This window comes from Canis aureus, chromosome 24 (genome assembly GCF_053574225.1).
Source record: "Canis aureus isolate CA01 chromosome 24, VMU_Caureus_v.1.0, whole genome shotgun sequence".
Lineage (NCBI taxonomy): Eukaryota > Metazoa > Chordata > Mammalia > Carnivora > Canidae > Canis > Canis aureus.
The window spans coordinates 22,713,731-22,785,819 of NC_135634.1; the positions used below are offsets into that span (position 1 = coordinate 22,713,731).

A 72,089-nucleotide genomic window follows, 5' to 3' on the forward strand; every position below is an offset into this window, starting at 1 on the left:
TAGACTATTAAAAAAAAAAAACCCACCGGTGTATTAAAGAAGAAAAACAATTTGGTACACCTTGACACAAATAGTGGAAAATTTTTTGAGAAAACATTTTATTTTTTTTTAATATAAGCAGAAAGACAAGTAGAATTCGATTTTTAAAACTAGAAACTTATAAATGGATTAGCAGTTGGAGCCAAAAGGCAGAGAAGGGGATAGAGAATGATAAGCAGGAGAATGAAAAGGTATTATACACCTATTCTAAGACAAGAACTCTGAAAAATGATAGGCGTGAATTGTTGTATAAGGATTTCAACCATAACAATAAATAATTCATCTCTGAAACTTTGAAACATGAGATGAGAAATCAATAAACAAGAATTCCTTAAGATCTGAATATGGAAAATAAAACTTTTATTTTATTTGAAATGACTACATTCTTACTCATAATCTAATGCATTTAACTTTGTCTTATGTATATATGTATCACATTCATTAAGTTCACATACAAATGTGAAATACAACAGCACATAGATGCTATGTAGTGATTGAATTTAACTTCACATTCCACACAGAGGTTGACTGACAATTTTTTAAGTCTTTAGGTGTTTGTATCCCTTCCTCTTTTAAAATAATTGCACACAGCCAGTGCACTGTCATATACAGTAATCTAGAATGTGACAAGTATTCTGGAGTAACAGCTATCAGACAAAGAAAAATTATAAACAAGTTTAAAAGTGCTTCAATAGACATACAAACTTAAAGTTTTTATTTTGATGTGTTTTATCTATACACCCGTAATAAAATATAAAGAATGAAAAGTTATTTATACTAATGTAAAATGTGACTTATAGTAACTACATTAATGAATCTCCCTGCCTATTTTAAAACATGCTTATACGGAACAGAATAGCAAGCCCAGAAATAAAACCACATGTATGTGGTCAATTAACTTACCACAAAGGAGGGCAGCCAGGGTGGCTCAGTGGTTTAGTGATGCCTTCAGCTCAGGCTGTGATCCTGGAGACCCGGGATTGAGTCCCATGTTGGGCTCCCTGCATGGAGCCTACTTCTCCCTCTGCCTGGGTCTCTGGCTCCCTCTCTTTGTGTCTCTGATGAATAAATAAATAAAATCTTAAAAAAAATAATTTACCACAAAGAAGCCAAGAATAAACAATGGGGATAGGATAAAGTCTTCAATAAGTGGTGCTGGGAAAACTGGACCACCAAATGCAAAAGAATGATTCTGGATTCCTAGCTTATACAATACACATAGATCAAAGCAAAGATATGGATCTAAGACCAGAAACCATAAAAATACCTTAAAAGAAAACATGGGCAGTAATGTTGACAATTAGTCTTATTTGTGATATTTTTTATTTGGCACCTAAAGCAAAAGCAACAAAAGCAAATATAAATAAGTGGGGCTACAGAAACTAAAAAGCTTCTGCACAGAGAAGGAAATCATCAACAAAATTTAAAGGCAACCAAAAAAAAAAATTTAAAGGCAATCTATTGAATGGGAGAAAATATGTGTAAATCATATATCTGTGTATAATATATCTGAGAAGTGTTAATATCCAAAATATATGAAGAATTCATAAATTCATTAGCAAAAAACCCAAACAATTCACTTAAAAAATGGGCAGAAGATCTGAACAACCATTTTTCCAAAGAAGTCATATAGTAGGCCAACAGGACTCTGAAAAAAATACTCAACATCACAAATCATCAGAGAATGCAAACAAAACTATAATGCAATATTCCCTCACACCTATAAGAATAGCTATTATCAAAAAGTCAAGAGATACCAAGCATTGGACAGGGTGTGGAGGAAAGGGAACCCTTGTGCACTGTTGGTGAGAATGTAATTTGGTGCAGGCACTATGGAAAATGGTATAGAGTTCCTCAAAAAAACAAGAATAAAACTATCATATATGATCCAGCAATTTTACTTATGTGTATTTATCCAAAAGAAATAAAAATCACTATCTCATAAAGATATCTGCACTACCATGTTTATTGCAGTATTAGTTATAAGAGCCATGACATGGAAACATCAGCAAAGGAACAGATAAAGAAAATGTGATCATTTATATCTATAAATATAATCCGGACCCATTAAAAGGAAATTCTGCCATTTGCAAACCATGGATGAATCTTGAGGGTATTATCCTTAGTAAAATAGCTTGAGAAGAGGAAAACAAACTACTGTATGATCTCATATACATGGAACGTAAAAAATAAAAATATTAAAAAATTGAACTCACAGAGTAGAGAAAAGATTAGTTGTTGCCATAGTGCCAGAGTTGAGGAATAGGGAGTGGGTGAAGTGAAATGGGTGATGGCAATCAAAGGCACAGAACTCCAGGCATAAGATGAATAAGTCTTGAGGATTTAATGCATAGCATGGTGAAAAAATAAAATAAAATAAAATATGATAAAATGATAAAATAAAATAAAAGCATGTCTTTATATTTCAGGATATTTGATAGTAAATAAAATGTGATAATTATATTACTTCAGTCTTGGTAACCCCATCCATAAGTGGTCAATCAAAATCTGTTTTGTCTTGATGATCAAAGGTTAATATTTCATAAACTGTTTTTTTAATTGAGGTGTATTGTACATACAGTAAAGTTCAATAATTTTAAGTGTATGGTGTGATGAATTTTTTCATTTATTTATTTTTTTAAGTTTTTATTTTTCCTTCAAGTTTTTATTTAAATTGTAGTTAATAGATAGTATAATATTAGCTTCAGGTATACAGTATAGTGATTCAACATTTCCATACAACACCCAATGCTCAATACAAGTGCACTCTTTAATTCCCATTGCTTATTTAAGCCATCCCCCACCCACCTTCCCTCTAGTAACTGTCAGTTTCTATACTTAACTATATTAACTCTATAGTTATGAGTCTATTTCTTGGCTTGCCTCTCTTTCTTTTTTCTCTGCCTGTTTGCTTTATTTCTTAAATTCCACATATGAGTGAAATCATATGGTATTTGTCTTTCTCTGACTGACTTACTTTACTTAACATAATACTCTCTAGCTCCATCCATGCAATTTGTCCTTACTTGCAAATAGCAAGATTTCATTCTTCTTTATGGCTGTGTAATATTCCATTATATATCATATCTATCTATTTATCTATCTACCTCCTCTTTATTCATAAATGGATGAGCACTTAGGCTATTTCCATATTTGGCTATTGTAGATAATGCTGCTATAAATATTAGGGTGCATGCATCCATTTGAATTAGTATTTTCATATGCTTTGGGTAAATACCTAGTAGTGCCTGCTGTATCATAGGGTAATTCTATTTTTCACTTTTGGAGGAACCTCCATACTGTTTTCCAGAGTGGCTGCACCAGATTGCATTCCCACCAGCAGTGCAAGAGAGTTCCCCTTTTTCCATATCTTTGTCAACATCTGTTTTTGTGTAGTGATTTTAGCCATTCTTATAAGTGTGAGGCAATATCTAATTGTAGTTTTGATTTGTATTTTCCTGATGATAGGCATATTTTCATGTGTCTTGGCCATCTATATTTCTTCTTTCAAAAAAATATCCATTCATGTTTTTTGCCTATTTTTAAAAGATTTTATTTATTTGAGAGAGAGAGAGAACACACACATAAGCTGGGGTTGGATGTGGGGAAGAGGGAGAGGGAGAAGCAGATTCCCTGTTAAGCAGGGACCCGGACTCAGAGCTTGATCCCAAGACCTGGAGCCCAAGACAGACACCTAACTGACTGAGTCTTCTGCTCATTTAAAAAAATTGATTATTTAGTTTTGGGGTGTTCAGTTGTATAAGTTCTCTATGTATTTTGGACATTAACCCTTTATCAGACATGCCATTTGCAAATATCTTCTCCCATTCTGTGTGTTACCTTAGATTTACTTATACATATAAGCTACTCATATTAAGGCATACAATGTTTTATAACCCCAGGAGATTCCTTTGTGTCTTCTAATTTCTTAAATATATGTCCAGAGATATTATTCTGACTTGTATTATTGTAGCTTAATTTACTTATTACTGAATGAACATAAAAAATGGGATTATTATGATTTCCTTTGTGTTTGGATTTTTCTCTGTTGTTGTTCAGTATAGTGTCTGTAAGACATAGCTGTATCTTTGTATGTATCAGTAGTTTATTATTGTATCATTTTCTATTGAATGAATGTGGTATTTTTTTCATTCTGTCATTGATGGATTTTTGGGCCATTTCAACTTTTGAATTGATAATTCACCAAAGAAGATATATGAGTAATAAATATCACATAAAATTTTTTCAGTATCATTATTCACTGAGGAAATGTAAATTAAATTCCCAATGATATCACTACACACCTATTAAAATGGCTAAAATTAAAAGGGAACACCAAATATTTGCAAGGATATTGAGCAACTCGAACTCAAGCACACTGCTGGTGGATTTTAAAAATTGTGTAACAAATTGGAAAATAGTTTGGAAGTTTCTTTAAAAGTTAAATTTACTTATACAATATGATCCAGCCATTCTATTTTTAGGTCAAGGAGAACAAAAGTCTTATACAAAGACTGTTACACAAATGTTAATAACAGCTTTATTTGTAGTAATCAAAACCTGGGAATAACCCAAATCCCAATTAGCATGTAAATGGTTAAAATGACTGTGGTATATCCATACAATAGAATACTATTCAGTAATGAAAAGTCATGAACTATTAATACATCCAACAATATTGATAAATTTCAAAATAATGCTGATATAATAAATTGGAACTAAAACATACATATTATTCAATTTTTATAAACTTTTCACTAAATGCAAACTAAAGTATAGTATTGTAAAGCATAAGAGTGATTTTTAAGGTCCAAGGAACAGGAAAGAGAGGAAGAGAAGAAGACAAAAGAGTATGAGGAATCTTTGGGATGATGGATATGTTCATTATTTTGATTTTGGAATGATTTCACAGATGTCCGTGCATGTGTAAAAAATTATCAAATTGTCTATTTTATATATGTGCAGTTTATTGTATGTTAATTACCTCAAAAATATGTTAAAGGTAAAAATATATATAATGTTTCACTTATACCAATGATATGATAGATTAACAATGATTCTACATCCTCTCCAACATTTGATTTTAGGTTTTTAAAGTTTAGGTATTCTCATTCTAAAGTTTTATTTTAATTTCTGTGCAAAATAATATTTAGCATGTGCTCCCATGCTTATTGTCATATGATTATTCTTTTTGAGTGACCTGTTTATCATTGATGGTAACTAGGTAAATATCACCAGGAACACATTTGTCATCAAACATACTTGGATTTTTTACTTGCTGCAAAAAGGTGGGCCACATACCATGGGAAATAATGAGGCTTCTCAATTAAAGGATGTTAGAAAAGGTTCATTTTAGGATTCAGATTTGAGTTTGTTTTCTGGTTGAGAAAATGGGGTTTAATGTGGTTTAGATTTTATCATAAAGCTGGAACAATTTAGTAATCTTGTCTGCTAAAATTTTATCCAGGAGTTGGAAAGAATGTGATATAACTAAGCTTCTAATTGATAAAATATCAACAAGAACTCAAGGTAGCAGAGAGAAGACAGTACATTATTGTGGTTTGTGTTGTGTTATTGCTTCTATCTCTCTGTGGACAAGATTGTGAAGGAGCTTGTTTTTGTCTTGTTCCAGTGCTGTCACATAATGGCCTTTTCTGATATTGGTGTTAGGTGAAATTGTTTATGTTTAGCAGGAGAACCCTAGAGTCTGATAGTGCTGAGACTACCATAGAGTGACAGCTGTCAAACCATCATGGCTTATTTTTTTCCTATTATGTATTCTGTCCATTTTAAATTGGACAGTTTGCCTCTCATAGTCTTATATTCTGTATATTACATGAGTACTTGACATCTCTATCTCTATAATCTATTCCTGTCTCTCTAGGGAGATTACTGCCTTTTCTCAGCATGTTTCACCTCTTCATTTTCTTTTTTTTTTTAACCATTTATTTATTTATTTTTGAGAGACACAGAGACAGAGAGAGGCAGAGACACAACACAGGCAGAGAGAAAGCAGGCTCCATGCAGGGATCCCGATGTGGGACTCGATCCGGGACTCCAGGATCACGCCCTGAGCTCAAGGCAGGCACTCAACCGCTGAGCCACCCAGGCGTCCCTCACCTCTTCATTTTCATATGTCTTTTACTGAACAGAAATTCTTCATTTTAATGAAATCCATTTCATCAATTATTTTTCTTTTCCTTATCGTGCTTTTGACATCCTTTGAGAAAAATTTTCCTACTCCAGTTTCATTGAGATAATATATTTTATTTTCTAAGTTTTATACTTTATTTTCTCATTTAGAGCTATAATATGCATGTTTAATTACATGCTATATATGAGATAGGAGTAGAAGATTTTTTTAAATTAAAACACTTAATAGGTATCTACCTCATTTCAGTACCAATGATATTGGTGATAATAAAGAAGATATCATTTGTAGTCAATTTAGTTATAATATGATTGTTCCAAAGTGCCTGTAAGTAAATTGCTTACACTTTTGAACAAGGCCTTTTGGGGTGAACAATCATATAACACTGTATTTTATTTACCAAAACCATTTTTTATGAGGCTAAATAAACATAAACCAGTTTTACATGAGAAATTATTTTGTTTTTGTCTTTGTTTCTTTCAGTATCTTTAGAAATAAGTTAGAATATCATTTGAAGTTTGGAAAGTACATTTGTGTTATTAGGAACGAATTTTGGTAGTATAATTCTCCAACTTCTCAAATGTGAAAAAAAAAAAGTAACTTTCAAAGAAGTATCAACAGTGCATGAATTTTCAGTGAATGTTTTGGATCAGAAGTCTAGAATTCATTTTTTTCCTACAATATATATGGTAGATACTATTTTAAAAAATGGGATAGATAATAAAAATGATGAAAACTCAATTCTTAGAGAAACATCTCTCTGAGAAAATTAGCACAGTCATATCAGATAATAAATCAATTGTGAAAACTTTAGTCATACTGCAATCAGATATACACTAGATGGCTTTCAGAGTCATTTGTCTATGGAATGAGTGTAATTGGGCTATTATCAATTCAAAATGTTACATTATACACATGAAAGCTGAATTAATTATTGCTATATTGGAATCACTTTCAATAATTTATGTCAATCTGTACAAGCAAAAAACCCCTTCATGTTATTATTTGCAAACATATTTTTAATAGGGGTGGAATTTGAGACAGTACGTTTGTATGCAAAAGTTTTACTTGTTAATTAAAACTTGTTACATTTTATAAAAAATCTCTGATGTTACCTTGACAACATGGAACAGTATTCTAGCAGAAAAATAATAAAGGGCAATCAAGAAACAGCTGCATATTGAATGCCTAAAAATAAAATCAAATAAAATAGCAAGTCCAAGCCTAGACTCCATGATTTTCTTGTGTAGTAGAAAAGATTTGTATTTTATTATTTGGCTTTACAACACACGGAAATGTTTAAATAACCTATGACTTTCATTTCAAAGCAAATTCCTCCTGTCTGAAAACAAATTATTTAGCAAGAATTTATTATGAATCAATGAAGCAACATTCCCTCTGGTTCATTCCACTTGTTGTTATACTTTCTTTAAAGTGCCAAAGAAGGGATTTAAATTTATTACTGCTCATTAAACCTGTAAAAGCCTGTGTTAATTGAATGTCAACCTTTTTTACTCACTTACATGTCAACTGATATTAAGGAGCATATGATTTAAAGGTAACCTAAAGAATATGAAGAATATTTGCTATATTTACTAGCTTATAGAGAAATAAAATATGGATCCAGCTCCCATTAAGCCACAGACTTTCTGCAAGTAATAAAAAAAGGCAATCACCTTTTAAAAATACAGAATGAAGACATTTTTTTTATTTGATTGAAAGATATAAGTTTAAACCATCAAGATCTTTAAAAAGAAAATGGGCCTTCTTTAGAAATGTATTAGTAAAGAATGTTATGTAAAGCATAAGTCAGCACTCAATCTTTGTTTATGTTGGATTAAGAAGAATGGCAATCACAAATCATAATATACATACATACTTCATCTAAACATATAAATTAAAGATGTTTGTTTTTGATATCTCAAAAACCTATTGTCCTCCATAACAACTCATTAATACTTTGCTTTATAATTCTATAGAGAGTTTTGTAAATGTAATTGTTTGTGGGAAACAAAACAAGTATCAGGCAATTTTTTGGATAACCACAGAGAGAATAGATCAAAAAACTACTTCATCCCGTCAACTCCTACTCTTGAAAATATTGAAGTATTTAATTCATTAGGAATTATTTTGAGTGAAATAAGCAGCTTATACACATTCTAGATTCTAGTACACGATAAAAATTCTATGATATCAAGGATCTGGCTACAATTACAAACTTGTGAAGCAGACAGAAAACAAATTAGTGAAAAATAAAAAGGGCTACCTTTAACTGGAGAGTGAATTTCCACTAAAAGTCATTAAAATTTACATTTTTCTTTAAAACTTTTATTGATGTATCAGAATGGCCCTTTATTATTTTTTCTTTCTCCAAATTTTATTTAAATTCCAGTTAGTTAACATACAGTGTAATATTAGTTCCAGGTGTAGTATTTAGTGATGCAGAAAAAAATGCAAAAAAAGTTAGAAAAAAGTCCAAAAAAAAAAAAAAAAGCCAATCATAAGTGGATAGCTTGATGAATTTTCACAAATTGAGCAAACTCTTATAAATCAACATCGGGATTAAGAAACAGAACATCAGCAAAAGCTAACTCTCCGGCTCTTCCTTCCAGTCACTAGCTGCTCCTCTCCCCCACACCCAAATGTAATCCTTAGCCTGACTTCCAACATAACATTTTAGTTCTGTAAGTTGTAAGAATGTAAGTTGAATTAATAGAAACAAAAATTGCTGGATAATATTGTTGATATTAAATCATATAGTGATGGTCTGTTCATTCTCATTTCTATATGATAATATTTCTATATAGTGTGTCTCTCATGAATAAACAAAATCTTTTAAAAAATAATTGAATCTGATGAATAGAATGTACATAATATTCTTTTCAATTTCCTTTTTTTTTTGGCTTGCTTAACTAATCTTATACATTTGAAAATTATATTTTTAAAACTCAAGTTACCATCCGAACAAAATTTCCACTTCCTCGATTCTGATAACTGTATACAATAAATGAATTTATTTATTTTTAAATTATTATAGCCCTCTGACTATTTTCTGCTTAAGTAGTTTAAGATAATCCTTTCCATTTAGCTGAAAGACATAAAGTATATGATATTTGATAGCAAAGCTATTGTTCCCACATTCAGCATAGACGGCCATGTTCTTAAGAGTAATGGTACATAAAAGCATCATTGAACAAATTCAAATTATCCAGATATCTTGAACTACATTCAGAAATATATCACTTAGGGATGCCTGGGTGGCTCAGCAGTTGGGCATCTGCCTTTGGCCCAGGGCGTGATCCTGGAGTCCTGGGATCAAGTCCCTCATCAGGCTCCCTGAATGGAGCCTGCATCTCTTTGCCTGTGTCTCTGCATCTCTCTGTGTCTCTCATGAATAAATAAATCAAATCTTTTTTAAAAAAGAATGATATCAGTTAAATGAATAGACATTTGTAGAAAAATAAATATTCTCTCTGTGTTGGATATGATAGTTAATATTTTACATCAGTTTCCAACCTCTTCTATGTCCTCTCCTATAAAACTTAGAATGGGAAACTCAACATTAAATATTTTAGATTCCTTTTCAACTAGAATTCTAGAATGCAAGTTAGGCTCAAATGATGAACTTTTAGGAGTTTTTTTTTTTTTTAAGGTTTTATTAATTTATTTGAGAGAGCATGAACAGGGGGAACAGCAGATAGGGAGGAAGAAGCAGGCTCCCTGCTAAGCAGGGAGCCCAACAAGAAGCTCAGTCCTAGGATTCAAGGATCATGGCCTGAGCCAAAAAGCAGATGCTTAACTGACAGAGCTACCCAGGAGCCCCGAGTTCTTAGGAGTTTGGGAACTAGATTTTTCCTGCTGTACTTTTGGCTAGCAAGTGATGTTATGAAACCGTTTAGAAGCAGTTGCAGGTGGTAGAGTTGGGAATTTCTTTGTGTGCTTTTTACCCTCATTCAGACATCCACAGGAGCACGAGATGGCTATAGACTCCCTCCAGATAACAGATATTTCATGTATCCATTAAATCTGCCATGCTGGCAATCTTCCCTTGATTTTCACTTCTCCAGCATTCCAACTATTTCCTAAGCACTTATTCCCCTGCATTAAATACCTTGGTGTTTAATATGCCTAGACTGTTTCCTGTTTTTTGCCCTGAAGGCTTGACTGATGGAGTGAGTGAAATCATAAAAGAATTTTAAAATTGCTGAGTCCCAGCAACATCTGGAAAGTGTGAATGTCAGAAATGGCACATTTTAAATGGAGAAATCTCAAAATGTATAGTTGACTGAATTTTGACTCCACAAAAGAACACACCTAAACATTTTCCTAAAAGAAATCATGAATAAGAATTGATTTATAAGACATGTGATATATGACGATAGCGATAAGACTAGCATCTGATATCTTTTTCTAAAACTGAACATTTTTGTAGATGGATTTAAAATTGTATATCTTTTGTGAAGTTTTGTATGGTCTTCTAGGTGAAAATAAGAGGGATTACAATTATTTTCCCTTTTTCCCACCCAGGACTTGTCCTTTTTTTTTCTGTTTTTTAAAATGTAAATTCAACTAATTAACATATCGTGTATAATTGGTTTCAAAAGTAGAGGTCAGTGATTCACCAATCTTATATAATACCCAGGACTTATTACATAACATGCCCTCCTTAATGCCCATCACCCAGTTACTCCATTCTCCACCCCCACCCCCCTTCAGTGACCCTCAGTTTGTTTCCTATGATTAGGAGTCTCTTATGGTTTGTCTCTCTTTCTCTTTCTCTGATTTCATCTTGTTTTATGTTTTCCTCTCTTCCCCTATGATTCTCTGCTTTTTTCTTAAATTCCACATATGAGTGAGATCATATGATAATTATCTTTCTCTCATTGACTTATTTTGCTTAGCTTAATATCTTCTAGTTACATCCATATCCTTGTAAATAGGAAGATTTCATTTTTTGATGGCTGAGTAGTATTCCATTGCATATATATATCACCTCTTCCTTATCCACTCATCTGTCAATAAACATCTGTGCTCTTTCCATAGTTTGGCTATTGTGGACATTGATGCTATAAACATCGGGGTGCAAGGGCCCCTTCAGATCACTACATTTGTATCTGTGGGGTAAATACTGAGTAGTGCAATTGCTGGGTCATAATGTATATCTATTTTCAACTTTTTGAGGAACCTCCATACTATTTTCCAGAGTGGCTGCACCAATTTGCATTCCCACCAACAGTGTAAGAGTGTTCACCATTCTCCTTATCCTCATAAATATCTATCATTCCTTGACCTGTTAATTTTAGCCATTCTGACTGGTGTGAGGTGGTATCTTATTGTGATTTTGATTTGTAATTTCCTGATGCTGAGTGATATTGAGCATTTTTACATGTGTCTGTCAGTCATTTGTATGTCTTCTTTGGAGAAATGTCTGTTCATGTCCTCTATCCATCTCTTGGCTAGATTCTTTGTTTGTTGGGTGTTGAGTTTGGTAAGTTCTTTATAGATTTTTGGGCCTTTATCTGATATGTCATTTTCAAATATATTCTCCCATTCTGTCTGTTGTCTTTTGGTTTTGTTGACTGTTTCCTTTGCTGTGCAAAAGCTTTTTACTTTGATGAAGTCCTAATAGTTCATTTTGCCTTGTTTCCTTTGCCTTTGGAGATGTGTCTAGTAAGAAGTTGCTGCAACAAAGGTCACAAATATTGCTACCTGTGTTCTCCCTTAGGATTTTGAAGGATTCTCCTGTCTCACAGTTAGGTCTTTCATCCATTTTGAGTCTATTTTTATGTATGGTGTGAGTAAATGGTGCAGTTTCATTCTTCTGCCCGTGGGTGTCCAATTTTCTCAACACTATTTGGTAGGGATCCCTGGGTGGCGCAGCGGTTTGGCGCCTGCCTTTGGCCCAGGGCGCGATCCTGGAGACCCGGGATCGAATCCCACGTCGGGCTGCCAGTGCATGGAGCCTGCTTCTCCCTCTGCCTGTGTCTCTGCCTCTCTCTCTCTCTCTCTGTGACTATCATAAAAAAAAAAAAGGGGGGGGGGATCCCTGGGTGGCGCAGCGGTTTGGCGCCTGCCTTTGGCCCAGGGCGCGATCCTGGAAACCCGGGATCGAATCCCACGTCAGGCTCCCGGTGCATGGAGCCTGCTTCTCCCTCTGCCTGTGTCTCTGCCTCTCTCTCTCTCTGTGACTATCATAAATAAAAAAAAAAAAAAAAAAATTCAAAAAAAAAAAAACCAAAACACTATTTGGTGAAGAGACTGTCCTTCTTCCAGTGGATATTCTTTCCTGCTTTGTCAAAGATTAGTTGACCATGGAGTTGAGGGTCCATTTCTGGGTTCTATATTTGTTCCATTGATGTATGTGTCTGTTTTTGTACCAATACCACATTGTCTTGATGATTACAGCTTTGTAATAGAGACTGAAGTCAGGAATTGTGATGCCATTAGTTTTGGTTTTCTTTTCTAACATTCCTCTGGCTAGTTGGGGTCTTTTCTGGTTCCAGACAAATTTTAGGATTGTTTGTTCCAACTCTGTGAAATACTTTGATGGTATTTTGATAGGGATAGCATTGAATATATAGATTGCTCTAGGTAGCATAGACATTTTAGCAATATTTCCTCTTTCAATCCATGAACATGGAACATTTTTCCATTTCTTTGTATCTTCCTCAATTTCTTTCATGAGTGTTCTACAGTTTTCTGAGTACAAAGCCTTTGCTCTTTGATTAGGCATTCCTAGGTATCTTATGGTTTGGGGTTTTTCTTCTGTTATCTCTTCACTATAGCTTTATTAAACTTATTTAATAACCCCTAATAAGAATGAGAAAAACAAGGTGATAGTTCCATTATTTATCATATTTATAGACATCTGTTTAATAATATACCAATGCCACTAATTTAAAAAATCTATCTAAGCTCTACTTTTATTTTAAGGTAGCCTAGAATACTCTAGACATTATCTTTTGATTTGCCTCTGATTTGTGGTGATAAAATGTCCCAAAATCAATTGAATGAAAGAATCATTATATGATGGCATCTTTCATATACACATACATATATACACACACCCATATGCACACTCAAATATTGTCAAGTGAAAGAATACAAAGAAAGAATGAATATATTTCTCTATATCCCATCAATCGTTAAAGAGTCTCTTTGTTCCTATGTGAAATGCTTACTTAGGTAGAAACATAAACTATATCAAAATTCAAGAAGTATATTTTTAATAACAAAATCTTATAGTTATTAGTTTTATTAACAAATAATATGCTAATGTAAGCAGCCTAATGCACAATACTTGTATTAGCAAAAATGTGTTTGTAATATTACACATAAATCTAAATATTTCAAATATCACAAGTTTTCAGTAATCAGAATTATGCCCTAGTTGAATTTTTAAAACATTCTAACTCAACTCAATAATCAGTTGTCAGTTGGGGAGTGTACAGTTCTCTTCTAAGAGCGTGATCACAAAGTATAGCCAAGCAAATATAAATGAATGACTGCAAAGCCAGTTTCTTCATTAATATTTTACTAACCTGGAATCAGTTATGTTATCTGAATCACTGTCTAATATATCTCTAATTCTGGGTCCTGACGGTCAGACCAGAAAATTTCAACATCTGTATTTGTTAACTAGAATGCACAAAATGTAATTTGCTTCTCAACATTATTCTCTAATTAGAATAATTTTATTTTTCCAGGGTAAGCCTCTATAGCCATTGTTAAGTTCTGCTTTTGTTTACCATTTAATGATGGATCAATAATATAGGTGTTCTTGTGGCATGTATATTATATTTTATTTTGGTAGAAAGAAAGAAAAAGAGATGGTAATGGGACACAGAAGCTAGCATAAAGAAAAGTGACAAAAATCCAATTCTTCTAATAAGAGTCAATTACAGAAGTTAATTGTACTTGATAAAATAGTAAAAAACAAGAATCCTACTCATTCAATAAAATGTGTAGCTTCATACTAATGATACCTGCCCTTGATAGCAAAGAAGACACACATACATAGAGAGAAAGACAGAGAGAGAAAAAGAGAGGGAAATTAATACAGAAATGTGATAAGGGCCATGAATATCTGAATAAGTGCAATAGAGGGAAGCTGCTGCTCATCTGGAGGAGGTAACAGGTAAACGTAGAGGATGAATTGAAACCCCAGGTAGGCATACTGGTGCTCACTTTGGAGGAAGAGAAGGTGAAGCAAGTAATCTAAGTCACAGAGATTTTTGCTTTATCCAACATAATCTGAGACATTATTTATGCATTAGTATAGTATTATGCATATATGCACATAGTTGTTTATTACGTAGGAAGAAGAAATATGGCTGCATTATCCCAAATTTTAGGAGGTTCCTGAATCAGATAACTTTACCATCTTTAGAACAAAAGGATTTAGATATCCATTTTAAACATTCTATGCTGCAAATCCTCATTTTATCTGTATTATTATTTAAATGTATGTGGATGTTAGATAGGTCATGAAAAAAATACTAAAGGAACAACAGTCTCTCTTTTCAAAGAAGATATGTAAGTCACATTGTTTTATTTTTCTTTTCCATTTTCATCTGTTCACAGTATACAGTGTAATATTCCAGAAACTATATGATGTGTGATATCACAACAAACTGAATGCAGAAATGGGTATGGGAATCCAGTTGGCTTTTATTAATCTAATCATCTAATATATTTGTAAAGCTTAATAAAACATATACTTAGGTTAATATAAAATTGGCTTGTTGTTGTTTTTAAATAAATCATTAAATCAATAAATAATTGGTAAAATTCTGTTTTAATCTTTAATATGCTAAATATGTAGCTAAGTAGAAGCCACAGTAAGGACCTTGAGGTCCTTGTTGTTCTTTAAGAGTATAAAAAAATTTCTAAGTGTGAAAAGTTTGAAAACCACTGGTTTAAGGCATTAATATAATTCTATAAATTACTATCAGTTCTCAAAGTAAATATTCAACTGTATATTAAAAACAAACAGAAACCCCAGAACCTTCCTGTAATAAAATCTGCTTACAAGTGAGTAGCGGTTTTTTAAAATTATTTTTTAAAAACAATAGTGTAAATTATGCCTGTTATCCTATAAAGAAATGGTTTTGGTTTAATATTCTGGGCAAAAAATGAAAATGGTCATCTTGTAATCATTAATACAGCTTGTCAATCCTATTCTCTTAGCACTGAATGTGAGGAGGTTTATCAACCAATATCTTGTTCCCTGATAGCAATTAATTCACTACTTTTCAAAGTAAGCGATAAATATCTGTATTTTCTAATATTAGTATATCTCTTGTAGTTGAAGGCTAAGAAAATGTGAAGTTTAAATAGTAAAGTTCAAATAACAAACATGTTTATTAAAATGGTCTTATAATTCAAATGCTTTTATGATTTCCCTGGAGACCTAAATAAGCTTTGTTATGTTTATATGTTAACAGTCAGCATAAAACAACTAAAATTATTGAGAAAGCTTTGGGTTTTTGGTTGAAGTTATGTATTGCTGATGTTACTTTAAATGAAAGTCTAAAAGAATTCAGGTGTTCCTGGAGATAAATGGGAGGAGTTGTTGGAATCAAAGTATTCTAAACCTCCTTGGTAGAAGACATATTCTCTAAGATAGAAGCAGAACTATTATGGCAAAGTTTGAGAAACTACGCAGTGTGAAAAGAGATGCCTCTACTTTACAAAGATTCTTTATTTCTTTTTCTATTTTTACTGCATATTGAGCCTTTTGTTTGCTTTCAAAATCTGAAAGCTATTACTAGAATTACCTCCTGCCCTCCTGCCTCTAATTTAAGCATATTAAATATTTATAAAGTTTGTAAGTTCAGGATTGGAAAGAGAAGGAAATGCTATTAGCAGATGCAATCTAATTGCACAATGAACGCTACAATGTGTGGTCATAGAAAGTTTATTTTTCACAGCTGGAGACAGATTAGCAATACACAGCAGGTGATATTTTTCAGGATTCTTCCAAACATAGCCATATAGAAAAGTTTTGTTCAAAATAACTGGGTGGAAAGGAAACTTGTGACTATTTAGGTAGTTTAAGAGTCTTCTGTGATCAAGAATGTGGAGAAAAGGGAACACTCATGCACTGTTGCCTGAAATGCAAACCAGTGCAGCCACTATGGAAGACAGTATGGAGGTTCCTCAAAGCAATATCTTTATTTGATTAGGGAGCAATTACTTTTTAAAGAGTGTCCATATTGTAGTTTTGATTTTACAAAATCTATTGGCAAAATTTTAAATAACAATTGATAATTTTAATCAACAGCAAATGTATCATATTATAATATCTAGGCAAAGGAAGATACATGTCCTTTTTAAATGTAATTGAATTAAATGAAATGTATTTTTTAATATAGTCCTCTGGTCTGGCTGCTCTTCCTGCAAAAAAAGTGATAATCAGTCATGCCTCAAAAAGATAGCTAGGTCCAGCAGGTGCAACTAAGAACAGATAAGAGAATGCAGTATTGGTTTCCAATTCCAAAAACACAGTTCTAAACCAATATTTTAATTTTCAAGAACCTAGCTGTCCTAAATAGAGGATAAATTTGTAGATTTCAATATTCAACATTAGAATCCTAGAGTGTAGAGATTACTAAAATTTACCATAGCAAGTATCAGAGGGTAGGAGGCAACATATTACAGTATACCATGAAACAAAAAAGATGAAATTCATCCCTAGGCTACCCAGGGGTCTTAGAGCAATTTAGAGGTTACACAGTGAGAGTTACAAAGTTCTTCTGAACCTGTGAGGAACCTCAGGGATGGGAACACTGTAATAGAAATTTAGATATGTTAGAAGAAAATCTGAGACTATAAAGGTCCCACTTCATTTCTGGAACTCCAGCAGGAGGTTTCCATATAAGGTTTTCAGTCTGAATGTTGAATCATAGTCCTAGAGTAGACTTGGTGGTACAGCATCTTCAGTCACTGAGAGAACCAAAAAGGGCCCACCCACCCAATGTTAAATTGGCCAAGACCAAGGGTTTCCCACATGTTTTTGAGTTCAAGATATTACTCAACAGATATAATAGGTTTGAAGACTTCTGGTATAAAGTAAAATAACTTTACAACCTGAGGCCATGGCAAGGGAAAATAGAAGCAGTGGATGCCAACATGCATCTGAAAGTTCTGTGCCATCAACTCTATTCTAAGTGAATGGTCATGGGAATAGGGAGGAATGCATATGTGTTAAAGACTCTTTACTAGCTGATATAATGTAGTTTGCCCCTATGTCTAGATACTATTCAGAAGAGAGAGGAAAAATAAGGAGAGAAAAAGCAAGTCTAAATTAACCCTAAAGATATCAAGTTTTAAACTGGAAGATTCAGTTTGAAGCAAGATCAGGTTGCTTTTCCTTTCCCTAGTATTGGTCAAATGAGAGCCAGAGAATGTTAATAATTTTGTTACAAGAAGAAATGAAAGAAAGAAGAAAGAAAGAAAGAAAGAAAGAAAGAAAGAAAGAAAGAAAGAAAGAAAGAAAGAAAGAAAGAAAGAAAAGAAATGAAAGAAAGAAGAAAGAAAGAGAAAGAAAGAAAGAGAAAGAAAGAAAAAGAAAGAAAGAAAGAAAGAAAGAAAGAAAGAAAGAAAGAAAGAAAGAAAAAAAGAAAGAAAAGAAAGAAAGAAAGAAAGAAAGAAAGAAAGAAAGAAAGAAAGAGAGGAGGGAAGAAAGAAAGGGAGGAAGGGAGGAAAGAAGAGAGAAAGAAAAGAAAGAAAGAAAGAAAGAAAGAAAGAAAGAAAGAAAGAGAAAGAAAGAAAGAAAGAAAGAAAGAAAGAAAGAAAGAAAGAAAGAAAGGGAGGGAGGGAAGGAGAAAGGAGAGGGAGAGAAAATGCCTGTAGAGCTGATGTAGGGATTTAAGTGTCAAACATTTTTTTCATAATGTTTTGTTTTCAAATTTTTCTTTCCACTAAAAGATTTAGTACACTAAAAGATTTTCACAAAACTAATTGTCATTCAGCTACTAAATGTAAATCTTCTGTGAAAAAATGCAGAGAAATATAGAGAAATATCAATGACATATATATTTATCCACAAGATATATATACAAGATATCTATATATATATAAACACACACACAAGGCTATAATCCTGATATAATCATTATGTTGGATTATTAATAATTCTATAAATTCTGACATATTTTAATAATCTTTAGGCTTTTATGGATTTTTAATTTATTAAATGAAATTAAAAGCATTTAAAAGCTGACATTTAATATAGTGTTCTGTGATATTAATTATATCAAAATATAATTATTTCATTGATAAAGCAAGCATCAAACAGCAATTGATACTATATTATTATTACAAAATGTTTTATAATATTATTTTATTAAAAACCATTAATAATGAAAATTACTTTGGATTCATATTCATCAGAACAAATTTCACTTGGAACATTAACGATTAAAGATAGCCATATAAAACTTTGCCTTGCAAATTAAATAATGGTTGAAATATTTGCATGCTTTTCTGTGTCATAGCTTTACTAAACTTTCTGAAATGTAAATGAGATTGTATGAGACTAAGCCTATAATAACCATTCATAAACTATGGAACATTTAAATTCAAAACTATTATTGTTACAGACTTAATTTCTTTAGGATTTGATGATTGTAAGTATCAAAATATTGTGTCAGCATTTTATGGACTTTCCCCCTTTCTAATGAGGTACATGTCCATTTTTTTGCTCTGCAAATAACCAAATAAAGAAAATATATAAAGACAGAAGCACTATTTAGCGGAATAATAATACAGCTATAAGAATGAAAGGGGAATTGAAGTGACCCAAAGGGTGCATCAAGTAGTCAAGACATTCAGTATCTAAAAAGGAGTAAGAAAAAAATTTAAACTTGGAGTTTAGATCTCTGTGAGTGACTTCTGGTAATATTATAGTTGATGAGCAATGCTCCTGACCTTAGAATTAATGTGAACGAGTAAGAAAAAAGATTCATGAGTTTATGACTAAAAGTGAAAGGTAACAGTTACTCTTAAAAAAGGACAGGGAGGGGCAGCCCTGGTGGCTCAGCAGTTTAGCGCTGCCTTCGGCCCAGGGCCTGATCCTGGAGTCCCGGGATCGAGTCCCACGTCGGGTTCCCTGCATGGAGCCTGCTTCTCCCTCTGCCTGTGTCTCTGCCTCTCTCTCTCTCTATCTCTCATGAATAAATAAATAAAATTTAAAAAAAAAAAAAAAAAAAGGACAGGGAGAGAAAAAAAAAGGACAAGGAGAAGTGCACCCCTTAGTATTTACCCTCAAGATAGCAGGAGATAAACAACTACATTCAGAAAGCTAATTCATCAGGAAAAATCCCAGATGGTCAGTTGGGCTGTTTTTTGTTTTTGTTTTTACTTAAATTCAATTTGCCAACATATGGTATAACACCCAGTGCTCATCCCATCAAGTGTCCTCCTCAATGCCAGTCACCCATCCCCCTACCCACCACCCCTTCTGCAACCCTTTGTTTGACAATTGTGAGGAATTTCTTTTGACTGGCAACTTTCTCACCAGGGGCCAGTAGGTAAGGTAGCCCCAGTCCTCCAACTACTGCTTCAGTTGAAAATAAAATCTTGGGGTGGGAAAATATTACAGCCTCTTATTGAAGTTAAAATAAATATTGAGCATATTTTTATGCACGTGATGCAATTTAGGAACTTCAAAAGATAACAATATTTCTACTTTATGGTCCTCTACTCAAAATCTCAGCCCCCAAAAGTAAGTTGTTTTATCTCAAAGTAATTTCCTTAAGAGCTTTAAATTGCCTATTCACTCAAAATGCAGGTTTTAAGTGATGGACTTTTTGGCAAGCTTTTTTTTTTTTTTTTTTCACCTCTAGTGATGGATATGGAGCTCTTGACTGAAAATTTCAAGTTCTAAATAGACGTATGGGAAAGAAGTCCATGTTACTTACAAATCATAGTGTTCATTCCCATTTCATGACTGCAGATTGGATGTCTGTTCCTGCCATTCCTGTCAGCTTCTTTTTGGCTCCTGTTCTGGGAAGTCACTATTCCTACCATATCATTGAACTCTAGGAAAACTCAAGAAGTGTTCTTGCTACAGACCAAACAAAATAACACTCTCCTAAGTTACTAAATTTGAGAATAAAATGCATATATATGAAAATATTATTTATTAAATGATTATCTCAAATAAAATCTGAAACTTTCATTTGAGACTGCATGTTCCACAGAGCTGAAAATAAAAGTTAAATAATTGTGTATTTATATATACTCCAGGAAGCAGAGCCACAGAACTACACACTGAGCTTAGGCTTTCCATTCAAATTCAGTCTGTGATTAAGCTATAACCTGAGTGGAAATAGTGAAGCTTCTGGAAGAATATCAAGTGGTTCTGATAGAATAACTCAGTAAATTTATTTTTCCTATTATCTAGAGATAATGTGTAGAAAAATAGAAAATGCAACAGAATATTGCACTATTGTGTTTGTTAAGGCATGTTTCTTACTTTCAACTGGATCCTAATGGTAAAAGCAGTCATATTATCCCATCTCTTCTGTCCATTTTCTAATTATTTTGTATAATGATTTCACATAGAGTCACCTCCTCAAACCCTCTTCTTCAGTCCTTGCAAGGACCACCAATGACTCACTTTCTAACTCACTAAGAAAATCGAGATAATCAGAGGTAACAATTTGCAAGTTTTGACCTTTATGTTTTTACCTTCTCTTGGATTTTTTTTAAAGGGCAGAGTGACTATGTTCCCAGTAAAGACAAATACTAATGTTTGTATGCCAGCTTCCATGTCTCCCTATTAATTCAAGGAACTTTATTCTGGAATTCTCCTTTGTCCCTCCTGCACCTTTTCTAGTTTTAGAAGAAATGTTTTTTTCTCTTTAAACGAATAAAAGAAACCTTTCCTAACCTCACTTTCCCTTCCAGTTCTCCTTCACAGAAAAACTTGAAAGAGTTGTATATGTTTGCTGTCTCCAATCTCCCTCTTTCTTGTCTCTCTTGACTCCACTCCCATCATATATTTTCTTATTCTACCAAAAATCCACTTGCAAATGCCAACAATGACATTCATGTCATGTTAATAAATGCATTAGTTTTTAGTCTCAACCTTTCAACACATGCTGTGGTCTTTGATAGACTCTTCTTCCTGTAACATTTTCTTGTATTGGCTGTCAGTAACCCATACTTTCTCTTCATCCTACCTTAATGGCCATTTCTTCTCAGTCTATTGTGATAGTTTCTCTTCATCCACACAAGTGACTTCTTATTGTTAGAGGGCTTTGTGACTTTCTCTCTTGACACTCATTCAAGGGGATCTCATCCAATCTCAGGATTTTACATGCCATTCATAAACTCATGAATCCTAAATTTATATGTTCTGCCTAGATGTCTTCCTCAAACTCCAGATTTTATGTCCAACTTCCTATTTGGTATCTCCACCTGCATTCTATTTTTAAAATATTTTATTTATTTTTTTCATGAGAGACAGAGAGAGAGAGAGAGAGAGAGGCAGAGACATAGGCAGAGGGAGAAGCCTGCTCCCTGCAGGAAGCCCGAAGCAAGACTCAATCACAGACCCCAGGATCATGCCCTGAGCTGAAGGCACTCAACTGCTAAGCTACCCAGGCATGCCTCCACCTGCATTCTAAGTCTGTACCTTAATCTCAAAATATATAAAATTAAGTTTCTGCTACTAACTGCTCCATCTCTCATGGGTCTTGATTTTTCTTTCTTACCTCTTTACTGAGTAGCCAGAGCATTCTATTAAAATTTGGAGGTCATGTCACACTTTTTCTCTATATCTTCCAAGGGTTTCCATTTCACTCAAAGTGAAGCTGGAGTTCCTACAGTGACATAAAAGGTTGGATGTTCTGATTTTGTTATTTTAATGTTACTTCATCTTTCAGTATTTTCTACTCTACTCTCTCTGCTTTAGCCATGCTGGACACCTGGCACCTGGCTCATTATTGAACAGTCCACACACTTCTATCTCAGAACCTTTATACTTGCAGGGGTTTTTTGCCTGAAATTATCTTTCACCAGGTATCCACCTGGTTTCTTACCTGTGGCATTTAATCTTTGCTCTCCTCTTAGTGAGCACTTCTTTAATTATTCTATTTAAAATTGCAATCCTAATATATGCCGTTACTCTTTTTTTCTTGATGGATTTTTTCACCATTTAAATGGTAAATATATGCTTATTTAATTTATTACTTAACTCTGTCCTCCAGAATGTCATTTCCACGAGGGCATAGATATTTGTCTGTTTAAATTTTTCCTGCTATACCAACTACATCTAAAACAGCACTCAGGACATAGTTGAAACTTAATAAAACTTTGATTATTTACTGAGAAAAGGGATGTGGGAATGAAAACATTCCCAAAGATTGGTGCCAGATATTAGGGTTTCAACTTTTAAAAAGAGACCGATAAGCTGCATTTTGAGTATTACAAAATCAAGCTCACTTTACAATATGAGGATTTCATGAGTATAGTTCATACTAGGTATTAATCAAATATATGTGGAATACAATAGGATTATCTACAATAAAAAGCATCAACTTCTACATTAGGGAAAAATGGACTCAGAAATGGATACTACATAGTTTTGTTTTTGTTTTTTATTGGGAAAATTGTTTAGCCTATCTGAACTACCACTTCCTTCTTTCAGAATTGAGGATTAAAATGTAAATCCCTGAAGGGAGGATACAAGATATGACAGAAGGATTTTGAACTCACCTCAACCTACAAATACAACAAAGCTAAAGCTACATATGGAATAATTTCCTCTGAAAAAGACTTGAAATGTAGCTGCACAACTTCACCACAACAAAGGAAAAAAGGACCCAAAGTTTGTTGAAGGAAGGAAATAATAAAGGTCAGAATGGAAATAAATGAAATAGAGACTAAAACACAATAGCAAAGATTAATGAAACTAAGAGTTAGTTCTCTAAAAATTATACAAAATCAACAAATCTCTAACCAGACTCACAAGAGAAAAAAAGAGGACTCAAATAAAATTAGAAACAAAGAGGTGAATTTACAATTGATGCCACAGAAATACACAGAATCATTAAAAAAAATTCTCAGAACAAATATATGTCAACAAACTGGACAACCTAGAAGAAATTGATAAATTCCTAGAAACATATGCTCTTCCAAGACTGAATTATGAAGATGTAGAAAGAACTGACTAGACTGATTATTAGGAAGGAGTTAGAGTGATCATCAAAAACTTCCCAACAAACAAAACCCCAAGACCAAACAGCTTCACTGGTGAATTCTACCAAACATTCAAAGACTTAAAAGCTATTCTTAAACTTTCCCAAAAAATTGAAGAAGAAAGAATACTCTTAACACACTTAACTGACTGAGCTCCCCAGGCACCCCTGTTGTGTTTCTATACACTGATAATGAAATATCCAAAAGAGAAATTTAGAAAACATTCCTGTTTACAATTGTATCTAAAAAAATTAAACACCTAAGAATAAATTTATCCAAGGAGGTAAAAAACCCTGTACACTGAAAACTACAAAACACTGACAAAAGAAATTGAAGAAGACACAAATAAATGAAAGTTATCTTATGCACATGGGTTGGAAGAAGAAACATTGCTAAAATGTCCATACTATCCAAAGCAATCTATAGATTCAATACAATCTCTATTAAAATCTCAGTGGCATTTTTCACAGAACCACAACAAGTAATTCTAATGTTTGTATGGAACCACAAAAGACCATAGATAGCCAAAACTATCTTGAGTAAGAAGAACAAATGGAGGTATCATAACCCCTGATTTCAAAACATGCTACAAAGCTAACATAATCCAAATAGTATGCCATTGGCATAAAAACAAACACTTAGATCAATGGAACATAATAGAGATCCCAGAAGTAAATCCATATGTATACGGTCAGTTAATTTACAACAAATGAAGCAAGAATATACAATCAGGAAAGGACAATCTCTTTAATAAATGGTGCTGAGAAATGGGATACCCAGATACAAAAGAATAAAACTAGACTACTATCTAACACTACACACAAAAACTAACTCAAAATAGATTAGACTTGAATGTAAGACCTGAATCCATCAAATTCCTAGGAGAAAACAGGCTGAAATCTTGATCTTGGTTCTTAGTGGTGTTTTTTGGGTCTGACTCCAAAGGCAAGGGAAACAAAAGCAAAAGTAAACAAAACGGGAGTATATCAAAAAAACAAGCTTCTGCACAGTGAAGGAAACAATCAACAAAATGAAAAGCTATGCTCTTGAATGAAAGAAGATATTTGAAAATCATGTATCTGATAAGGAGTTAATATCTAAAATATATAAATAACTCATATAACTCAACAACAACAAAATAAATAACCCAATTTAAAAATGGGCAGAGGATATGAATAGATGTTTTTTGCAAAGAAGAAATACAGATGGTGTCAATAGACACTTGAAAAGATGTTTACCATCACTGTTTGTCAAGGAAATGCAAATCAAAAGCAAAATGAACTATTACCACACAACTGTCAAAATATCTATGGTCAAATAGACAAAAACTAAGTTTGAGAGAGGATGTGAAGAAAAGGAAACATTTATACTGTTGATGACAATGCAAATTGGCATAGCCACTATGAATAATAGTTTGGAGATTCCTCAAAATAATTAAAAGTAAAACTATCATTGAATACCAGCTATTCCTCTTCAGGGTATTTGAAAAATACAAAACATGATTTTGAAAATACATATGCACCCGTATGTTTATGGAGAATTATTTACAATAGCTAAGTTAGGGAAACAACCTAAGTATTCATCAATAGATATAAATATAAATGAATGGATACTATATGTGTGTATATATATATATATATATGAATATTATACAATATATTTATATATAAAAATTCATAACATACACACAATGGAATACTATTCACTCATGAAAAAAGAAGGAAATCTTACCTTTTCTGATATAAATGGGTCTCAAGGTATTATGCTGCCAGAGTCCAGCTCCAGTCTCTTGAAAAAAAGGACGGCCTCGGGGAATGAGGAAACGCACACACACAGAGTCAGGGTGCATACATCTATCCTGATCTTTTTGAAGGGGCTTTATTTATATCATTTTACATTGCCTTTTTTTTCCAGTGTCTTTTTTAGTAGATAATTATATTTTACATTTTATCACAAGCATCTTAGATCATTCTAAAGATTAAGAAACAGCTTTTCTCATAAGAAATATTTTTCCTTTCAGTTTAACATAGCCTTCATTGATTTCCTAAGAAAGCAATGATCGTGACACAAGGACAAGGGTGCTAGACAGAGTGTGACCTACTCCAGTAGAAGAACAAGTCTGTGGTACAATGGTTACATGAAAGGGGGTATTATAGTCTAAAGGTTATATACAGAAATGTTTAACTTTCTTCCATCAGTTTACAATACCTGTAACCTACTTACAACCTATTTTATCAAAATATTTGTTCCATTGGTTAATTAACTGTCGTCTCCTTGTCTTGACACTAAAGAGGTGCCTGAAAGACTTCTTCCATGACAGCTTTAACTGGGCTAGTTTCCCAGATTTCTTTTACCCTTAACTGATCAAAAAACTCAGCATTTCTCATATTAGAGAAATTACAGAGCCAGGGGCATTGGGTTTTATTGTAAGAAGCACGTTAGAAATTTTGATTATTTTTAGACTCCATATTTATTTTATGAAAATTCCCCAATAATATTATAATGATGCTGAAGATGGCCAAAAACGAAGTGAAAGGAATCAGTGGGAGCCAGCTGTGGCTTCTCCCGATTTTTCAGGATTAACCCTCATGCCTGGACTTTGTCAAACAGCATGAGTAGCTTTGCTTGCATCATTATGCTAAGTGAAATAAGTCAGATGGAGAAAGATAAATATTGGTGATTTCACTTATATATGAAATATAAAGCACACACAAATAAACAAAACAAAACAGACTCATAGATATACAGAGAAGATTGGTGGTTACCAAATGGGAAGGGGGTTGACAAGTGGGTGAAATGCATGAATGGGCTCAATTTTACCGTGATGGATGGTAACTAGACTTATGTTGGTAGTCACTGATTATATATACAAATATCAAAATATGATGTTGTTTGTTTGAAGTATAATATTATATATCAATTTTACCTTAACAAAAAATGCTGAAATAAATGGTCTTTTTATATACTAGCCATGAACAATGGGAAACTGCTTTTTTTTTTAAAGATTTAATTTATTTATTCATGAAAGACACAGACAGAAGGCAGAGACATAGGGAGAAGGAGAAGCAGGCTCCTTGCAGGGAGCCTGATGTGGGACTCAATCCTGGAACTCTGGGATCATGCCCTAAGCCAAAGGCAGATGCTCAACTGCTGAGCCACCCAGGAGTCCTGAAACTCATTTGTTTTTAAGAAATAAGAGAGACTGCTGACTTCTGAAAAAAAAAAAAAAAAAAAAAGAAATCTCCTTTGAAATGAGGGTAAATGATATGACATATAAGCCCTTAATATACACAAAGCTGTCAATATGTATGTTTAAAAATTCTGCATTTGGTTTTAAAAAATTACATCAATTTATCTTTGTGTGTGTGTGTGTGTGAACTTACCTATTAAAAACTTTCAGGTGAACACTAGTTAGAATGTTCTGAGGGGGTCAGAATACCATTCTATGGTTTCTATGATGTAGATCCTACTTCTGCACAAAATTTTAATCAGTATGTATATAATTTTATATCGTAGATTTCTATACCCCATATTACTTATTTTTTTACAACTTTATTCCTATTCATTGCTTTGTGTACATTAATGTACTTGTTCAGGTATAAATATACAGAATTCCTGACACCTTGGCAATTATAGTTTAAAACTGGTGATAAAACCTTGCATATTATAATACAGAAGGGAAATTCTGATTTCTCCAACGCCTGAAATAATGTTCTGTAAATCCCAACTATAATGTGGAATGGTAAAATTGAACTCATATTCCATTCTGTTATACATTTATAGAATCTGTAGCTCTTTTCTCCCTTTAGTTTTTTAATGTTTTAAGCCAGTGAGAATAAGGGTACAGCTTCCCATGAGAGAAAAAAAATCCTCTTAATTTCAATATTTATTTGTTTAAGTAGAAATATTTTACATTATTAAATGAATGACCTTACTACTTTCAAGTCTTTCAGATTTAAATATAAATATCCAGTGCTGGTAACCTGCAAAGTTAGAGTTACCCCATGTAATTTTTCTTATTACACATCTCTTTGATATGAGGAATTGAACCCTTTTATAACAAAAGTGGCTGGTGCAAACTATATCTCAGCTTTGATAAAGTTTTATCAGCATATGTGAAATCCAAAATAATAAGTTTCAAAATTCTTCACCATCAAAAGCAAGTTTGCCGAAAAAAGCCATCAACAGTGAGAGTCCCATTAAACACATCCAATAGGCTTTTGTCATTATATATCTTTGAAGGTCTTTTCAAAATAGCACACCATGGTGTGGTACAGCAGTATTTTTCTGAAAGGTTATATAAGGATGGACACAAGACCTCTGCTGCTCCCTTGCATCAGTTTTGCACATATTTTGCTAGATATTATCTTTACTTCTTTATAATACCCTACCTCCACCAACCTCAACTCCTGTCACCTCCACACTTCCATTATCAGCAGATAAGATAAGAAAAATACTCACTTGTGGCACTTCACCACTTTTGTCTCAGAGGCAGACAGATGTAGGAAGAAATAATAGAGTAATATCCATCGTTAGACATAGCAATAAAAGTAATAACTAAGTGCTTTTGCCATCCAGGACTATGTTCTTTATATGAGGAACTAGTTTTTCTCACTTCCACCAAGTGTTCCTATCTACATTTACCAACCAGCCCCTGATTTCAGAAATGGTCATTGGCCAAATTTGGAACAATCACTTCAATACTTCAATACTTCATTTCCATGTAGTCATTGGTCTAGAGATGATGAACTAGGACGTTAAAGTTGTTTCTGGATATTTTTCCAGTTAGATTTATAGAAAAGATTATAATCTGGTTTAGAATTTATATAGAGGCAAGCCAACCTTTGACAAACAAACTTTTGAATGAAGGCAACATTCAGAAGAAGGCAGGGATAAAAAAAAAAAAAAAAAGAGAGAAATATTTATAATATCTAGGCTCCTGGGTTACAACCATCTCTAAAGTCAAATCCATCCACAATGACTCAAAATGTATTCAAGTGAGCAAATGGATCTTTTAAGCTTTTATTTAAATTCCAGTTAGTTAACACGCAATGTAATATTAGCTTCAGGTATGCAATATAGTGATTCAACATTTTCATACAACACTCGGTGCCCATCACAGGTTCACTCCTTAATCCCCATCACCTATTTAACCCATCCCTCCACCCACCTCCCCTCCGGTAAACATCAGTTTATTCTCTATAGTTAAGAGTCTGTTTCTTAATATTCCTCTCTTTTTTTTCCCTTTGCTTATTTGTTTTTTTTCTTAAATTCTACATATGAGTGAAATCATATGGTATTAGTCTTTCTCTACCTGACTTATTTCACTTAGCATAAGACTCTCTAGCTCCTACCCATGTCATTGCAAATGGCAAGATTTCATCCATTTTGATAATCAAGTAATATTCCAGTGTGTATATATACCTCTTCTTTACCCATTCATCAGTTGATGGACACTTGGGCCCTTTCCATAGTTTGGTTATGTAGATAATGCTATAAAAATCAGGGTGCATGTATCCCTTTGAATTAGTATTTTTGTATTCTTTGGGCAAATATCCAGTAGTGCTATTGTTGGATCATAGGATACTTCTATTTTTGACTTTTGGAGGAATCTCCATACTGTTTTCTAGAGTGGCTACACCAAGTTGAACCCCCAACAGCATGGTAAGGGATTCCTCCTTCTCCACATCCTCACCAGCACTTGCTGTTTCTTGTGCTGTTGATTTTAGCCATTCTAAAGGTGTGAGGTGATGTCTCATTGCAGTTTTGATGTGTATTTCCCTGATGAGAAGTGATATGTTTTTTTTTAATATTTTATTTATTTATTCATGAGACACAAACAGAAACACACACACACACACACACACACACACAGAGGCAGAGAAACAGGCAGAGGAAGCAGGCTCTATGCAGGGAGCCCGATGTGGGCCTCAATCCCAGAGTCCTGGGATCACACCCTGAGCAAGGCAGATGCTCAACTGCTGAGCCACCTCGGCATCCCAAGGAGTGTTTTCTTGAATATCTTTTCATGTGTCTGTTGGCCATCTGGATGTCTTCTTTGGAGAAATGTCTATTTATGTTTTATGCCCACTTTTTATTTGGATTATTTAATTTTTAGGTGTTGAGTTATATAAATTCTTTATAGATTTTAGATACTAACCCTTTATCAGATATGCCAGTTGCAAATATCTTCTACCACTCTGTCAGCTACCTTTTAGCTTTGTTGATTGTTTCCTTCACTGTGTAGTTTTTTATTTCTTTATATTTTAAGAGAAGAGTAGGTTTAACTTGGATTTTGCAGTGGGAAGCCAAAAGAGCCCTAAGTTTTATTATCTTCCTTTCTCTTGGTATAGTAGTTTCAATACAAAGGTATGTTGTAATTCCTAATATATACTCCTTTCAGTCTATTTCTGCAGGACTTAACATGCTCATATGAAATGTAAAATTCTGATCCGATGAATTTATTTGTAGAACCTGATATGGAATAAAGTTAATTTTCATTAAATAACCTTTGAAATTTAATTTAATTTAATACTTCTCAATTTAACCTTACAACAACAACAAAAAAGAGTGGGTAATTTGATCTGAAGAAGTTCCCACGAATTTTAAGTTATTTTATATAAACCACAACTAAAACATCTCTAAGCATGATACAAAGAAAAGGAAGATTTATGCCAATGTGGGACTGAATATAATTCAATTTGTAAAACCAAATCATAATGGAATAGATTTCTAAAGTTTTGCTGCAAGTATTACTTAAGAATTAGTCTATTTTAACCAAGAATTATTTACACAGTCCCAGACTGAAAAATAAATTCTAGCTATTATTACTCAGTCTCTTTGATTGAAATATCAAAAAAACTTGATCATTTTGCCTTAATACTAATTGCTGCTTTACTTGAGAATTTAGCTTCCTTTATCATTTGTTTTAGACATTTGTTAAAATGTTAAGAATGTCAGTAATATGAGAGCCATAGAATTCTATATCCAGAAATAATGTTCTTCAAAATAAAAGCAAAATACATTGTCTCTCCTCCCCAAAAGATAAATAAAAGAAAAACTGACATAATTTGTTTGCTTAAGCTTTGCATTAAAGTCAGTGCTAAAGCATTGAAGGGTGTTCCTCTGGAAGAATCGTCTTAGGTTGTAGCTCAGAATGCTTGAAAGGAAGTCATACTTGTGTAAAGACATGTTTAAGAATATTCACTAACAGTATAATGAATAAAATATCTCTTATGTATTCACACATCGAAACACTAAACAATAAAAATAAACACACTCTGGGCACCTGGGTGGCTCTGTCAGTTAAGCATCTACCTTCACTTCAGTTTAGGTAGTGATCCCAGGGTCCTAGGACAGAGCCCCAAGTCAGGCTCCCTGCTCACCAGGGGAGCCCCTCTACCCCTCTAATCCCGCTAGTGCTCTATCGCTCTCTCTCTCAAATAAAGAAATAAAACCTTTTTAAAAAATGAACACATTCTTTGTACAGCACTTTGATGATTCTCACTGACATAATATTAAAGAAGTCAGCCACACACAAAATACATACTATGTAATTTATTAACATATCTATGTAAATTATTTCATTTAAAACATTTCTTAAGTTTGAATATAAGTAGAACTCAAAACAGTTTTCTGTGGGAATGTTACAGTAGATAGATATTGGGAGAAGGTGTAAGGGAGAATTGTGTGTTCCTGGAAATTGTCTATTTTTTGACTAGTGGTTACACACCTGTGGCTCACTGTAAGAATCCATCAACTACTTCCTTAGTGTTTGTATGCTTTATATGTAGGGTGTCCTTCAATAACTATTTTTTTTCTTTTATTTAAGAAATAGAATCTCCATTTTCTGGTCAGATTGAATAATTTTTAACAGATCTATGCTCCAATAGTAACTAGACAAGATGGTGAGAATCAGCCTTCAGGTGAGCCTAGCTAGATAAGGTGTGGAAGCAATAGGAGAGAAAGGAAAGACTTTGAGAACTGAGCTCTCTGCAGCTACTTTTTGCCTTGAAGATACCTCTGTGTATTTGGGGCATATGCTGAGGAAACAGGTATGATTTTGTCAGGACTGATGCTAAAATACAGAAACAGAAGGATTCCTGTCACATGGGATAAATTAATGAAATTGGGGACTCAAGGGATCTCAGTGAACAGTAAGTTTTCCTCTAAGAACTTTTAGCCAAAATCTGAAAAGGAGGTTATGATGTCTATGGTGATGGACATTGGTTATCAAGCAGAAATGGGTTGGATACTATGTAATGGAAGCAGTACCTGGGGACTCTCTGAAGTACATTCTGAGATTATCATGTCCAGAAGTAAATAATATTTATCTACAAGACTTTTTGGACTGTGTAATGCCTTTTGAACCTTAAGAATTATCACAGGAAGGAGGGTTTTCAGATGGAACAAGATGCTATTCTAATAACGGGCAAGGTTGAATTCATAATCATATATTTTATTTTATTTTTTAAATTTTTTTTCTATTTATTTATGATAGTCACACAGAGAGAGAGAGAGAGGCAGAGACATAGGCAGAGGGAGAAGCAGGCTCCATGCACTGGGAGCCTGATGTGGGATTCGATCCCAGGTCTCCAGGATCGCGCCCTGGGCCAAAAGCAGGCACTAAACCGCTGCGCCACCCAGGGATCCCCATATATTTTAAATGAAAAAAGAATGTGCTCCTGAAACAAATATTACACTATATTTTAACTAACTGGAATTTAAATAAAAACTTGAAACAAAAAAGAAAGAGAGAGAGAGAAAGTGACCTCAATTTGAACCTGAATCTGAACCCCAAACATACCTGTAACATGGATAAGTACCCCCCCTTAAACTTTAATTTCAACATAAACTTTTGTTGACATATACGTATTTGGAATGTAATAATATTCTTTGTTCTCTCTCTGTCTCCTCTCTTAACTTCACTATTTTAATGTGATTAAATTTAGTTTTTGGTCTTAGATAACAAAAAAGCAGGTGGAGCTAGTGAAGGAAAGTTCAAACAGTGGAAATGATTGTGATTTCTTAGACCAAACAGCCAATTATAAAATGAGTTCTTTTAAAATGATTAGTGAATATATAAAAGTTATAGGTAGTTTTGTATTGAAAGCAACAAATATTAGAGTAGAAAAAAGAATAATGGGAAATGTTTCATGGGTTCCAGCTTCTAATGTACCTAAAGTGAAGGTCCCTTAGATTTAGTGATGAATATATACTTATAATAAGTTCCATTCTTTTGAATTGTTCTTTTTTGCAATAAATTTTTCCTGAGAAAAATATTAACAATTTCTATACGAATTTATGTCTCATTTTAAATGCTAACCTCTATTTTTATCTTATTAAATTTATTTTATTTTATTTTATTTTATTTTATTTTATTTTATTTTATTTTATTTTATTTTATTTTTGGAGCTGGCGGATGTGTTTATTACCTTGATTGTGGTGATGGTTTCATGGGTATAGGCATATCTCCAAACTCATCAAATTGTATACATTAAATATGTCCGGTTTTTTTTTTTTTCTAATTTTTATCTCAAATATGGTAAATAATAGTTAATGCACATAATAATCCATATAAACAAAAGCTCTTTGAGGTTTTTGGTAATTTTTTTGGGGGGGGGTTTGTATTTTAGTATTTTATTTTATTTTATTTTATTTTTTATTTACTAACATACAGAATAACCCCCAGTGCCCGTCACCCATTCACTCCCACCCCCCACCCTCCTCCCCTTCTACCACCCCTAGTTCGTTTCCCAGAGTTAGCAGTCTTTACGTTCTGTCTCCCTTTCTGATATTTCCCACACATTTCTTCTCCCTTCCCTTATATTCCCTTTCACTATTATTTATATTCCCCAAATGAATGAGAACATATAATGTTTGTCCTTCTCCGACTGACTTACTTCACTCAGCATAATACCCTCCAGTTCCATCCACGTTGAAGCAAATGGTGGGTATTTGTCATTTCTAATAGCTGAGTAATATTCCATTGTATACATAAACCACATCTTCTTTATCCATTCATCTTTCGATGGACACCAAGGCTCCTTCCACAGTTTGGCTATCGTGGCCATTGCTGCTATAAACATCGGGGTGCAGGTGTCCTGGCGTTTCATTGCATTTGTATCTTTGGGGTAAATCCCCAACAGTGCAATTGCTGGGTCATAGGGCAGGTATATTTTTAACTGTTTGAGGAACCTCCATACAGTTTTCCAGAGTGGCTGCACCAGTTCACATTCCCACCAACAGTGTATGAGGGTTCCCTTTTCTCCACATCCTCTCCAACATTTGTGGTTTCCTGCCTTGTTAATTTTCCCCATTCTCACTGGTGTGAGGTGGTATCTCATTGTGGTTTTAATTTGTATTTCCCTGATGGCAAGTGATGCAGAGCATTTTCTCATATGCACGTTGGCCATGTCTATGTCTTCCTCTGTGAGATTTCTGTTCATGTCTTTTGCCCATTTCATGATTGGATTGTTTGTTTCTTTGGTGTTGAGTTTAAGAAGTTCTTTATAGATCTTGGAAACTAGCCCTTTATCTGATATGTCATTTGCAAATATCTTCTCCCATTCTGTAGGTTGTCTTTGAGTTTTGTTGACTGTATCCTTTGCTGTGCAAAAGCTTCTTATCTTGATGAAGTCCCAATAGTTCATTTTTGCTTTTGTTTCTTTTGCCTTCGTGGATGTATCTTGCATATCTTATTAAATTTAAATGAGTCTTATTTCTTACATCAAATAGTAAACATTTCTTTCTTGGATATACAGCTTTTCTCCCACATAAAATATTAAACCAAAGTTTCTGTGAGAGTAATCACTAATTCAACATTTATACTCAGAAATTATACAAATATTCTGTTCCATTGATTCTGTGGAAAAAAAATGTGTAAAAGAGTTATCATATACTACACTTAGTCCCCCCACTGTATTTATTATACTTGAGAAATTTAAGATTCATACCTCCTAAAATTGTATGTCATCTTGAAGAGATTTTGACTCATACAGTAGACATGTATACTCCTCCCAAAGTTTTCCTCTTTATAATCCTAGATAAAGATATATGCTCAAGCTTCCATATGGATCAAATCTATGTATTTAATTGATCCACGTTTTGTTTTTTTATTATTGCTTCTTTTTAAAATAATCTTTTAATTTTATTTTTTAAATTAGCCTCTTATTTTAGAAAAAAAAATTAGACCTAAAAAATTGCAAAGATAAGTACATGTTTCCCCTATTAACATTTTATATTTATGGACACATTTGTTAGAATAATATTGACATTGTTATATCAACCGAATAATATTGACATTGTTATATCAACCTATATTGATATATTATCATTAACTAAAGTCCACATATATTCAAATTTCCTTCCTTTAATTTTTAATTAAAATCCTTTTTCTGTTGCAGGATCCCACAAAGGATTCTATATTACATTCAGTTATTATTTCTCTTAGACTTCTCTTACCTGTGACAGTTGCTTAGACTTTCTTTGTGTTTGATGACTTAACAATTTTGGGGAATACTATTCAGGTATTTTGTGGAATATCCCTCAAGTAGGATTTATCTAATGTTTTGCTTACAATTAGATTTTGGTTATGTTTTTGGAGGAAGGCCACAGAGGTAAACTGGCATAACTTTTACTTGAAACCAGGAGTACATACTATCAACACAACTTCACTGTAATGTAAAACTTGATCATCTGGATGAGGAAAATTGGTCAGATTTATTCACTGAAATATTCTTCCCTCCCCATTTTCATACTGTACTCTTTGGAGAGAAGTTACTACGTGAAACTAACACTTAAGGAATGGGAAGTTAATTATGATCTATGTTCTTGAGGACAGAGTATCTACATAAATAATTTGGAATTGTTTTGCATAAATATTTGTCTCTTATCCCTTATTTGCTTATTCAAGTATTTAAGTATTAACTTGTGTATGTTTATTTCATACTTTAGATTATAATGCAACTATACATTACTTATAATTTTGCTTAAATTTTTCCAGGTTTAAACATTGGGTGATATTTCAGTTGGCTCCTATGTCCCTGACATACCTTCATATTTAATATCAGCACCATTTTTCTGTGTGGCACTAAAAGATATTCTGGACTCATCTTATACATTTCCTGCCCATTCTTAGAGAATCATCTATTTCTCCAAAAGCCCTGTTTCTTTTTATTGGACAATGATGTTAGACACCAAGATCTGGATGCTAGGGGTAATATTTGCTACTAGAGTGCCATTGTTTGTAGGCCCCCTCAGCTGACACAGAAAGGAAATATACATATGTGTGCTAACTCATGTATACACTGATATCTATAATTATAACTATAAATAATCATCTCTACCCATATTGAGTTAAATATGCGTGCATGCAGATACCTCTCACTCTAATCATTCTGGCCTCCTCCTTTTGCTTATCTGTAACCTCTTACTCCAACAGTGAGAAACCTAGATCTCACCATCTACTGAAAATTTATTATATTGTTTAACTTCAAGTGATGGTATCACAGTTGTTAACCCATATCCTGTGAGAAACAACATTATCAACTAGACCACAGTGCTTATGTACAATTCATTTTGCCTTTAGTCTTACAGATTCCATTCATTTTCAACATTACTTAGAATTGTATCTTTTTTGCTCTTTTTTATTGTAGTAATTTCATATAAGTGTAATATAGTTAGATTGTTTAGCCACATTCTGCATTCCAAACTGTCATCCTTGGTTTCCTAAAAGATTTTAAATGTTTTTTATTTGAGTATAATTGAAACAAAATGATACATTAGTTTCAGGTGTACAACACGGTGTTTCAACTTCACTATAAATTATGCCAGCTCACCCCAAGGGGGGCCATATAACATAAATGTGTGACCATACAATTTTATTACAATATAGTTGACAATATTCCCTCTGCTGTGCCTTTATTCCCATGACATGTTCATTCCATAACTGGAAGCCTGTATCTAAATTATTTTTTAATTGCATCATTAATGCTCACTCAATGCTGTAAAATTCTATGGGTTTTGACAAATGCATAATGCCAGGCATTCACTGTTGAAATGTTATACAGAATAATTTCACCATCCCCCACAATGTTCCATGCTTTACCTTTTAAAACTGTCTCCCCTCCATAAATCCTTAACAGCTACTTATTTTTTTTACTTACATATTTACCTTTTCTAGAATATCATGCAATGGAAATCATACATATTTTCAAGCTGGCTTCCTTTACTTCCAGTATGTATATAAAGGCTGATCTTTGTATTTTTGTGGCTTAATAGCATATTTCTTAATATGTATAAATAAAATTCCTTTGAATAGATGTACCATAGTTTGTCTATCCATTCACCTGTTAAAGATACCTGGGTTGCTTTCAGTTTTGGGTAATATGAATAAAGCTGCTAAAAACATTCACATGCACATTTTTGTGTGGATGTTTTTTAAAATAAGTTAATGTTTAGGAGCATGGTTACTGAATTGTATATGTAGACTATGTTTAGATTTGTAAGAAACTGCCAAACTGTCTTCCCGCAAACTGTATTCTTCGCTGTAACCATTTTACACTCCCACTAACAATGAATGAGAGTTCTTTTTCACTGTTTTATAATTCCTATTCTCTCACTAATGAGTCAAGTTCTTAATTAAATTATACATTTTTAATAAAGAAAAAAGCACATTAATATTAAAAATAGTGAAAAGTTTGATTTGAATACTACTTATTTAAATTCAATTTATACAATATCCAAAGAAGCATTGGTGTAGAATAACGAAATGTTATCTTACAGAGAACCTCCTGGAGTCCACTTTAAAGAAAAAGTAAAGCTAAAGTCAATTCATTATCAGTATATTACCACTTTGAATACAAATAGATGTTGGTAAAATGCCTAAAAATATATTGCTACTTAAGAAGTTTAATAACAATCTCATAATGTATTTATATTTTGAATTTGGTAAATATTTTATCAAGTTATAGTATAACCTGACTAAAATTCTATGCCATATAAGTAGGCCTTTTAACAATAAAAATAGGCTAGCTATTTCACAACTCCCATTTTCAGGTAAATGTTCTTTTTTGATTTACACTCTTGTGGATTTTTTCCTCAAATATAGCTACTCAAATAAATAGTGTACTTTTCCTTGAATTTGAATCGTCAGCTTTCTGTATTACATGAAGTCATTACTTTTTTTTTTTAAGATTGTATTTATTTATTCATTAGAGACGAGAGAGAGACAGAGACAGAGACACAGGTAGAGGGAGAAGCAGGCTCCATGCAGAGTGCCGGACGCGGGGCTTGATTCCTGGTCTCAAGGATCACGCGCTGGGCTGAAGGCGGCACTAAACCGCTGAGCCACCTGGACTGCCCACATAAAGTCATTTCTAAGGGTAAAAGCTTAATGATAAAATTTATGATAACCAAAATTCTAGGCAAGCAAAATCTCTTGAACACCAGCTTTACAATGGCAGCTAAATTTTCTACTACAACCATCATAAGGGATTATTTAAAGATTTTTACGAAAGAAAGAAAGAGAAAGAAGAAAGAAAGAAAGAAAGAAAGAAAGAAAGAAAGAAAGAAAGAAAGAAAGAAAGAAAGAAGAAAGAAAGAAAGAAAGAAAGAAAGAAAGAAAGAAAGAAAGAAAGAAAGAAAGAAAGAAAGAAAACTACCTATGTGGCAAAATCATATCCAGTTCTACTTTTCCTGAGGTATTTTTTGAAACTTCATAATGACCAAATAATTTTCAAAACACTGTTGAGAGATGAGTAACTGAGATTATAATAGTCTATAAAATTCTAAAATGTTTTGTATTTGCAAATAGATTTTTGTATTTGTCTTTGATCATTCTTTTGTGCTGACTTAGGAAATACAAGAGGCGTATTCATAGATGGGGCCTCTTTGCAATAGCTTTTCAAGAGTACAGTGAAATGTAACTCTATTAAAAACACCTAATCAGACACACTGAAATCATTACTCAGGAGTGAGGATTAGTCATACTTATTGAAAATACAAAACAGTACAACATTAATGTATAAAAAAAACCAACAGTGAATAAAAACACTGTTTTTAGCTTTACCTTTCAGTAAAATGCATTGTAATTATGTATGTCATGTGCCTATGTAAAATAAGAACATTAAACATAATACAATGAGACACAGCCATGAGGATGGCAAATATATTTTTATAACTCAAATTTCTCTCACCTGTTGGCTATCCATTTTTGTAATTTACTGCTCAAAGGTAATTGCCAACTGTCTTAGAACAATTGCTGATCTGTTTTCTGCCCCTGCAGCATTGCTTTCCCAGAAAGGCATATAAATGAAATCATTCTTGCTGCCTTCTGAATCTTGCTTACTTAAATTAGCATAAAATATTCCACAATTATCCATGTTATTAAGGGTATCTACTTTATTCCTTTGTGTTGCTGAATAGTATCCCATATTGTATGCATGTTGAATGAAAGTGCAACAGTTTATCTACTAACAAATTAAAAAATATTGGAGTTTTCCAGTTTTTAATGAAAATAAATAAAGTCAGTATAAACATTTCTGAAAAGATTTTCTGTAAATATAAACTTTTATGTCATTGGGGTTAATACGTAAGTGTGATATTGATGGGTCTTATGGTGATTATATTTATTTTTTATTTTATTTTTAAAAAAATGATATGGTTTTATTGCTCTGTACAAAATTAATCAGTCTTATATATAACATGGATTTTTGTTCATCTTCAAAATTAAGTACAATATATATACAGAAAAGAAAACTTATGGACAACAATGAATTTTGACAAAGTTAAATTTTGTGGCTATGCTATGATTATTTTTTCCATTGTACTTGTGATAAACATTTGGGTACTTGCTAATTTGGAGCTATTATGTATAGAGATTCTATGAATATACTTGTATGTAGTTTTGGTGAATATTTTTATACTATTCTATTTGTCATAACCCCGGAAGTGAAAGTACTGAGCTGTAGGATATGCATATGTTCTTTCATAATAGATACTGCCACAGAGTTTCTCAAGATGGTTTTATTCATATATACTTTAAGCAGAAATGTTTGTGAAATCCAGTTGCTCAAAGTCTATACCAACATTTGGCATTTTCTTTCTTTTTCATTTTTACCATTTTGGTAGGTGTGTGCTGGTATCTCATTCTGGCTTTAATTGCATTTCCCTAAGTGTGTTTACTTTTTTAAGACTCTGCAAATTGCTGGTCCAAATGGTTGCACCCTTTTTAATTCCATACCAGTGTATCAGTGTTCTAGTTGATGTACAGCCTCGCCAGTTCTTGGCATGTGCCATTTCCTGCATATCCCATTGTGATGGTGTGAAATGGTGTCTCACTGGGATTTTTATTTCCCAGTTGCCTATGATGTTAAACATCTTTTCATATGCTTATTTGGTGAGACATCAAATCTTTTGCTAATTTTTATTAAGGACGGTTTATTAAAATTGAGGTTTGTGATTTCTATATTGATTAGGGATATCAGTTCTTTTCCAGACATATATTGCTCAACTATATTCTCTCGTCTGTGTTTTATCTTTTAACAGTGTGTTTTGAAGAATATAATTGCTTAATTATGATGGTTTATTTTTTTCTTTTTTAGATCACACTTAGGAATCTAGAAAATTTTGCCCAACCTGAAACCACAATCTTTCGTTTTTTTCTTCTAGAAGTTTTATATTTTAGGTTTTTATTGTCAGTTAATTTTTCTATATGATATAAGGGATGAAATATTCTTCTTCTTTTTACATATAGATGTCAAATTGTTTCAGAATCATTGAACAAGTTAAGAAAACACCTTTCCTTAAGAAGCTTAATTATAGAGGAAGAAGTAAATAAACAATAAACAAAATAAGTAAATATATTATGTAGTATATAAGAAGATTGTAAGTCTTGTGGCCAAGAGAATAAATATAGAGAGAGCAACATAAAGAAAAAATACATAGCTACCATGAAGAATTTCAGGTTTTGATGAATTAATTAGATGGGTTTATAAAAGACAGAAAATATATCTGACCTAGTTTGTTAGAGGATTTTTACTTTCTATGTTATCTTTATTATAAAATATAATATAACAACTCTATTTTACTTCTGAAAAAACTTTGACATTATCCAGAAAGAAAGAAAACTTTAAAAAATAAAATCTGACTTATTACCTCATTATTAGCATTGGGTGGTACCCAAGTAATATTTTTAGTTATGGATTTACCGTTATAATGATGAGTTATTGAAAGTTATTGAAAGTCACTTTACAATTCATTAGTTTGTTCTCCTAACTCACAATCTAACTTCCCAAGGGAATATTTAGATTTTTTTTAAAAAATTAATTTTTATTTATTTATATTCCAAATATATTAAAGTTTTAAAAAGGTAAAATAGTGATATATAGACATATAAAAACCCTCATAAAATGCGAGCCTTGAAAGTTATTAAGCTTACATACTAAATATATCATCTCCTCTAATAATAAATATCTTAGAGGAAGCAAGTTATTTAGAGAAATTGTATTTCATATTGGACTAAAATGAAAAGAGTGGTGAATATCTATTTTTACTTACTCATGTGAATTAATAAAAGATAAAGAGGATTGTTTATATCTGCTCATATGCCATCTAGGGAAAAACTTTTTAATTTCTTGTAGTATTTTATTTAAAATAATTTGTTAACAAATCTTTAGAAAATTAAAGGCAGTTACAGGAGGGTTAGTTAATATCACGATTAAAATATGTTGGTTTCAATAATGAAGAAAGAAAATGCACTTGCTTCTAATTTTGACAGTAATTTTGTTGTCTTTGAGTTGCTAATAATTTTGTTTGTAAAGTCATGCAAATATTAGATTAAAAATAGGATGATAATAAGCAAAGGAGCATCATGCTCTCTTGACAGCAGATACTTATCTAATTTTTTAATTACACCTTATTGAATCAATTTAAACATTAATCAGTATCTTTCTAACAGTTTACTATTTAGTAGGTGAAAATATATCCATTGTTTTCCTGGAAAACATTATAATATAGTGAACATTAAATAGATTACAATTTTAATGTTTACTGAAAGTATTTTACTTTAAGAATGATTAAGAGGTTTTAAACACTTAATATCCAAATTAACTCTCCCACAAGTACCAATTGAAGTCATGGGTAAGATCCTTATGTTGAAAGTTATGCCTAGGCTATGTGAAAACTTTAGCCTTCTTAATTTTGTGAGATGCGATAGATTTACTGTTTCACATTTCTTTGATTAAACCATTTTATTTAAAGATCTATACCCAAAGTTGTTGAGATATCTGCTATAAAACAAATAGATGGGGCAGCCTGGGTGGCTCAACGGTTGAGCATCTGCCTTTGGCTCAGGTCAGATCCTGGGGTCCTGGGATCGAGTCCCACATCAGGCTCCCTGCATGGAGTCTGCTTCTCCCTCTGCCTGTGTTTCTGCCTCTCTCTCTCTCTCTCTCTCATAAATAAATAAATAAAAAAATTTAAAAAAATAAAAAAATAAAAAAAATAGATACAATTATCTGGCAAATTATCAGAAGCAAATTAGTGTAAACAATGCAATACAACTGAAGACATGAATATCATAAACTTATATTAAATAAATGCATTTGAAATATGTGCCTTATCAACCTGTACATTTAAGATTTTTCTTCTAATAAATTGTTTTGATTACTTCAAAATGTTACTAGGGGTACTTGGGTAGCTCAGTTGGTTAAACATCCGGCTCTTGGATTTGGAACCTGTCATGATCTTGTGGTTGTGGGATTGAGCACCCTCACCCCCAGTCAGATTGTGTACTCAGTGTGGAGTCTGCTTCTCTCTTTCCCCTCTCCATCTTTGCCCCTCTCCCACTCATGCTCTCACTCTCTCAGATAAATAAGTAAATCTTTAAAAATTACTATTCAAAAGAAGTTTTAATTTTATTTTTTAAAATATGTTTTTATGTATTTATGTATTTATGTGTTTATGTATTTATTTATTTATTTATTTATGAGACAGAGAGAGAGCATGCATGGAAGAGGAACAGGAGGAGAGAGAGAATTCTCAAGCAGACTCTTCCCCTGGGCTCAGAGCCTGACCTGGGGTTTGATCCCAGGATTCTGAGGTCATGACTGGGCCATACAGACATCCTCCAAACAGAAGTTTTTAAACATTTTATGAATATTTTATTATAGCTCCCTTTTAAAAGACTGGTAAGAATAAAGATATAAAAAATATAAAATGACTGGAGTTAGAAAATTTTCAAAATGATTAACAGTAATATGTCCATTGAGGAAACTCCATTCATGAAATTTGAATTCTCAAACTCACCAAAATATTTTAACTAGTTTTCTACTTCAGTTTACCTAGGTGAGCATATAGCAAGGGCATATTAAAATCACATTTCAGCAAAATGAAACTGGATGATGTAACTAAGGAAGCTTCTGGAATAGAAGTCATAGGTCTGGTTAAAGGAGCCATCACTTGGATTACAAGGTTAGAAAAAGCATTACTTTTCAGAATTTTACCATTGAATACATGATTTATAGAAAATGCTCTTGTCAGGACTTTATAAAAGAAACTGATTTCTGCTTTTCCATAATTATTGATGAATGATAAAAGCCTGGAATAATTACTGAGACTTATTTGCATGCATGAAAATACATGCCAGCTTTCAGAGTGAATTATTTTGTGTCTCAGTTGTTAAATGAGTTTGTTGAGTGTGATAATTAAGCAAAGTGTGTGGTGTTGGGCTATGAAACATGGAAAATAAATCATACGACCTTAAAATATTTTACTCGAGAAACAACATGAGAAAATGTGAAGCCATTGGAACAAAAAGCAAAACAGTATATAAAATAGAATATAACTATATGTGATACAGGATAAATGTCATAGAAGTTTAAATAAATGATTTACGTAACATAAAACATAATGCATAAATCACCATGTTGTACACCTAAAACTAATGTAACACTGTGTATCAATTATATTCAATTTTTTTAAAAGTATATTTTGTTATAAAATTTCTCTAAAAAGTAACTTCTACTTTTTATAGGTGAATATAAAATAATCCAAGAATCTATGATTTTGTGAATATATTTAATTTTGTTATTCAGTTGGCATGGAATTTAGCATAGCCAAGCATAAAAGGAATTAAGCCTGATAGAGAATTAAGTTGACTTGAGTAGGAAGCTTCAAAATATTCTTGTTGAATTCCAAAAAACTCTGAAAAAAGAGACTGAGGGTATGTAATGATACAAACGACAGCAATAGAACAAGAACAAATTCATAGACATTCTTTAAATCAGTGAATCTTTCAAGATTATGTTAATGCTGTTTATAAGTGTTTATTTTATTATTTTATTTTATTTTATTTTATTTATTTTATTTTATTTTATTTTATTATTTTATTTTTGAGAAGCAGAGGGTGGAGGGGTAGAGGGAGAGGAAGAATGAGAGAGAGAATCCTAAGCAGGCTCCATGTCCAGTGCAGAGCCCAATATGGGGCTTGATCTAATGACCCTGAGATCATGACCTGAGCTGAAATAAAAAATCAAGTGCTTAACTGCCTGAGCCACCCAGGTGCCCATAAGTGTACATTTTAAATCATGTACATGTTAGGGAAAATATGCATGAGAACATAACAATTTTACTTTAGGTCTAATTAATAATAGAAAGACTACATCCTGATATTGAATTCACACTTAGTTTAAATGTGTAAAGTAGTTTAAGTCTCTTACTTAAGGGTTTGTGTTACATGAAAAGCAGTATGAATTGATACTTTCAAAAAATAAGCCAGAGTATAAAATCAATGCCAGTTTTCAGGTTTACTGAAGTATCATAGACATTTTTATTTAAAATTTCTTTCTAGATTTCTTATCTTAAAAGTGACATTTCAATCAAAATATTCCATAATTCCAAAAAAAAAAATCTACAATTCCCTAAGAAATACTTAATATCCTAAAGAGAAATTTAGCACTCAGAAATATAAATTGGAGAAAATAAAAGATATGATAAATTATATTATTTATAAACAAGTTAGGATTTTTAAAAATCACAAATACTTTCATCTAAATAGCACTTATATATCAGCAACAAAAACTACATAAATCAATTTTTAATTTTGTGCCACAGCTTTTGAGTATATATGAAATTAGAAAAGAAGATTTGCTAATGACAAAAATACTACGGTTATCCCATATTTGAATCTTTTATATTTACACATTCTCCCACCATTTCAATAGTTTTCTGTTTAATAGGACTCATTTTATCTCATTTGTTGCAATACTTGGGCCATGAGTTCCTGAGGAGTTGCAAAGTTATTAGAAATGGCCTAGAATAGTCCTCCTCAACTTTTAAATGTTTCCATCAAAAAGCCCATGTTTTTCTTTTTATAAAAATAAATTTTAAAATCACATAGTGCACAATAGGACAAATATAATAGAGGAAAACCTCCCTCAAGAAAGGTAGGATACATTCAGAGTATAGTTATAAAGATCAAATTAATAGTACATGGAAATATAAAGAGGCAGTATAAAATTTAATACCTATAAATTTAAAACTTACAATCAAAATGAGCAAACTAAAAGAGAAGCAGAATTTAATGATATTGAGGGAAGAGTTATTATTTTTAAGCCTATTTGATGCAACCAACTTTAGCTATACTATTTCTTAATTTGTCTTAATTCATGCATCACTTTGATGAACATGAAATCTCATATCCTTATTTAAGCATATATAACAATTAAAAAAATATTGTAACAAAATTTTAAAATATAAAATATTAATTTTTTTCCCAAATGATGCATGCCCTACACTTACGTGGTATCTTATTTCACAAACATACACACAAAGAGGATAAATCAAATGTATCAAAATAAATGTAGAGAAGGGGAATAACGTATGCCCAAAGGAATAACTGTTATTATTTATTCAGTTTTTAATAAAATGCAGTGTGCACATATGAAGTATAAAAATCCTTTGGTTACATTAAAGTTTTCTAGGATTTTTATCATTGCAGAAACAAAGCAATCTTGAGGACTTGGGAAGATTATTAGAAATGAGGAACCCTGATAACTTACAACTATTACAAGAAAAGAAATGAAAGGCATTGTATAAACTCAAAGCAGCTTAAAAGAGCCCAATAATAGAAACTAAACTTTACAGTATAGCTATTTTGGAACCTTCATGATATGTGAATTTCATTATTCAGTCTTTAAAAAATGCTTTAAGTGAGGGATTATTTTCATTTATATTCTGTCATTTGGGAAATAAGACTGAAAATAACAAGTAACTATCTCAAGGTACCATTGCTGGGAATTGGAAACTTCAGAGTTCACATCTATTTTTTTCAAGCTCTATTCAGATCTCTAGAGCTAAGTTCTATGCTATGTAACCTAAATGTCAATTGATCAACAAGATGGAAACCTGTTGACTGAACTATGGTTTGTTTCCTAGGTGACATTTTACAGTTATTCGATTCTTTCATAAAGCTGATTGTAAAGTGTTGGGTGATACATTGACATATCCACAGAAGCGACAGCCTCTTACCATCACCATCCCTTAGGTGCAAACTGAATTAATGTAAACTTTTCATTTTTCCTTGAGATGATTAGGTGATGTTGCACTGGTAAATGGTTAATGAGCAGCTCTCTAAACTTTTTGTTTTTCTTCAAAAGCTGTCACTTATTGTATTCATTTTTCCCCTGTTACAAATACTCCCACAATTGCTCATTTCAAGGTACCAAAATTACATCATTAAACACAGACTTGGGAAGTCAGTGTTGACAGCTTTACCACATACTATAACATTATGCTTCTGGTGATTATCATATTGAAGCAAACTTATTTGTTTATAACTGATATTTGGTACTGATGAAAGGCAAATATAGCTTTCAGAGAAGAAATTGGAACTTCTTGATAAGTTTTTCGATAACCCAGAATATTCATCAAAAATTGATGCTGAACATATCTACAAAGCATTCTAATAAAAATACTATGATTAAAATTATGATGCCAATACTTCTAATGATTTTTTCATCTTAACATATTTGAGAGGGAATTGTGTGGGTTTGGAATTAACATAAATAGGGATGCCTGGGTGGCTCAGCGGTTTAGCGCTGCCTTCAGCCCAGGGTGTGATCCTGGAGACTCGGGATTGAGTCCAATCTGCCTCCTTGCATGGAGCCTGCTCCTCCCTCTGCCTGTGTCTCTGCCTCTCTCTTTCTGTGTGTGTCTCTCATAAATAAATAAATAAATAAATAAATAAATAAATAAATAAATAAATAAAATCTTTAAAAATAAAAGATTTATTTATTCATGAGAGACACACACAGAAAGAGAGAGAGAGGGAGAGAGAGAGAGAGAGGCAGAGACACAGGCAGAGGGAGAAGCAGGCTCCATGCACCAGGAGCCCGACATGGGATTCGATCCCGGGTCTCCAGGATCACGCCCTGGGCCAAAGGCAGGCGCCAAAGCGCTGCGCCACCCAGGGATCCCCACAAAACAAGTTCTAGAAAAGCAATAGAGCTTATTAAATACAAAGCAAGTACTATACAGATAAGGTTTAAGATTCTGAGAAAAACTTATACAACAAAGTATAAAGTAAAACTTTATAAGTTATACTCTATTTCCATCTATTTTAATTAAAATTATAAATCGCACATTTTCATGTTTCTTAGAAGTCTAAAAATATGCTTACTAAGCCAGGCTGTATATCTAGGTTTTTTTTACAATTTACACTATAGCTATAATAATGTAATCAAGACCATTTTAAATTTGCCTCAATTTTAGTCAGACCAAATTTGTTTTTGCAAATGATACTATTAAGATATATAGGAGTATATATTAAAGCTTATTATAGTTGTACTTGAGAACAGTAGCTGATTTTGTAACTTTGATGTGAATAGCATGGCAAAGTAAAAAATAATTACTACTAGAAAACTTTCAACTGATTTTGTTTAGATATGCAAGTTTCTTCTACTGTTTTAAGATATATAGACTATTTCTAAAACCAAATTTAAACCTGGATGAAATTGCTTATAGTGCTATTGTGCTTTGTTAGCTACAGCAATTACATCAATAATGCTTCCGTGAAATAACAATTTACAAGAAAATGGAATTTTTACTAACTTATTGCTTTGAATATCTTAATGTTTCCAAATGTCTACTACCTCACTCCATTTAATTATGCTTTGCAGTTATTCTTTAGGCCACTCTTGCACATAGATTTTAGACAAGAAGCAAGTGTGAATCCTTTTTAAAAGAAGAATTTTTGGATATATCTTTTCAAGTTTTTGTAGCAGTTACTAAAATTTTCAAACTCCAGATTAGATGACCAAATGAAGGCATTTTTGCTTCATTTCTCTACGTTTACTTTCACTGAAAAAAAAATTAACAAAAGTAAGAAATATTACTGCTTTTTTCAAATGAAAAAATGGGACACAACTACAACTTAGTAACCAAAAACTCACCTGTGCACTAGTGTGTGATTTTATTTTATTTTTTTTTTAATTTTTATTTATTTATGATAGTCACAGAGAGAGAAAGAGAGAGGCAGAGACATAGGCAGAGGGAGAAGCAGAGGGAGAAGCAGACTCCATGCACCGGGAGCCCGACGTGGGATTCGATCCCAGGTCTCCAGGATCACGCCCTGGGCCAAAGGCAGGCGCTAAACCGCTGCGCCACCCAGGGATCCCTAGTGTGTGATTTTAATGATAAAAAGCCATGAGCTTCCAGAGTAAACAAATTGGCTATATGGTGCTGGAGATAATGCATCCTTTAAAAGCCTTCAGACCATGCCAGCTGCCTCCTTTCTATCAGAACATACACCCCACATCACATATGTAGAGCTTGCCCCACTGAAATAAAATAATCACAAAGGAATCCACTACCTGATCTGGGCTCAAAAAATTGCAAAAGAGAAAAAGAGATAATCAAAAGTTAAATGAAGACTTTTAATGTCTTAAAAGTAAATAGTCAATGAAATGCTGGACCAACCTAGAAAAATAATAGTTTATTTCAGTATCAAAAAAAATTGCAGATATTCTGACTTCTCTATGAACAATAAAAAAATAAAATGTGTAAATATGAGGTACAAAGATTCAAATAAGTGATTATGATACAGCAAATAGAGATTAAAGGAGTTTTTCTCACTCAGTATAGAGGAAATAAACATAAAGGATCACAGAGGAGAAAATTTTAAAAATGAAATATTAGTAAACATGACTGAAAAAAAAAAACATGACTGAAAATAGGGGCATCATAGCCAAACTTGAAAATCTCCAGGACATAAAATGGAAAAACCTATTATATTTTTATTATATAAAGTAATAAATATTTTCATTATATAAAAATAATTTGGTAAAAGATAACCAATTAGGATGACAGACAAATGAAGTACAATATGCATGTGATGGTATTCTTAAACAGGTGTTGTAAACAAAATATCAGGGAAGTGGTAAATGATGTGTATGATAAATAAAAGTATATTGCCTGAAATGAAGGGAAAAATTACAGTTGTGGGTATAATCTGTATAATATTCTAGGAAAATATTGATTTAAGGAATGATCAACTCCTTAGCATAAAGGTAGACATGTAGATAAACCTAGAATAGAGAACAGAATGGAGACCCCAAAAACAAATGTATACATATATGGACAACTAATTTATGACAAAGGAGCCAAGAGTATGCAATGGAGAAAAGACAGTCTCTTCAATAAATGCTGCTGGGAAAACTGGACAGGTACATGTAAAAATATGGAACTGGACCACTATCTTATAACATACACAAAAATTAGCTCAGAATGAATTAAAGACTTGAATATGAAACCTGAAACCAGAAAAATCCTATAAGAAAATGTAGACAGTAAACTCCTGCCGTTGTTCATGGCAATGAGCTGTTGGATTTGGCACCAACGTAAAAATTAACAAGTGGTACTTTAAACAAAAATACTTCTGTGCAGGAGGGGAAATCATTGATAAAATGAAAAGGCAATCTACTGAATGGAAGAAAGTAATTGCAAATTATATATCTGATAAGGTGTTAATAATATCTAAAATGTATAAAGAACCCATACAACTCAACAGCAAAGAAAGAAACCAGACACTACAATTAAAAAACTGGCAACACTTCTGAACAGACTTAGACACAGACACAGAAATGGACAGCAAGTACATGAAAAGATGCTCAACATTACTAATTATTAGGCAAATCAAAACCACAATGAGATATCACCTTATACTTGTTAGAATGGTTATTATCAAAAAGACAAGAAACAACAAGTGTTAGATGTGAAGAAAAGTGTTCCCTGGGCACTGTTGGTGAAAATATAAATTGGTGCAGTCACTATGGAAAACAGTATGAAGATTCTTCAAAAAATTAGAAATAGAACTACTATATGATCCAGCAATTCCACTTGAGGGTATTTATCTGAAGAAAACCAAACACTAACTCAAAAATACATATTCCCCCCTTGTTACTGCAGCGTTGTTTATAATAGTCAAGATACAGAACACATAAGTGTCCACCAACAGATAAATGAATAAAGAAAATAGGATAATGGAATATTTTTCAGCTATAAAAAGGAATAAAACCTTGCCATTTTTATACGGAATTTTAGGGGATCCAGAAGAGAAATTTTTTAAAAATTCAATTTCAAAGCTCAAACTGATGATACTGCTGAACTCCATGGGTGAAGAATGTTCTTTGACCATCCAAACATAAAAAAGCAAATATCGGGGTGCTTTGTGGCTCAGTTAAACGTCTGCCTTTGGCTCAGGTTGTGATCCTGGAGTCCCAGGATGGAGCTCTGCATCGGACTCCCTGCTCTCCCCTTGCCTCTACTCCCACTAATGCTTTCTTCTTCTCAAATAAATAAATAAATAAAATCTTTTAAAAAAGCAAATATCTATGAATGTTGGAGCCAAATGTCTTCAGAGTAGCATGAAACAACAAGGTACATGGAGTAATATCTATAGATGTATGTGAAAAATAAAATGTCCAAAATGTCCTTTAATATGAAAGTAATATACTAATATTATTTTTTAAGATTTTTATTTATTTATTCATGAGAGACACAGAGAGAGAGGCAGAGGCAAAGACAGAGGGAGAAACAGGCTCCCTGGCTCTCTGCTCCTCCCCGCCCGACAGCCAGCCGCATCTTCTGGTGCAGGGCCAGCCGTGCCCCCGAGACACGATGGTGAAGTTCGGAGTGAACGGATTTGGCCGTATTGGGCGCCTGGACACCAGGGCTGCTTTTAACTCTGGCAAAGTGGATATTGTCGCCATCAATGACCCCTTCATTGATCTCCACTACATGGTGTACATGTTCCAGTATGATTCTACCCACGGCAAATTCCACGGCACAGTCAAGGCTGAGAACGGGAAACTTGTCATCAATGGGGAGTCCATCTCCATCTTCCAGGAGCAAGATCCCGCCAACATCAAATGGGGTGATGCTGGTGCTGAGTATGTTGTGGAGTCCACTGGGGTCTTCACCATCATGGAGAAGGCTGGGGCTCACTTGAAGGGCGGGGCCAAGAGGGTCCTCATCTCTGCTCCTTCTGCTGATGCCCCCATGTTTGTGATGGGCGTGAACCAGGAGAAGTATGACCACTCCCTCAAGATTGTCAGCAATGCCTCCTGCACCACCAACTGCTTGGCTCCTCTAGCCAAAGTCATCCATGACCACTTCGGCATCGTGGAGGGCCTCATGACCACCGTCCATGCCATCACTGCCACCCAGAAGACCGTGGACGGCCCCTCTGGGAAGCTGTGGCATGACGGCGAGGGGCTGCCCAGAACATCATCCCTGCTTCCACTGGCGCCGCCAAGGCTGTGGGCAAGATCATCCCTGAGCTGAACGGGAAGCTCACTGGCATGGCCTTCTGTGTCCCCACCCACAACGTGTCAGTTGTGGATCTGACCTGCCGCCTGGAGAAAGCTGCCAAATATGACGACATCAAGAAGGTAGTGAAGCAGGCATCGGAGGCCCCCTCAAGGGCATCCTGGGCTACACTGAGGACCAGGTTGTCTCCTGTGACTTCAACAGTGACACCCACTCTTCCACCTTCGACGCTGGGGCTGGCATTGCCCTCAATGACCACTTTGTCAAGCTCATTTCCTGGTATGACAATGAATTCGGCTACAGCAGCCGGGTGGTGGACGTCATGGTCCACATGGCCTCCAAGGAGTAAGAGCCTCCTGGACCACCAGCCCCAGTAAGAACAAGAGGAAGAGAGAAGCCCTCAGCTGCTGGGGAGTCCCTGCCCCAATTTAATCTCCCAACACACTGAGAATCTTCTGACCTCCAATTTACATCCTAGACCCCGAGGAAGGGGAGGGGCTTGGGGAGCCCTACCTTGTCATGTACCATCAATAAAGTATACTGTACCCAGCCAAAAAAAGAAAGAAAAGAAACAGGCTCCCTGCAAGGAAACTGATGACGGACTCGATCCCTGGACCTAAGACCACGACCTAAGCAGAAGGCAGATGCTCAACCGCTGAGCCACCCAGGTGTCCCTATACTAATATTCTTAACACATGAGAGACAGGGAATATGGAGCACACCTAACAATCTGAATAAAACCATTTGATAGTGAAAAACAGACAACTATGAGTTGAATGAAAGTCTATGTCCTAGACTTTAAACCAGGCAGTAAACTCCAGCCATTGTATGCCTAACTTTAAATAAATGTTAAATAATGACCATTAAATTTTTTTTTATTTTTTTTTTAAATTTTTATTTATTTATGATAGTCACAGAGAGAGAGAGAGAGGCAGAGACATAGGCAGAGGGAGAAACAGGCTCCATGCACCGGGAGCCCGATGTGGGATTCGATTCTGGGTCTCCAGAATCGCGCCCTGGGCCAAAGGCAGGCGCCAAACCGCTGCGCCACCCAGGGATCCCAATGACCATTAAATTTATTTAAACATGTAACTAAGGCTGACAGAGGGGATTTACAGTAACAAAATATCACATTTGAAACTTGACATGGTAAAATTTATAATCTAACTTTAGTAAAGATAAAAAGATAAATAAAAGCTATGTGGGTGCATATATAGTTATGTTTTTGCTATTTTTCTCAGATAATAAAACCATGGAGTCAGAATAAACTTAAATCAGAAACACGTAGGTAAAAAGAAACATAACTTGCAAGAACTTACTTAACATTTCCAACTCTAGCAGGTATGCATGTGTTGGTGTGCCCTAGTGTATGTACACATACACACATGCATGCCTGTACACACATTGGTTTTCAGTAATTATGTCTTTGTTGTAGATAAACCTTCAAGAAAATTTAGCAATTCCTTCATCCTGGATTCTTTTTCAAGTTAAATTAAAGTAAAACTAAACATTTTCTTTGCTTTAAACTAGCACATAAATAATAACACTATGTTTTAAACTTAAAAAGGATGAGATGGTGTCATTTGTGACAACACAGATAAACCTAGAAGGTATCAGCTAAATTAAATAAGTCAGACTGAGAAATATGAGATTTTACTCAGCAAGAATTAAAAAATAATAATAAACAAACAAACAAACAAACAAACAAAAAGCAGAATCAGACCTTTAAATATAAAGAACAAATTGATGGTTACCAGATGGAGTGGGGCAGGGTAACATGGGTGAAGGGAACTGGGAGATACAGGCTTCCATTATGGAATGAATAAGTCATGGGAATAAGAGGCACAGCATAAAGAATATAATCAACAGTATTGTAATGGCATTGTATGGTGACAGATGATAGCTACACTGTGGTGAGTATAGCATAATGTATAGAGTGGTAAAATAATTATGTTGTACACCTGAAATTAATGTAACATTGTGTATCAATTACACTTAAGTAAAAAGCAAGGGAAACCATCAACAAAACAAAAAGATAACGTACTGAATGGAAGAAGATATTTGCAAATGATATATCTAATAAGGAGTAAATATTCAAAAAATATAAAGACCTTATACAACTCAATACCAAAGAAAACATAAAACAAGACAAAAACCCACAAATAATCCAATTTAAAAAGGGACTATGTAAAATAAATCAGTCATGGAAAGACAAATATATTATTTCAACTCATTTGTGGAATTAAGAAACAAAACAAGCAATGGAAAGGAAAAAAAGAGAGACAAACCAAGAAACAGGCTCTTCATTATAGAGAACAAACTGATGATTACCAGAGGGGAATTGGCTGAGAGGATGGGTGAAGACGACGATGGGGACTAAGGAAAATAGCTAAAATTAAAAACACAAGAAATAATAAATGCTGGTGGTGATGTGGAGAAAAAGAAACATTTGTGCACGGTTGATGGGAATGTAAATTAATGCAGCAACTGTGGAAATAAGTATGGGAGTTCTCAAAAAATTAAAAATAAAAATACCACATGATCTTGTAACTCCACCAGCTGTTATTTACCCAAAGAAAATGAAAACATTAATTTGAAAAGATGGATGCACCTCTACGTTTATTGCAGAATTATTTACAATAGCTAAGACATGGAGATAATCCAAGTGTCCACAGATAGATGAATGGATAAAGAAGGTGGGGTACACACACACACACATACACATGCAGGAATACTATTTAGCCATAAAGAAGGATGAAATCATGCCTTTTGCCACAACATGGATATGGACAAATCTATAGGATATATTGCTAAGTGAAATAAGTCAGTCAGAAAAGACAAATACCATATGATTTCACTTGAGCATTGAATTTAAGAAATTAAAGAAAATGAGACAATGACAACAAAAAACAGACTTAACTACAGAGAATAAACTGATAGTTGGCAGTGAAGAGGTAAGGGGGTGTAGGTGAAATAGATAAAAATTATTAAGAGTAAACTTATCTTGTTATCCTATACTCCCACCCCCACTTCTGCAACCCTTTGTTTGCACATAATGAAAAGAGCACTGGATGTTATACTATCTGTTGGCAAATTGAATTTAAATAAAATCTTTTAAAAAGTTTAAAAGAAAGTACATTTATCTTGATGAGTACTGACAAATGCATAGAATGGTTGATAATTATGTTGTAAACCTGAAACTATAAAATAGCACTCTATGTTAACTTGGAGAAAAAAAGAAAAAGAAATAATTTTTATTAATAAGGAAATGTTTGGAATAATAGCTACCAAATAGTATATATGTTTTCTATTGAGAGGAATAACTTGTTCAATTTTTAAAATTTATTTGCTTTTTCATCTGTTATTTAATGTTTATGATGAATATGAATCATTTTAACTTTTAGGAAAAAATAGAACTAGTGTTCCTTTCTTAAAAACTTTTAGTTCTGATGGTTTTACTAATATAAAATATATATATTTGTACTCAAATGTATGTGGACAAAGTGAAATAATCAACTAATAAAAATTATACAAAAATATTGCTTATTATTTTTTCAAGCTACAGAGAAAAGTTACTTTATTTAATTCCTACTTCTGTCATAGAGCACAGAGAAACCATGATTTTTCCAGATTTTTAGTACATGACCATATAAAAAAACAACATAAAATTTAACATTTAACTCATCTTTACATATACAGTTCATTGGCATTAAGGACACTCATAATATCGTACAACCATTATACATCTTCAGAATTTTCCAACCTCCACTGAAGGTCTGTACCCATTACACAATAAACTCCCATTTTGGCCCTCCTTTTAGTCCATGGTAACCCCTGGTCTGTTTTCTGCTTCTATGAATTCTACCATTCTAAGAAGCTAATACAAGTGAAATCATACAATACTCCCCCTATTTTGTTCTGACTTATTTCACTTAGTATAATGTCTTCAAGTCTAAATCAGATTTTTTTTACATTTTAAGGTTGAATAATATTCCTTTGCATGTATATACATTTGTTTTATCCATTGGTGTACAGGTATCTATTCAAGTCTTTACTTTCAGTTCTTTTGTGTATATTTTCAGAAGTAGAATTTCTGCATCATATAGTAATTATAAATTTAATTTTTTCCAGGAATGACTATACTATTTTTCACAGCATATGCACCTTTTGTATTCCACCAGCAATGCACTAAGTTTCCGATTTCCCATCTTTGCCAACATTTAACTATTTTATGTCTTCTTTATAAAGCTACTGTAATGGATATAAAGTGGTATCTCATTGTGTTTTTATTTGCATTTCCCTAATGGTTTATGATGTTGAGCATTTCTTTATGCACTTTTTGGCTACTTACATATCTCCTTTGGAAAAAATATCATTCAAGTTGTTTGCCCACTTTTAAAATTTTTTTGTTGGTTGTTTTTTCCTAGATTTTTATATGATCTGTTGGTCTCAAAAGCTTTAAAATCTCATTTTATTTCAAATTATATGCCATTACATTAAGCAAATGGATAAGAAATTCAATAGTGGAAATTCACATAATCCTCTAAACAAAATACCACATTTCATAACTTTATAGTTTTTATCCCTAAGAATCAATTTCCTCATTTTTATAAATAATATTTTGGGAAAAACTGAGTTGAGAACAAATATAAAAATCATTCTTATAGGATAACAAAGCAATAGAAATATATAAATCTTGGGCTAAATTTGAAATATGTCTTATGGCTATCTAAGAATAAAAATGGAATTGAAATTCTTAGCACCAGTTATGTCAGTTATCAAAAGTAAATGATTTCACTAATATGTGGAATTTGACTAACAAAACAAACAAATAACAGAAAAATAAAGAGACAAACCAAAAGAACAGACTCTTAACTAAAGAGAATAGAGGGTAGCTGTGTGGGAGGATGGGTGAAATAGATAAAGAGGATTAAGGGTACACTTATCCTGATAAGCATTGAGTAATGTACAGAATTGTTGACTTGCTATATTGTACACATGAAGCCAATATAACAGTGTATGTTAACTACTGGGATTAAATTTTTTAAAGTATGAAATTTTAAATTTCAAGGGTGCTAATTTATCTTTAAAATTTTCTGAAATTATAGGAATAAGATAATGTTATCTCTTCTATATTTGCTTTTGAGAACCTAATAATTGCCTTTTGTCTTCAAATAATCTTATATTCCAACAACTGATTTTAAATTAGTATATTAGATATAAACACATAGATTATATATAAGCCACATTGAGCAGTGCAACTTTATTCACCTTAGTATTAAAAGACTTTAAGGAAAAAAATTCATTTTACCTTAGTTTTCTGTTAAGTGGCATAGATGCTTTATATATATATATATATATATATATATATATATATATATATATATATAAGACATTTTTGTTACATGATATACAAGATTCATAAATGTGTATACAGGATCTCCCATTAGGTAATTCAACCTTCTTTAAATCACTTTCATCAACGACTGAGAAGATACCTTGAATCTTTCCTTTTCAAACTTTTAAATTATTTTTACAGTTTTGATATACCAAAGTCTTGATATATTTGGAGGAAATGAAACTAAAAGAGGGAGAGTCTGATTTAGTGGTCTGAATTCAACAACAGGACACAGAGCACTCAATACATGTTGAGTTTATAAACAGTGGTTGTGGATGGCATGGAACCTACTACCCAAATCCAAATTTCCCTTTACTCTGACCTGGGAATCCTTGATCCACCGCTTACTAGTTGTGTCATCTTATGCAAGACACCTGAGCTCTCTGTAACTCAGCTTCTTCACTTGTAATGAGAATAGTAAGAGTGCTTGAAGACTAACCATAGTGATATTTATAAAGTACTCAGGATGGCATCTGGCACATGGTATATGTGTCCAATTAATAAAAATCACCATTAAAATTAAAGAAGGGATCCCTGGGTGGCGCAGCGGTTTGGCGCCTGCCTTTGGCCCAGGGTGCCATCCTGGAGACTCGGGATCGAATCCCACTTCGGGCTCCCGGTGCATGGAGCCTGCTTCTCCCTCTGCCTGTGTCTCTGCCTCTCTCTCTCTCTCTCTCTCTCTCTCTCTCTGTGTGACTATCATAAATAAATAAAAATTTAAAAAAAATAAAGAAAATTATATTTTTTTCTTTTTAAATCAAAATTATAAAGTTTTAACAGTAATTTTTCTCATGTCTCACACCACAGTACACAAATAACTGGATAAACTCCTGCCTTGTGGTAACACCCTTTTAAAAGGCCATCTGGTAATCTTGTCATTGTTGTTTGTTCTCACTTTTCTAATTTGTTGGCATGTAATGAAAATTTAAATTCGAAAGACACTAAAATGGAAATGATATTTCAGGCTAAAAATCTCCTAATATATTGAGATAAGCTAATGGTTACTGAAAATATATTCAATAGCTTAATCGCTGTATTTTGCAAGGAAATAATTATTCTATATGAGAGTGTAGTAGGCCAAATTATGTCCACATGTAAAGATGTCCATGTCCTAATTCACCCTGAGAATATGTTACCTTATATGGTAAAAGGAATTTTGTAAGTATGAGTAAATTAAGGTTGTTAAAATAAGGAGATCCTTCTGATCATCTGCGTGTGTCCAATATAAGCACAAGGATAAACACCATTTATGGAAGTACAATATTTTTGACCGGCTGTTTATAATTTCTTGAGATGTACAGTCCTGGAAAAGACTGTAAGTTAAAAATAATTATAGAAAATGGCAAAATGAGAAAATTCAAATATCTTTAGGTGCTTTTGTTGTTGACCATTAGAGCTAATGCTCATCTTATATAGACATGTAAGCAACAGTAAGCCATTAATGTTATCTGAATACTATATTCTTTTTAAGAAATTCATTTTCACAGCATATTATAGTTCTAGGGCTTGTATATTCAATGAAATTATAATGTATATATTTCCTTATTCATAGGTTTAATCTCAATGTAAAAAAATAAAGCAAATGTTAACGTGGATGGAACTGGAGGGTATTATGCTGAGTGAAGTAAGTCAATCAGAGAAGGACAAACATTATATGTTCTCATTCATTTGGGGAATATAAATAATAGTGAAAGGGAATATAAGGGAAAGGAGAAGAAATGTGTGGGAAATATCAGAAAGGGAGACAGAACATAGAGACTCCTAACTCTGGGAAACGAACTAGGGGTGGTGGAAGGGGAGGAGGGTGGGGGGTGGGGGTGAATGGGTGATGGGCACTGAGGGGGGCACTTGAGGGGATGAGCACTGGGTGTTATTCTGTATGTTGGCAAATTGAAGACCAATAAAAAATAAATTTATTATAAAAAAAAATAAAGCAAATGTCGTTGTTTTTCAGAATTGCCCATAAGGTAATACATTTCTCATGTATTACACAACATCAAATAACTATACAAATTTCTAAAAATATTAACACTGATTTTATAATATTACCAATTACCCAGTCGTTATTAAAATTTCATTCATTATCATGTTTTAATAGCTTATTCAAATGAAGATCCACAATCTATTTACTGAATTTACTTCATAAATTTCTTAGATCTTTTTATTCTAGATATTTATTTATTTATTTATTTATTTATTTATTTATTTATTATGTATTTATTTTGCCATTTGTTGTGGAAGAAACCAGTACATTTTCCTATAGGATATTCAGCATCTATTTGGCTGACTGGATCCCTGTTATTTGTATAATATAATTATCCCCCAATATACTGGTACTTAGATGAAGAGGCTTGATGGGATTTAGCTTTAACTTTAGTCAAGAATATATATTCCTCTTGTATCACATCAGAATATACATACTGAATAGGTATAGCTCTTTTTGGATGGTCAGATTCATTGGTGGGTTCAAGTGTTTCAGTGTATTTATTATAGAAATCCCAGTTTTTCACTTATATTCTAGACCTATTATCTTATTCAGGGATCTGCAAATGCTATGTTCTAATTGTACATTTTCTTCCTCATTTATTGGCAGAATTTTTCTAGGAAAAAAAAAAAAAAGATTCTCCTAACTTTTTGTTGCCCAAGGTATAGTTCACATAGAAAAGTCAGCAGAAATGTTTATTTATTTTCATTTATAGCATTGTCTCATGTTTGGTGAATGGGAGCCTCTTTAAGTTCATTTTTATTCCCTTTTAATATGAATTCAATAGTCTTTCAGAGGATCGATCCTTTATTTCTGAATAATACCATTCAGTCTCATTTGTATATAGCTTGCTCCACATCTGATATCTGCCACCTACCTAAGGAACATTGGTTTCTTTGAATAAAAGAATTATTTGAAAAGATTATTTGGCCATTAGAAAACACAATATAGACATTTACAGTGATCATTACTACTGAATTGTCATTGATTCTGAATCTTCATAGAGGGGGGTAGAAGTAGGAAATGTATCATATGCATATATATGCTTACTATGTATATCATATATAATTTCAACATATATGTTTATTTAACATTTTTATTCCTTTTTTTAAGGTTTATGTAGAGAGAGTGCATATGTGAGCTGGGGGCTAGGGAGGGACAAAGGCAAAGGGAGAAAGAGAATCTTAAGCAGGCTCCATGCCCAGGAGAGAGCCCAATGCATGGCTCAATCTCACAACCCTGAGATCATGACCTGAGCTGAAATCAAGACTTGGATGCTTAACTGACTGAGCCACCCAGGCATCTCTAACTTTATTTTTTAATAAAAACACATGAATTCATGCTTATATGGCCAATTCAAATTTAGGACTACAATATTATATCTACTACAGAGGTTGAATTAATATAATTTATTATTTGTTTTCTCTTATACTAAACCTCTTGTTTGCTAATGATATTAGAATAATTTGTTTCTCAAATTCAAACATATACATATGAATATTCAAATATACAGATATAAACATGATTCAGAGGTATATATTCACATATAGATTAATATATCTAGTATAGTCAGAATAACATAAATATTATTACTAACACATGGTCATAAAAAATGTTGAAGTATTTCTTACACTTCATTTCATTGTTAGCTTATATCCCTCTAGGAATGCGCAAATTACTCAGCTTTAAAATATCTTGGAACAATTACTCTCTGTGTGGTTAAACCATTAACTCAATACACAGTTAAGTGCATTTGCTTTAGTTGCTTTTGGATTTTAGGAAACATTTTTTTAAATGTTGATTCTATTTGGTTTCATAATTGCATAAACATTTATACAGTTTCAATGTCAAATAACAGTGTAGATTCAAAGACAGTGGAGTTACCATACCTGTTCTCCCACTTGATTCCTTCTATGTAGGTAACCTCATTTAAGTATTCATCTTATTCATTTATCTTTTTTTACTGTGCTCCTTATTACATGTCTTGTTTCTTCATATCATTTTTAGTCTTTGTGTTCTCTTTGAATAAAATTTTTATATATAAGGAATAGTACTTTCTATGAAATAAGTTATAATTATCATTTTTATACTGCTTCTGAAATAATTTTGCCATCTAAAATATGTGGCATTTGGGGGTGAGGCTCATCTATGATCTCTCTTTCTCTGACTCTGCCTCCCTCTTATTTTAGTTCTATGAAACTCATCACTATTTTTTCAGGATTTTGAGTCATAATAATATTTCCTAGATTCCCAGTATATAGAGGAATTCACCAATGTTTCCTTTTGCTGCTATATAAAATCATTTTGTTCTATTATATCTGATACATTTGGATTTTATGCTTGGAAGGTGTTTGGTATAATCAGTTTGGCCACCAAATGGCTGTTTCCCTTGATGATCTGAACCGTAACCAAGGCTCTCTCTTGGTGTACATGGCTACCAAGTCTCAAATTTAATACCAACAGTTGCTAAACATATATTTGGAGACAGGAGTAAATGCTGCTGCTGTGGTTTTCTTATTCATGGGTCTATTGTGCAATACTGGAACTGCTGAAAATAGAGGTGGCAGATAGGCACTAGATAAATATCTCCTCCATAATGAACTCTCTGGTGGAAATCCACATAAGGTGCAATACCTGAGCACCCTGTCCACATCTCTCTTCCCTAAAACTTTCTATCTCTAATTTCCTAATCTACTTCAATGGTCAACCATTCACCATTAGCTAGGAGTCTATGTATAATCTTATCTCAGATAATGTCTCCTTCTGTACAACACAGATGCACACATGCACTACTTAAAATTCTACCTATATGGAGGATTTATTCCCTCATTATTTTCCTATGCAGTTAACTCTGAATGGAACTTTAATGTAGCTCTAGAATTTTTTGGTCCCACCATCATATCAAGTTGAAACATCTATTAATCTATAAGCCTGGTCCAAGTTTTATTCTTACTTTGTCAGCTAGTCATAAGCAAAATTCATGAGGCCATTAAATAGTAAGAGACAAGAGTCAGTGCAAAAGTGAGAGGTGACATAGATTGAATGTTTAAAGAGGTGATTAAGTTAAAATGATGTCTTTAGGGTGGGCCCTATCCAATAATACCAGTGTCCTTATAAGAAGAGAAATTTAGTGTGAGTCTGGGACTCTGCTTTTATTAGGGCCCGAGGGTAAGATGACTAGGGTTTTACAAGTTTACCATTTATTGTCAAATTTAAACCATAAGAGCGGGAATTAAGATACATGTTGGGAAAAGAGTCACTGAAGTGGTTGTTTATCTAGGTTACCCAGGGCTTTCTAAAAGGGGAGCTTCATGAGTGGGGTGGCCTGATTCCTTATTTAGTTGGTTTCCTAGTACCTGTGACATATAGATGAAAATACACTTTGGGATCATGTCTTTGAGATGGATGTCTCAGCAATCAACAGCTAAATATCCAGCACTTGCACTATAGAGTAATGCTGGCTTGTAAAATACATTTATGTGTTTCTTCCTCTTCAGTTATTTGGAAGAATTTTGAGAAGGATTGGTATTAATTCTTCTTTAAATGTTTGGTAGAATTCACCCATGAAGCCCATCTGGGCCTAGGCTTATTATTTGTTGGAAGATTTTTTTAAGTGTTTATTTAAATTCCAATTAGTTAACATTCAGTGTAATATTAATTTCAGGTGTGCAATATAGGGATTCTACACTTTCATACAACATCCAGTGTTCATCACAACAATTACTCTTCTTAATCTCCATCAATATTTAACCCATTCTCCCCCCACCTACCCTCTGGTAAACATTAGTTTGTTATCTATAGTTAAAGTCTATTTCTTGGTTTCTCTCCATCTCTCATTTTTTCTCTTTGGCCATTTGTTTTGCTTCTTAAATTCTACATATGAGTGAAATCATATGGTATTAGTCTTTCTCTACCTGACTTATTTCACTTAGCATAAGACTCTCTAGCTCCTACCCATGTCATTACAAATGGCAAGATTTCATCCATTTTGAAAGCCAAGTAATATTCCAGTGTGCATATACACCACCTCTTCTTTACCCGTTCATCAGTTGATGGACACTTGGGCCCTTTCCATAGTTTGGTTATTGTAGATAATGCTATAAACATCAGGGTGCATGTATCCCTTTGAATTAGTATTTTTGTATTCTTTGGGCAAATATCCAGTAGTGCTATTGCTGGATCATAGGATACTTCTATTTTTGACTTTTGGATGAATCACCATACTGTTTTCTAGAGTGTCTACACCAGGTTGAACCCCCAACAGCATGGTAAGGGATTCCTCCTTCTCCACATCCTCACCAGCACTTGTTGTTTCTTGTGTTGTTGACTTTAGCCATTCTAAAGTTGTGAGGTGATGTCTCATTGCAGTTTTAATGTGTATTTCCCTGATGAGGAATGATTTTTTTTTAAGATTTTAGTTATTTATTCATGAGAGACACAGACACACACACACACACACACACACACACACAGGCAGAGACACAGGCAGAGGGAGCAGGCTCCATGCAGGGAGCCTGATGTGGGCCTCGATCCAAGAGTCCTGGGATCACACCAGGAGCCAAAGGCAGATGCTCAACCACTGCCACCTAGGCATCCAAGGAGTGCTTTGTTGAGTATCTTTTCATGTGTCTGTTGGCCATCTGGATGTCTTCTTTGGAGAAATGTCTATTTATGTTTTATGCCGATTTTTTATTTGGATTATTTAATTTTTAGGTGTGAGTTGTATAAATTCTTTATAGATTTTAGATACTAACCCTTTATCAGATATGTCATTTGCAAATATCTTCTACCACTCTGTCAGCTACCTTTTAGCTTTGTTGATTGTTTCCTTCACTGTGTAGTTTTTTATTTCTTTATGTTTTAAGAGAAGAGTAGGTTTAACTTGGATTTTGCCGTGGGAAGCCAAAAGAGCCCTAAGTTTTATTATCTTCCTTTCTCTTGGTATAGTAGTTTCAATACAAAGTATGTTGTGAGTTCGTAATGTATACTCCTTTCAGTCTATTTCTGTAGGACTTAATATGCTCATATGAAAAGCAAAATTCTGATCTGATGAATTTATTTATAGAACCTGATATGGAATAAAGTTATTTGCATAAAATAACCTTTGAAATTTAATTTAATTTAATTTAATTTAATTATTTAATTTAATTTAATAAATACTTCTCAATTTACTTTACAACAACAACAAAAAAAAGTGTTTGGGTAATTTGAACTGAAGAAGTTCCCAGATATTTTAAATTATTTTGTATAAATCACAACTAAAACATTTCTAATCATAACACAAAGAAAAGGAAGATTCATGCCCTCTGTTTCTGTAGTTCTTCTGTTTGCTCTATTTCTTGTTAAGAGGTAAAACTTGAAATGTCCTATTAGTATTTTCTTACTGGCTCCCTTCAGTTTTGTCCAAGTTTGCTTCATATATTTGTGTGCTCTTAGATCATATGCATTTGTATTTTTATAATTTTACATTTTTCTAGTAAATTGATCCTTTTAAAATTATATAATATTCATTGTCTGTTATGAGAGCTTTTCACAAACTATTTAGACTTTATTTTTTTTAATTTTTATTTATTTATTTATTTATTTATTTATTTATTTATTTATTCACTAGAGACACGGGGGGGGGGGGGGCAGACACACAAGCAGAGGGAGAAGCAGGCTCCATGCAGGGAGCCTGATGCGGGACTCGATTCCAGATCTCCAGGATTACGCTCTGGGCTGAAGGCAGCGCTGGGCCACTGGGGCTTCCCCTATTTTGACTTTAAAGTCCATTTTGTATGATAGAAGTATGGCCACCCCTGCTCTTTTTCATTACCATTTGCATGGACTATCTTTTTCCATCATTTCATGTTTGGTTTATGTGTGTCATTAGATCTGAAATGAGTGTCTTATAAACAGCACATAGTTGGGTCTTTTAAAAATCCATTCAGCCATTCTTTGTCTCTTCTTGTTGCTATATCTTTTGATTTGGAAGTTTAATCCATTTGCACTTAAAGTACTTATTTGGAAGGACTTGCTATTGCTCTGTAGTTCATTATTTTCTGTCTGCCATAACATAGTTTTTGTGAAGCCTCTCCTCTTTTAATGGCTTCATTTGTGTTTCATAAATATTTTTTATAGTGACATTATTTGACTCCTTTCTCATTTTTTTCTGTGTGTCTTCTATTGGTATTTTCTTAGTGGTTACCGAGGAAATACTAAAATATAACAATCTACAGTTGTCCCTTGGAAAACATGTTTTTGCACTGCATGAGTTCATTTATTAAGTAGTTTTTTCTCAATAAATATGTACAATACTGTAAATGTCTTTTCTCTTCCTTATGATTTTCCTTTATCTAGCTAATTTATTGCAAAAGTACAGTATGTAATACATAGAGCATATAAAATATGTATTAATCAACTGTTGATGTTATCGGTAAGGCTTCAGTCAACAGTAAGCTTCTAGTAGTTAAGTTTTGGGGAAGTCAAAAGTTATATTCAGATATTCAACTGTGGGGAAAGTCAGTACCCCTAATTCCCACATTGTTCAAATGGTCAACTGTACTTTAAACAGATAACTTCAATCACATATTAAAATTCTACTTCTTTAAATCTCCTTCTACACATATTTTGTGTTATTGATGCTATAAATTATATCTTTTAATATTTCATGCCCATTAACATAGTTTTATAGGTGTATTTATTCTTGGTACATTTTTCATGATTTTGTAGCTATTCTAGCTTTTAAATTCTATACCAGAATTAAAAGTGATTTATATACCAACCTAACAGTATTTCAGGATTCTCTATTTGTCTCTATGTTTACCTTTACTAGACAGTTTTACATATTTGTATGACTTTATTTTGTTATCTAGTGTCCTCTCATTTCAACTTAAAGGAATTCCTTTAGCATCTAGTGGTCCACATATCTTGTGTGGGGATCAGCACCCTCAATTTTTTTTTAATCTAGGAAGGTACTTATTTCTCCTTTTATTTGAAGGATAGTTTTTGATGGTTATCTTTTTTTTTCTCTCAGCACTTTGAAAGTGCTACCACTCCTTTCTGACTTGCAATGTTTTCTTCTGAGAAACTGATAATCTTATTGGAGTTCCCATGTACATGATGAATCACATCTCTCTTGCTGCTTTCAAGATGATTTCTTTGTCTTTTACTTCTGACAATTTGATTATAATATGTGTCTATGTAGGACTGTTGGGGTCATCCTGGTTGAAAATTTTTTGAACTTCTTGCATCTGGGTGCCCATTTTGTTCCTCAGATTTGGGAAATTTTAGGCCATTCACATAGCTTCTCTGTCCCTGTCTTGCCAGTGGAGGTGGTTATAACATAATACCGTAGACTAAGTGGCTTATAAATAGCAAGTTCATTTCTCACAGTTCTGGAGGCTAAGAATCTGATCAGGGTGCCATCATGGTTAGGTTCTGGTGAGAGCACTTTTCCAGGTTACAGACTGTTATCTTTTCATTATATCTTCACATGATGAGAAAGGATGAGAGAGTTTTCTGTACTCTTTTTTTTTAATAAGACCACTAATTAAATTCATAAGAGCCCCACCTTCATGATCTCATCAGCTCCCAAAGTCTCACTTCTAATACCATCTCATCTGAGATTAGAACTTCCACATATGAATTTGAGTGGGACACAAGCATTCAGTCCATAACAATGTCATTCTTTGTCTCTTTTCCTTAAGGGATTCCCATAAGGCTTATACTGGCCATAAGTCTCTCAGGCTTTCTTCATTTTTCTTCATTGTTTTATCTTCTTGTTCTTCTGACTCAATAATTTCAAATTACTTGACTTCTAGTTCATGGATTCTTTCTTCTGCTTAATGAAGTCTCCTGCTGAACCTCTCTAGTCAATTTTTTTTAAAAAAATATTTATTTATTTATGAAAGACACAGAGATATGGGCAGAGGGAAAAGCATGTTCCCTTCAGGGAGCATGATGTGGGACTTGATCCCAGGACCCCACGATCACGCCCTGAGTCAAAGGCAGATGCTCAATCACTGAGCTACCCAGGTGCCCCTCTCTAGTCAATTTTTAAATTCAGTTATTCTAGTCTTTCTGATTACATGTAGTTGTCTGTTTTTGTAACTGACTGAACATTTCTAAGATGATTATTTTAAATTCTTTGTCAAGTAATTCATAGTTCTCCTCTTTAGGGTTGATTTCTGGAGATTTATTGTATTTTGATTGTGCCATGCTTCTCTGTTTGTTTGATGCTTCCTTGCCTGTTTCTTTTGCTCAGATATGGGCATTTGAAAAAACCATAACCTTTCCTTGTTGTTAGGGACTGGCTCTGTACAGAAGACATCTATTAGTGATCCTGGATAGAGATTCTTGGAGCACCCTCTTTTTGGAAGGTGCATCTTTTCTTGGGGTCTGCATGCAACATTGCAATTAGAGAAATTTGCAGGTTTCTTTTTCAAAAGAAATCTCTTGCCCTCATGGTGTCTGTCTGCAGTACTGTAGTTTCTCTGGTGCTGTCATAAGCTACTGGGTTCTTCTTTGTTTTGTGTGGTGACCAAACATAGAAAGTATGCTGTTCCCCATCAGTACTTTGAGACAGGTAAGACAGAAAACAGTCCCTGTGGATCCTCCCAAAAGCTGGAATGTTGGACATACATTCCCTTCTTCTTCCCTTCCTGTTGAGAGTATAGCTAAGCTACTCCATGATACTCCTGCCTCAGCATCCTTTTTTGTTTGGCTGAATGGTCTTCAGAGCCTTATATTGACACTGGCATTCATGCATAAAAGTCTGCAGACTCACAAGTAAATATAATTTTATGATACTATTCTCTAGTGGCCCTTATGATAAGGAGATTCCTCCAGTCCCCAAGGCCTTCCCTTTGTGCACCCCTTAGGTAAGATCCCCATGGAGCTTACTAAACCCTACCTGCCCCCCATACTCTTTTCCATGATGGCTGTACCAATTTACATTTCCAACAGCGTACAAGGTTTCTCTTTTCTCCACACCCTCACCAACATTTTTAATTTCTTGTCTTTTTTATAATAGCCATTCTAACAAGTATGATGTGATATTTCACTGTGGTTTTGATTTGCATTTTCCTCATGATTAGTGATGCATATTTTCATGTACCTATTGTTTATTTGTATGTCTTCTTTGGAAAACGCCTATTCAGATCCTCTGCGCAATTTTTAATTAAATTGAGTTTTTTTGCTATTAAGTTGTATGAGTTATTCATACATTTTGGATATTATCCCCTTATCAGACATGATTTGCAAATATAGTTTCTCTTATTTAGTTGCCTTTTCATTGTTGATTATTTCTTTTGCTGTGCAGAGGCTTTTTAGTTTGACATAGTACCACTGGTTTATTTTTGCTTTTGTCGCCTTTGCTTTTGGAGTCAGATCCATAAAAACATCACCACAGAGATTACTGCCTCTGTTTTCTGCTAGGAGTGATAGTTTTAGGTCTTACATTCAAGTCTTTAATCCATTTTTGTGTATAGCATAAGATAGTTATATTTTTTGTTGTATGTGACTGTACAGTTTACACAACATCATTTATTGAAGAGACTGTTCTTTCTACACTGAATATTCTTGTTTCATTTGTCATAAATTATTTGACCATTTATGCATGGCTTTATTTCTGAGTGCTCTATTCTGCTCCGCTGAGCTATGCATCTGTTTTTATGCCAATACCATACTGTTTTGATTACTATAGCTTTGTAATATAGTTTGAAATCCAAGCATAATGCCTCAAACTTTGTTCTTTTTTTCTCAAGATTGCTGTGTAATGGAAATTTTAAATGAAAATGCAAAAGCATTTAACTGGTTTATAGATTTATTTAAATTGCATAATTTGTATTTCATAATCTGTATATGTATTTTATTTTATTCTTACCAGATGAGTAGATACATTATGTAAAGTTAATTCTAGTGTCTATTTCACTTACTGATAAAAATATATCTACTAATACTCAACCTTTATCCTACTGATGAGTAAGAACTGAAAGAAAAAGTTATCATAAGTAGCCCAATATTTTATTTTCCTCTGTATCATCATTTTCAGTATAAGTCTGGCAGTTTCCATAATATACTAACCTTGCACTCATTGTGAGTCACACTGAGTTGTCAAACGTCATGGGTCCACCAAAATTCTGTGCATATGAGCTGTATGTGAATGGGGGGGGGACAAGGAATGGCTAAAGACACATATTGTGAGTGTATTTTTCTGTTAATATATATATGCTCCACTGCCTCACTGTATTTCACTTCTAAAGCATAAGCTCCACACTATAATTATTAAGAATTTCAAGGAAGCTATAGCAGAGCATTTAACCAATGTGTAACCCTTTTGAGAATATCTATAACACAGTAGTTTACTTAATTAAATGAACATTACATAATCTCTCACTTTAGGTAGGGCACAGTCCTCTTTTATGTGTTTACTTAAGTCAGGCTCACTCAAGCTGGTCTCCCCTTTAATTGGCTCAAAATTAAATAACCAACAACCTTAGTTATATCTGCAAAATTACTTCACTTTTGCCATATTTTCAAGGCCAGAAGCAAATGATATATCCTGCCCACACTCCAAGTTAGGAAAAATTGGGTAGGACATGAACACCAGGGAGTAGCAATAGTGGTAGCCAAACAATAGTCTGTCCACCACACCCACGAAGCAGATCTCTGACTTTGAACACTGTATTTCCCATAGGGAAATAGCCCTAGAATCTCATTCACTGAGTATTCCTTCCTTTTGTTTTGTTCCTTATTGGAGGATAATATGAAAAAGAAGTACAAACTCTTAGTTGACCTTAAAGATTTACCGAAAAGCTCATGTAAAATGTAAAGTACAAAGTACCTGTTTTATGTCATGTTTGGGTCAACTAGGAAATCCCCTTATAGCACCATTATAAGCATTTTCATATTATTTCTTAGAATTTTCTGGTAACTAACAATTTTTCTTACCAGCAATCAGCATTTTAGTAGTAAAATTACTTGAAGAAATGTCTTTTTTTTTTCTATAACTATGCTTCTACTAGAAATTGCTGTGAGAAATTTCTATTGATATCTTTTAAGTGTAAGGATATAAAAGTTTATATTTAAAATAGATTTGTGGTTAAAGGGAATGAAGAGTCTATAATTATACAAAGGTTGATTTATTCTACTTCCCAAAAAGAAAGGAATATGATTTTCTTATTATTATGTACTTGATTTGGAACTGGTCTGACTCAATGTTCAAATAAGTTATACATGCTTCAGAATGAAGTTATGATAATATTTAGAGATTTTTTATTTTTAGGAATTGCTAGCTCATTTTCATTTGTCTAAGGCTTTGTTTCAATAATTCAGATCATTTTATCAGGGTCATGGTGAAATGTTCTGGAAAAAAATTATCAGGAATAATTTTCAGTGCATTAAAATAGAAAAAATGCAGACATAGCATTGAGGAAGAATGAAAAATATAACGACACATGCAATTTTTATATAGAGAAAGATTTTCAAAGGCCCACAAAGTAGATGAAATATAAATCCAGCACATGAACATTATCTGCTAACTTCCAACTTACTATCCAATTATAAAACTGTCATTCACCATCTGTCAGACTCCATGTATGGACATTTGTCTCCATGATGAGTCACTGCAGGGAGCTATCAGTATTACCATTACTTTATTTAATGAGGACCCTGTCCATGTGCAACCCTCCTGACAACTTGTATCCATATCATTCATTATTGTCAGGCTACAATTAAATGAATGGAAGCCGCATCTTATCCAGCCATTTCTTTAGAACATGTAACAAATGCTAACTTTTAATAATCTGAAGAGAATGAGAGTCAATTCTTCCTTCAGGCCTTCTCCAACAGATATTTGCATAGGTTTAATAATAGGCCAAATATTTAACCTTTACCAAAACACAATATTCCAAATTATATTTCAACTACTAGGATGATGTTTATCCAAAAAATGATTGAATAATCCCACAATACCAGTCTTGCTCAAATGAACAGGTGGCTTTTCTACATCTAACATCCTTTTTATATGTATAGATATAAAGCTTTTATAATTTAAGTCCATGACAGATTTCAGACTCATCTTAAGTACTCTTACATAATCAAGTTTCTTTTTTTTTCATAATCAAGTTTTGACTAATAGATTAAATTGCCATTTTTTTTAGTCTCTGTTATTGGGCTAAAGCCTAGTAATTTTTTATATAACCTATTTTCATTGATGTTAGAGGATTCTTTAGGAACTGTTAATAAATTATAGAATTAAATAAGTTAAGGGAAAGGAGAGGCTAAGAGTAAATTATGCTTAGTAGTGCACAAAGCTCTAAAAGTTAACAAATTAAAGGGATATATATATCCTAATAATTCATGAATTCTACTAGAATTTTCATTAAAAGACATACAAAAAGAATCAACGCCATATAGACAGAACAATAGTTTTGCTACATCAATATCTCCATTGTCCTAGTTTCTATTACATTTCATGCCAAAATGATGTTTTGTACTTTTGCTTGAAGGCTTAAAAACTGGGGAAACAGTAGATAGAACTTTGGTGGGAACAGGAATGCACTACCGTAGGCAAGAATACATTTTGAGGAATGAACCTTCGATAATCTGAGAGCCTTTGTGAACTTATATACAGATGACTATATTTAACAAGAAAAGGACAGCACTGGTGAAACTGCAAAGTTTCATAAGGGGATTTTCTGGAGTAAACTTCAAGAAGCAAAGCAAACTACTGATATGCAGTTAAAAATTGTGTAAACTGTGTTGATCTTTAGCACATAAAAAATGAAGTAGTGTTGAAAAAAAGGCAATACCCATGTTTCTAGTAAGATTTTCTGCTTCAAGTCAATAATTTTATAGAGATACAAAGAATTCATTTAATCACTTTTACCTATCAGTTAAAAAAAAATGAATGGGGAATATATACCAGAATCTGTCTTCCCCATGCATTTGAGAATATGGAAAGTTTAGCTATAGAAGTATTCAAAGTACTCTTTCCAGTTCTTTATTTTCTTGTCTTACCGGGTTTCATTTAATGAAAAATTAACCATCATGTTATTTCTTCAGACTAGCAAGTCTGACAATTTCATCAACATGTTGTCATATTGTCTAGGTGTTCCCTCAAGGGAGAAAAAGAATTGAAATAAGAGTATCTAGAAAGTAATTTTATAATTTATCTATGCTAAGAACTAGTAAAATAAGTCTTCTGACTCTGTCATATAGTAATTGCATAAAATGCTTCCTCATTTTTAGAGTTCAGGAGCAAAGATCAGGCATTTTTTTTTTCATGCCATAGTAAATGAGTAGCAGGGACATGTGTTGACTGTAAGAATATATTTAATATAGACTGAATTCATTCATTCAACCTTCAGGAGTCCTTAAAACATGCAATTGTGTAAAGTCCTTAGTATGCAGATGATGTCACCTTGAGAAACCTAAGAAATTACTTGGGGAGACATGTGAAAATATATAAAAAGAAAAGTTTTCTAGGAGTACAG

At 33.2% G+C, this 72,089-nt stretch overlaps 1 pseudogene; it reads left to right on the forward strand.

The window, feature by feature from the left end:
- The first annotated feature begins 50,563 nt into the window (after window positions 1-50,563).
- Window positions 50,564-51,801, forward strand: LOC144296476 (glyceraldehyde-3-phosphate dehydrogenase pseudogene; annotated as a pseudogene).
- Window positions 51,802-72,089: the final 20,288 nt, after the last annotated feature.